Source organism: Urocitellus parryii, chromosome 5 (assembly GCF_045843805.1).
Source record: "Urocitellus parryii isolate mUroPar1 chromosome 5, mUroPar1.hap1, whole genome shotgun sequence".
Lineage (NCBI taxonomy): Eukaryota > Metazoa > Chordata > Mammalia > Rodentia > Sciuridae > Urocitellus > Urocitellus parryii.
The window spans coordinates 60,801,272-60,873,360 of NC_135535.1; the positions used below are offsets into that span (position 1 = coordinate 60,801,272).

General features: G+C 32.4%; 2 protein-coding genes, 1 non-coding gene and 6 pseudogenes across 3 annotated transcripts; 1 reads left to right on the forward strand and 8 right to left on the reverse strand.

Moving 5' to 3' along the window:
- Positions 1 to 10,166: 10,166 nt before the first annotated feature.
- Positions 10,167 to 11,108, reverse strand: LOC144255169 (olfactory receptor 9K2-like). The gene has a single exon (XM_077799296.1). It carries the CDS (start codon positions 11,106 to 11,108, stop codon positions 10,167 to 10,169), a length of 942 nt encoding a protein of 313 aa, XP_077655422.1.
- A 1,400-nt stretch (positions 11,109 to 12,508) lies between these two features.
- LOC113178080 (U6 spliceosomal RNA) lies at positions 12,509 to 12,614 on the reverse strand. Its single transcript, XR_003300179.2, has one exon. It is a non-coding gene; the product is annotated as a U6 spliceosomal RNA (small nuclear RNA).
- On the forward strand, positions 12,562 to 25,864 carry LOC113178078 (ubiquitin carboxyl-terminal hydrolase isozyme L5-like; annotated as a pseudogene).
- On the reverse strand, positions 23,588 to 24,741 carry LOC113178075 (olfactory receptor 6C3-like; annotated as a pseudogene).
- A 2,064-nt stretch (positions 25,865 to 27,928) lies between the features above and the next one.
- Positions 27,929 to 29,092, reverse strand: LOC113178076 (olfactory receptor 6C3-like; annotated as a pseudogene).
- A 7,179-nt stretch (positions 29,093 to 36,271) lies between these two features.
- On the reverse strand, positions 36,272 to 37,228 carry LOC144254998 (olfactory receptor 6C1-like; annotated as a pseudogene).
- Positions 37,229 to 51,078: 13,850 nt separating this feature from the next.
- Positions 51,079 to 52,041, reverse strand: LOC113178079 (olfactory receptor 6C6-like). Its single transcript, XM_026382547.2, has one exon. The coding sequence runs from the start codon at positions 52,033 to 52,035 to the stop codon at positions 51,079 to 51,081; it is 957 nt and encodes a 318-aa protein (XP_026238332.2). The 5' UTR covers positions 52,036 to 52,041.
- Positions 52,042 to 64,523: 12,482 nt separating this feature from the next.
- LOC144254999 (olfactory receptor 6C74-like) lies at positions 64,524 to 65,504 on the reverse strand (annotated as a pseudogene).
- A 3,849-nt stretch (positions 65,505 to 69,353) lies between these two features.
- LOC144255156 (olfactory receptor 6C2-like) lies at positions 69,354 to 70,272 on the reverse strand (annotated as a pseudogene).
- Positions 70,273 to 72,089: the final 1,817 nt, after the last annotated feature.

Here is a 72,089-nt window from a genome sequence, read left to right on the forward strand (position 1 = left end):
TCAGAGTTCATGTAAATTTAAAAAGGAAACTGTATGCTTGTGACAGAAAAAAGAAACTTTAAGATTATTAAAACACCATTGAAATATAAAATATTTTCATTATAAGAATAATTAGTGGGGCTGGGGCTGTAGCTCAGTGATAGAGCATTTGACTAGCATGTGTGAATCACTGAGTTCAATTCTCACTATCACATATAAACAAGTAAATAAATAAAGGTCCATTAATAACTAATAAAAAATACAAAAAAGAATAACCAGCAAAGTCATTTAAATTCTACAGTTGCTGGTTTTCTATTCAGAATTATAAATCAACAATTACATAGAACCCACAGATCTTCACACATGCTAGGCAAATGTCCATTGGTTGATTTAAATATCCAGCCATAAAAATCAGTACAAATTTGTATGCGAGATATATTTCTATTTTCTTTTTTGCTTTTCCAATGGATAACCAATTTCCCTAACATTGTTAGGCTTGATACAATAGTAGAGTCTGGAGAGGGAGCTGCACAAGCACCAGTGTCATGTTATGCTCTACCCCAGGATTTTCACAATAAGATCCATATGCAATCTTATAGCTGGAGATGGAACTGAATCTATTGAAATATAACTTTGAGCTGAGACATTTATCTTTATCACTTTTCTGGAAAAAAAGTTTCTTTTTTGCAAGGGCTTTGGCCTCTTATCATTTCAGACCATTTCTTTTTAAAAAGAATATTAATATTTTTAATATTATTTAATTTAATATTTAAATATATATTAAATAATATATATTAAATAATATTTAAAAATTTAATATTTTTAATATTCTTTTTAAAAAGAATATATTTTTGTTGTAGGTGGACATAATACTTTTATTTTGGTTTTAGGTGGTTCTGAGGATCAAAACCAGTGCCTCACATGTGTCAGGAGAGAGCTCTACCATTGAGCCCCAGTCCCAGCCCCTAAAATTGCGTTTTGTAAGGCTACAAATATACTCTTCTTGAATCTGCTTTTTCTTGCTCCCTACCTATCACGAGGTAACATGCCAAAATATGAAGCAATCTTTACATGAATGATTCCTAATTTCATTTTTGTAAACTACAAGTGCTCATATTGCCTTAGAAAACTGAATGTTTCATTAAAATCTATGACTTCACAAGGAGAAGAAACAAAAGTACAAAGTAACAGAGATTAACATTCTCTAAAGAGCAACACACAAAACAATGAATGGGCAAAGTTTTCTATTTTAGGGAAAAATTAAGAATTCATTCTGATCATTTAGAATGGCCTAAAACAATCTCCATTAGTCTACATTATAAAAGATGTAAGATTTATCTTTAAGCTTTTATATTTCCCCTGACTGATAACATAGAAAACTTGGTTATGATTATAATAACTACCATTTATTCATTCAATCATTCTTTTGGAATACTTCTTATGTGTTGAGTTTAATCTTAGTTTATAACGTTTTACTCTTATTAAAAGTAGTGAGAATTTTACATTATTTTTAAATCTCAGATTGACTTCCCTAACTTCAATACATATAATATTTCTCCACAGGTTATCTTATTACTCATTGGTTTGACCTGAAAAGTCTTCATTCATATTATTATTTTGAGACTTTTATTTAGTTGGTATTTAACTCAGAGCCCCATATATTTCAAACTCAATGAAAATTTGGATTGATTATTGTTTCTTATTCAAAACATAAGATTACTATGATAATAAAAAGTGAAGAAATACAGAGTGCAGAATTAAAAAAATCAACACAAAACCTATATTAAATTCTATGTACATCAAAATAATTTATCAAAGATAAAAATCCAGAACTTGAGTAATATGCCACAAAAATGCTGATATTTAATTACAATTATTATTGTAAGAATACATGATGCTTGTCCATAGGCCTAAATCATTTGTAATCATACAGTACAGAGGACCTGTTAAATGAAGACAAGTAGAAAACTTGGTATAATGTATATGACTGTTTATATCTTAACTTGATTTTTATCTTCAAAGTTCCTATTTCCCAAGATTATCTCCACAGTTTCCAGGAGGGCCTGACTGTGAAAGCGTATTACTAAACCAGTTCAGATTCCAATATCACACATATCATATCAATTTTAAGCAATAGCTTCTATCTCTTGAGAATATAACATTTTATGTGCTTTCAAAATTTTTAGCAGAATCTTCCTTTATTTGGACATTTTCCATAATGGATTATAGGAACATGCATAATATAAGTAATTTAATGTAGTAAATTGAGATTAAATACACAATTTACAATAAGATATAACTGAAGAGAGGACCGATGGTGGATTAGAGTAAGGGTGCACTCTCCAGTTGCTCCTCAATTTGAGATTCCAGCAGCAGTATTGCTTTTTGGTGAGGTGAATGCCAGAGGAAATTTACTGATATTCAGCCTTGGACAGGAAAACAATCATAGGGACAAAGACATTCAGAAGTTTTGAATATAGAGAAATAAATAATACATTAGAGATATGCTAGCTTTGTTAGCATTAGCATCAGTGCCATAGTTCACTGCCGAAGAGAGGGATAACCCAGGCAAAAAAAGAGGAGAACCTTTGGAATAGAGAGGGATCTTAACCAACCCAGAGATAGTTGTCAAATTGATAATTCAAAAGTGATCAGAATGTCTTGACTTTTGAGTGGAGAGTCATGTTGAGAACCATCTACAAGTGGCCAGGCAGGAGTTTGCAGAGGTGGGAGATTAGGAGTTCATAAAGGGTGTCAAGAGTATCTCCCAGCACACTCTGTTGTAGGATCCAGAATGTGCCTGGACCAGTATGACTAAAACACTTTACAAGAGGATTATACCCAGAGAAATTCAGGTTTGAGATACGGAGGAGACAGAAGCTGAGTTTCTGTTGTTGCTGGAGGCCAATGCAATCAGCTGGGAAGAGACCAGAAAACTGGACAAACAGCCATACTTGCACTCCAGGCCTGATCTTGGGAAAATTCACATTCATGGCAGTGGAGTAAGTGAGAGTTGTGGAAGGTTACTCTGAGAGTGGCATTTTACAAGATTCCTGGGCCCCAGACATCTGGCAAAGATTGTTCTCTGCCCAGCAATAGTGCATGTGAATCTATCTCATATATCTTCAGACAAAGTTCCAAATGCTGGCCATAATTAAATCCCACTTAGTGGAACTTCCCATTTAGAGCCATAAATAATTCATGATCTAGGAGTTTGTTGATATATTTCATCCAGGTAAAACTTCAATTTTCAGTATCCTTTTAAACTTCTGTTAACTTTTCAAATATTTCAAATTTTATTTTGTCTTCCTACCTCATTTTCTCTGCACTTAAGGGACCATAATTTTACTGTCTGTTTGAATTATTTAATTTATATAATTCCTGTCTCTCATCATTCATGTTGTGGTGGTTATTTATATGGTGAACTTCGTAGTTGACAACTTCTGTTTAATGTTAGATCTAGTTCATAGCTGTTTATTGTTAATGCTGATGTTAAAGCTAAGCCCACCATTTTCATATGACAATTGTGATAAAGATGTCATAGTAAGCATTAGACATGTATTTTAATCTGCTTATTGGTTGTTACCCTTATTGCTATTCTTTGTTCCATGTTTTTATAAGAAGGGCTTGGAAGTAATTGAGATGCTACAAGATCACAGCATAGAGATCCTGCTGCTGAGATACACTCACAACTGAATCAAGTAACAATATATTTCATTTCATTCATAAACTATCTCTGTTTAAGCTCTAACAATACTTCACCACATAGAATAGAAAACACACATCGATGACCAGACCTTAAGTAGGAATAGCTAGAGGGGACTCCATCACATCTCACTTCTTCACATGTATTCAAACAGTAAAAACAGAAAGAATTCCCAATAATAAAAATGAAAACTATATACCAAAATTATGTATGTGTAAAAAGGAATCCCAATCCATCTCAATAGATTCACAAGTTCCAAACTCCTGAAAACATGGAGAAAGAGGCAAACAAGTCTCCCTCCCCCATCAAATGTACAATCTTCCAAGAAAGGAATCCATGAATATAAAAGTGGATGCAATTACAGAAAAAGATAAAAATTTGATTATTAAAATGTTCAAAGAGCTAGAAAAAAGATCTAAGGAATGAATTAAGAAAGCAAATACAGAAGGTAATGGATTATTTCAATAAAGAAATAGAAACACTGAAAATAAACCAATCAGAACGTGAAATGAAAAACACAATGAATCAAATAACAAATTTACTTCACCCTGTCACCAACAGATTAGATTACTTAGAAAATAAAATTTCAGCCTTGAAGACAGAAAATCAGTCCTTTAAGACAAAGTAAGTAAATTTGAACATTCAGCATGCAATAAAGGAAAAAAGAACAACCATGATCAGAGTACATAAGAACTCTGGCACAATATCTGGTACAAATCATCCAGACCAAATTTTGAAGTCAGTATGATAGAAAAGAATATTAAGATACATGCTAATGGCATTAAGAAACTTTAAGTGAAATAATAGGGAAAAAAAGTTTATCCTAAGAAATGAGATGGTCATCCACACATATAAGGCATTTAGAACTCTAAATAGACAAGATCAAAACAGGACCTTTCCAAAACACAGCATATAGAGATCTCATGAAATACCTTCCATGTTTTTGGATAGGCAGAATTAATATTTTCAAAATGGCCATATTACCAACATCACTGGACATATTCAATGCAATACCTTTTAAAATACCATTGAAATTCTTCATAGACATAGAAAAAACAGTCCTAAATTTATTTGGAAAAATAAAAGATCCAGAATAGCCAAAATAATGTTGACAAAGAACAGTGGTGATGGATTCATCACAATACCTGTTCAAAAATTATACTACAGACTTCCAAAAACAAAAACACTATGGTATTGGTAGTGAAACATGAAGACAAATAGTGAAAAAATAGAACAGAACATAGATAAACCCACACAGATATAGTTATCTGATATTTGGCAAAGTCGCCAAAACATATGTTGGAGACAAGTTAGCCTTTTAAACAACTGGTGCTAGAAAAAATGAATATAGATATGTCATCTGAAAATAGGAAAAATTCAAATTCTTTCTTTCTTATCTATAGCTTTGTGGTTTTGTCTCTCTGTGTTGTATTCTATTCCATTGGTCTATATCTGTTTTTTTTTTTCAGTTTCAAGTTCATAGTCATTTTTATTATTATTATGTCCCTAGAGTATTTAATCATTTTAAAAGAGGAATTAGAGGTGAGAAAGAAATAAAAGGATATTTTCTGTATTTCTTGTCCTCAATTCTATTTATGTGGTGAATTACATTTATTGATTTGCATAGGTTGAACAAAACTTGCATCCCAGGAATGAAAACTTTTGATAATTGTCTACTATATTCTTAATGCATTTTTTAATTCATGTGCTAATATTTTATCAATAATATTTACATTGTTCTTCAGCAAGAATTTTTCCTGTGATTTTCAGTCTTTGATATGTTTTTATCTGGTTTTGGTATCAGAGTGATACTGTTATCATAGAATAAATTTGGAAGTGTTCCCTACATTTCTATTTCATGGAAAATTTTGAAAAACATTATCATCAGTTTCTCTTCAGAGGTCTGGCAGAACTCAGATGAGAATCTATCTGGTCCTGTGTTTTTCTGTTGTTGTTGTTGTTGTTGTTGAAAGGGTTTTAAATGCTGCTCAATGTCATTGCCTTATATTGGTCTGTTTAGGTTTTCTATATCCTCATGTATTAATTTGGGCATGTCATGCATCTGGAAATTCCCATATCTACTGCATTTTCTAGTTGTTTGGAGTATAAATTTTAAAAGGTTTCTAAAGATCCTCTAGATTTCTGAAGTATCTTTGGAGTTACCTCCTTTTTCTTATCTAATTTCATTGATTCGGATATTTTCTGCCTTTCTTTTGGTAAGTTTAGCTAAGGCTTTTTTTAATTACATTTATCTTTTCAAATAACCAACACTTTTTGCACCTATATTTTGTATTTTTTCTCAATTTTATTAATTTCAGATCTTACAATTATTTCCTCTCTTCTACTGATTTTGGAATGAGTATCTTCTTGTTTTTCTAAGGATTTGAGTTGTACCACTCAGTTATTTAGTGGAATCTTTTTGTTTCTTATCTAAATACTCAGTGACATAACTTTACTCTTAACACTTCTTGCATACTATCTCTGAGATTTTGATATGCTGTTTCTCTGTTTTCATTTGTTACCAAGAATCACTTTTTCTTATCTCATTGCTTTTATATATTTTTCTCACTTAAATGAATATGATTCAATCTCAATATGTTTATGTAGTTTCTCTCTATTTATTTCTTTCTCATCTCTAACTCCTCTTTTAAAATGATTAAATACTCTAGGGACATAATAATAATAAAAATAACTATGACCCTGAAACTGAAAAAAAAAAAACAGATATAGACCAATGGAATAGAATATAACACAGAGAGACAAAACCACAAAGCTATAGTAATTTCACTCTTGAAGAAGATGCCAAAAAGACATTATGGAAAAGACAGCCTCTTTAGCAAATGGGGCTGGAAAAAAATGGATATCCTCATGCAGAAGAATGAAACTAGACCCTTACTAGTCACCTGCACACACATAAAAGGAAACCACCTCCAAATGGATCAAAGACATAGGTGTATGGTGTATGAATCCCAAATTTGCAAATGTTATTTTAAAAAATAGGGGAAAGCTCCAAAACATAGGCAAAGGCAAGATTTCCCGAATATAACTCTTATAGCTCAGAAAATATCAAAGATTGATAAATGCAGTGACACCAAATTAAAAATCTTCTGCACATCGAATGAAACAACAGAGTGAAGAGACAGCCTATGCAATTGAGAAAAAATTTGCTCACTATTCTCTGGGAAGAGTATTCATACCAAGAATAAATATAAGACTCAAAAAACACAATAGGAACAACAAAAATTACAAATCACCTATTAAGTGAGCAAACTAATTACAGAGACATTTTTCAAAAAAAATAGTACAAATGACGAATAATTTTATAAAAAAAATTTCAACATTTTTGAAAATCAAAATTACATCAACATTTTATGCCACTTCAATCAGAATTGGAATCATCAAGAATACAAACATCATCCAAAATAGTCAAAGTAATCCTTAGCAAGAAGAGTGAAGCAGGTAGCATCACTATACCAGGCCTTAAACTATACTGTAGAACAATAGAAACAAAAACAGCATGGTATTATCACCAAAATAGATATGTAGACCAATCATACAGAATAGAAGACACAGAGACAAACCCACAGAAATACAGTAATCTCAGACTAGACAAAGGTGCCAAAAACATATATTGGAGAAAAGATAGCCTCTTCAATAGATGATGCTGGTAAAACTGGAAATTCATATGTATGCAAAAACTCAACTCAAAGTGGATCAAGGACCTAGGATTTAGACCAGAGACCCTGTGCCTAATAGAAGAAAAAGTAGGCCCAAATCTTCATCATGTGGGATTAGGTTCTGATTTTATTAATAAGAATCCTACAGCACAAGAATTAAAACCAAGAATCAGTAAATGGGATGGTTTCAAAATAAAAAGCTTCTTCTCAGTAAAAGAAACAATCAGTGAGGTGAAGAGACAGCCTACAGAATGAGAGCAAATATTTACCACAAGCACATCAGATAGAGCACTAATCTAAAATATATAAAGAACTCAAAAAACTTAACACCAAAAAAACCCCAGTCAATAAATGGGCCAAAGAACTGAATGCACACTTCTCTGAAGATGATATACAATTGATGAAAAAATACATGAAAAAAATATTCAACATTCTAGCAAATAGAGAAATGCAAATCAAAACTACTCTAAGATTTTATCCCATTTTAGTTAGAATGGCAGCTATTAAGAATACAAACAACAATAATTCTCAATACATTGCTGGTGGGACTGCAAATTGGTGCAACAAATCTGGAAAGCAGTATGGAGATTCCTTGGAAAACTCATAATGGAGCCACCATTTGACCCAGCAATCCACTCAGTTTATATCTAGAGGATTTCAAAACATCTTACTACAGTGATATAGCCACATCAATCTTTATTGCAGCACAATTCACAATAGCTAAATTGTGGAAGGAACCTAGATGCCCTTCAATAGCTAAATGGATAAAGAAACTGTGATATATATGCACAATGGAATATTACTCAGCATTAAAAGTTAATGAAATCATGGCATTTGTAGGTAAATGGAGGGAGTTGGAGAATGCTAAGTGAAGTAAGCCAATATCAAAAAACCAAAAGCTAGATGTATTCTCTGATATGTGGATGCCAATCTATAATGGAAATGGGTGGGATAATGGGAATAATAGAGGAACTTTGACTAGAGAAAAGAGGAGACAGGGGAAGGAAGGAAGCATAGGGAGTAGAAAAGATGGTAGAATGATATGGACATCATTACCCTAAGTACATGTATGAAAACATGAATGGTGTGACTCTACTTTGTGTACAACTATAAATATGAAAAATTGTGTTCTATGTGTATTTTATGAATTGAAATGGATTCTTCTGTCATGTATAAGAAATTAGAATGAATAAATAAAAGTTTTAAAAAGAATACAAGCAACAATAATTGCTGGTGAGGATACAGGGAAAAGGAAGCTGTACAAAAGATTGGTTTGAATGTAAATTAGTATAGCCAATATAGAAATAAGTATGGAAGTTCCTCAAAAATGTAAGATTAAAGTACCCATGATCCAGCTGTACCACTGCTCAATATTTATCCAAAGAATTAATGTCAGTGTACCTTTAACTTATTTTCACAGTATAATTCTCAATAGCTAACTTAAACACTTGAGAAAAGATTTGTTAGAACAGTATAATAAAATATAAAAACATTGTTTAATACTATGACATACACACTGATTTTTTGACATAAAATGTTATTGGAGATCAATGAGTTTATAATACACAAAAAATGTATCCCTAGGTGTCCATCTATGCTTGAATACATAAAGAAAATGTGGTATATATTCACAATTCAGCCATAAAGAATGAAATGAACTCATTTTCAGGAAAATAGATGGAACTGGAAGACAGCATATTAAGCAAAATGGGCCAAACTCAGAAAGACGAGTATCAAATATTTTTCTCACATTCGGAAGATAGAAGAAAATAACAGGACAGAAGGAGACTTTTAGGAAAGAGAGAAGAATTTGAGCAGGTAAGGTAAGGAAAATACTGTATAATGAAATTGATAAAATGATGTTATAGGTATGTACAGATGTGCCACACTGAAACCTACTCTTCTGTAAAATTAATATTCACTAGTGGAAAAATATTTCCCCCAGGATATTTCTTAGAGCTTTTTTAGTATCTTTATTTCTTACAGAGTAAATAAAAAGTTTAATGTGGGAATGATCAGCATATACAATATGGAGGCCACACTCTGTTTTGATGACTCCCTTCATTCCTCTTTCAATTGTTCCTTGGCAATAATTAACACAGACAAAATCATAAATATCTGAATAAGGGAATGAGTGTTCAAAAGTATTTTAAGTTTTTATTTCCCTTTCAGTTTTTGAATTAGGATCCAGTAACTAAGTGCTTCAGAGTATCCAAAATTCCTGGCATGCTAGAAATCAAACTTTCCAAGTTAATGTACGTAGTGAAGCTATCTATAGTTGGTTCATTACTATTATTATTTCCTTGGTGTATAACACATATAAAATATTTAATCAAGGTGAAAATTTCATTACCACTACATATACTAATGGAACTAGCTATATGGTTGAAAAAATATAGTATTTAAAAAATAGGCATCTGTGAATTACCCATAATTGCAGATACAAGGAAGGACAAGCCCAAAGACACATACTAGTTAAAGATTTGTTTGAACAGTATAATAAAATATGAAAACATTGTTCAACAGTATGGCATACACATTGATTCTGTGAAATAAAATGTAATTAGAGATCATTGAGAGGGTTTATCCTGAAAATAATTCCCTAACTTCCAGAGCATCTCTCATATCCAGGATTTTCAGGATTAATGATGTCCAAGAGAGGGAAGAAGGACCCTTGGGCAAGGGTACATCACCTGGAAAATGCTACTAACAGTACTTTTGTCATTTTAAGGAGAATAACATAAGTGATCACAAAAGGTATGAAACAAATAGCCACAATACAACTGTTTGAGCAGAAATAAGAATCATAGAATACCATTTTTCTTTCCTAGAAGTTTTTTAAGAGCCTCTTTGACATCTTTGTTTCTCAGGGAGTAAATCAAAGGGTTCAACATAGGTGTGACTAGGGAGTAACATAAGGAGGCCACTTTACTCAGTTCAGGAAACCTGTCAGGGGTGAGGTACATGAAGATGACAGCCCCATACAGCACACTCACAACTCCTAGGTGGGAGCTGCAAGTGGAGAAGGCTTTCTTGCGGCCCTCCGCGGAGCGAATCTTTAAAACTGTGGACACAATATACATGTAAGAAACAACAATGACTATGATGGTTGGCAAGATAATGATGATAGATAAGGTAAAAGTTACCATTTTCTGGACAAAAGGGTCAGAACAAGATAATCTCTGAAGTGGGCGACTGTCACAATAAAAGTGGTCAACGGTCCGAGAAGCACAAAAGGACAAATTAAATGTTGTGCTAGTTAAAAGAACTGAGCTTACACAGCCAAAAAAATAGGACCCAGCCACCAACTGAGTGCAAAGACGTGCTGACATCTGAACAGAATAGAGGAGTGGGTTGCAGATGGCAATGAAGCGATCATAAGCCATGGCTGCCAGGAGAAATCCCTCGGTCACAATGAAGAGTGAAAATAGAAAGAGCTGGGCCACACAGCCTGCAAAGGAGATGGACTTGCTTTCAGACCAGAAGTTGGTCATGGCCTTGGGTGCAATAACAGATGAATAGAAGAGATCAACAAAAGAGAGGTTGCCTAGGAAGAAATACATTGGTGTGTTCAGCCGGGGGTCAGTTATGATAATGGTCATCATCCCAATGTTCCCTAGAAGGATCATGACATAGACAAGCAGAAATATCAGGAAGAGGAGAAGATGGAGTTCTGGGATGACCTCAAATCCTATGAGAATGAAGTCACTAACTTCTGTGTGGTTGTTTCTTCCCTGGTCAACCATGGCACAAACCTAAGGAGAGGAATAAGGCAAAACAATTCTCTTTTTGATTATAGTATTTTAAGTGTAGAAATAGAATATTTACAGATGAAATACTGCACATGAAACTATTTTCATATCAACAAACAAGAGTTTGCATTCAATATCCCTAGGCTGCTGAAATTATAATTCTATCAAGCACATTGTTCTTTGTATTTAAATCAAAATATATAAGGCATTTTAGGAAGAAGCAGATTTTAATCATTGCATTTTTGCACTTCCTTAATTTTGTCATAATTTACAGCTAAAGAATTATCTCTATCTAACATAGCAGTATTATATATATTCTAAATTAGGAATATTATATATAATCATATCATGTTGTCTTTGGCTACTATTTTATAACAATGTCAGTGTTTGAATCATCACATTACAGTAACAAACAATTTAAAAAATATTTTTACCTTGTTTTGCTTTGATCCATTTAGTTTCCTTGTTCATGCAGCAATCTTTAGAAGTATAAAAAAATGATTTATTAACATATTCAATTTTGTTGCATCAAACAAAATTTAAAGCTAATAAAGCTAAATAATGTAGAGATATTTTAAAAATAAATGAATGAATTTCCTAAATAAATACATTTTATTTTCTTCTTAAGAAGTATTCATTTTCATTAGTATTTGAATAATTTAAAAATTTCATAATCTCTTGGCTCTCTTTTTAAAGTGGGTCAATAAACTGGAAAACAATTCAGTTCTTCCACTGCAAGAGATGTATTTCTAACAAGGCTGAGTCTATTAAGTTAAAGGGATTTCACTCTGTATTCAAGGCAGGCAAAGTCAAAAATCTAAAAAAAACAATTTTTTTTTGAATTCTGGTATATTTATGCATCTTAAAATGAGAAAAAATGGAATAACCATGGATATTTAAGGACCTTTCCAGTCTTGTGTTATCCAAGTTCCATGATTATCTGCCAGAATAGAGGTTGTCTTTGAAGGCTTTAGTTATTTTTATTCTATAAAACTTTTTTACAAAGTATTTCATCATAAAAGTTTTGCTCATCTCTGATGGAGTCCACTGAGAGAGGAATAATCATAGAGTCACTTACATGCAGGCTCTTGGGCTATTGTCCATGAGGACTTCAGAAGCCTCAGATATAAACAAAGAGTCTAAGATATAAACAAAATAGCCTAATAATAATTAAAGTACAAAGTTTTTTTTTTCATGTCTGGTTGCATGTATCCTTTGAGAATTCTCTCTGGACTTTATTGAACAGAAAATCTTTCTGGTTATTTTCACAGCAAATATTTGATAAACTAAGAGAAATAGTTTAAAGAGTTTGTATTATTTAAAAATTATTTAAATTTTGTGGCAAACTACTTTTGAATATAATTTAAAAGCCCATTATTCTCCCTGAATTTTTGAAATATTTTTTAATTGAATGTTTCACAAATTTGCCTGTCATTGCACATGGATCATGACAACATTCTCTGTATCATTCCAATTTTAGTATATATGCTGCCAAAGCAGAAACTCTTTAATATTTCTTGTTGACCCATCTATTTCTTGATATGGCAAATGCCTTTTAAATCACAAACTCAAAATCAGATGTTTTGCTTATTCATGCTTTTCTTTACTTTAATACTAAATAATTCAAAAATATAATGAAAGATATGATAGCAATCAATACAGTCATAAAAAATTCCCCAGTAAAAATATGTCTAAGAGATCAGAATCTATGTGTAAAAATTCCTTAGAAAATACTGTGTAACTGAGACCTTGATTAAAATCACAAGTCATATTAGTTTTAATGAGTCCAATAGTCTAAGTATATCTTTTCCCCATAAATATTCCCATAAGTTAATTGCAAGGCTATTTTAGAAAATTATTTTTAGTTAAAAATATTTCTTCAATTCTCTGAAAATTTTTCAGTGTGAAGAGAAGGATATTGACCCACAGGAGCCCAGTTTCCGGCACAGGACAGCCCCTTCTGACCAGCAGACTACCCCAGGAGCCCAGATCCAGCCCAGATCTGCCCACACCACCCTTGTGGGTCCCAGGCTCACAGTACAATTGGGTCCATCCCCTCCGCTGGAGGCAGACACCCACGTGAGCCCAGACTCCAGCACAGGACCACCTCTTCCAACCAGTAGACTACTGCGGGAGGCCAGACCCGGCCCACATCCACCTCCACCGACTTGTGTAGGACCCAAGTCCAGAGTAGGTCTGAGTTCCTCCCCTGGGAGCCTAAGCCTAACAAACTTCCATCTGAGACACTGCATTAATCGCCATTAACTTCCCCACACAGTAAATCCTAACTTTGACAGCAGAAAGGGCCTAGAAGCAGCTGCTTCTCAGAGTAGGCATCCAAAAGAGAGTGTGAGGCCCAGGCTTTCAGCCCTATCTCTGTAAGACATTGCTTCCATCTTGGGACACCTTAATTATTATCTCGAGTTACCTCTGCTATTGCCATCACTAACTTCAGATGCAGTAATATAGATTGAGGGACACCAGCAGGGTCTGGAAGCCCAACATAGAGTTGAGTTACAGACAATTTGCATGGGTACTATAAGAATATAGGGAAGAAACTGTAATATCTCAGATCCACACTGCAAGAAAGGAAGACACATAGACAACATGAGAAAACAAGGGAGTAAAGTGTCCCAAACAAACCAGGATACTGTAATAACAGAACCTATGGACAGCAAAGTTGATGAAATGTCAGAAAAGGAGTTCAGAAGGTTCATAATTAAAATAACCATAATCTGTGAATTAAAGAACTATCTAAATGAGCAAATACAGACAAAAATTGATCACTCCAATAGAGATAAGAAAGCAAATACAGGTAGCAAAAGATGACTACAAAAGAGAGATAGAGAATCTGAAAAAAAAAAAAACTCAGAAATTCTTGAAATGAAGTATACAAGAAACCAAATAAATAACTCAATAGAAAGCATAACCAGCAGTCTAGATTACACAGTGAATATAGTAAGAAACCATGAACAGAACATCCAAGAATTATGGGACAGCATCAAAAGGCCAAATCGAAGAGTTATTGGGATAGAGAAGGCAGAGTTTGAAACCAAAGGAATGAACAATCTCTTCAATGAGATAATATCAGAAAATTTCCCAAGCATGAAGAACAAATTGCAAAAAACAAATACAAGAGGCTTGTAGGACACCAAATATACAAAATTACAACATATTTACACCAAGGCACAATAATGAAAATGCCTAGCATAGAGAATAAGGAAAGAATCTTAAAAGCCACGAGAGAGGAATCTGATCACAACAGTGAGAGATCAATTTGTATCTCAGCAGATTTTTCAACCCAGACCCTCAAAGCCAGGAGATCATGGAACAACATATACCAAGCTCTGAAATAAAATGGATGCCAACCAAGAATCTGACATGCAGCAAAGCTAAGCTTTAGATTCGATGATGAAATAAAAACCTTCCATGATAAACAAAAGTTAAAATTTTACAACTAGAAAGCCTGGACTGCAGAACAACCTCAGCAAAATATTTCATAAAGAGGAAATAAAGAACAATGATGAAAATCAGCAGAGGAAGTATTACACTAAAGGAAAATCTAATCACAGGAGAAACCAAGTCATATTAAATACCAAAAATAAAAAAAAATGGCTGGGAATACAAATCATGTCTCAATAATAAACCTGAATATTAATGACCTAAAATCACCAATGAAAAGATACAGACTAGCAGATTGGACCAAAAAAAAAAAAAAAAAGACTCAACAATATGCTGTCTCCAAGAGACTCATCTCATAAGAAAAAACATCCACAGACTGAAGGTGAAGGGTTGGTAAAAAATCATACCACTCACATGGATGGTGAAAGCAAGTAGAGGTTTCCATCCTCATATCAAATAAAGTAGACTTCAAGGTAAAGTTGATAAAAAAAAGGATAAAGAAGGATGTTACATATTGCTCAAGGGAACCATATGCCAACAAGAATTAACCATTACAAATATAATTGTAAATATATATGCTCCAAACAATGGAGTATCTACATTCATTAAACAATCTCTTCTCAAGTTTAAGAGTCAAATAGACCACAATTTTGGGTGTCTTTAACACACCTTTTTCATCAGTAGATTAGGGTCTTCCAAACCAAAGCTGAACAAAGAAACTATAGAACTCGATAATACAATCAATAACTTAGTCTTCACTGATATATATAGAATATTTCATCCTTCAACTAGAGAATACATTTTCTTCTCAGCATCACATGGAATGTATCCTAAAATAGACCATATATTATACCACAAAGCAACTCTTAGCAAATATAAAAAGGTAGAGATACTACCCTGCATTCTATCAGATCATAATGGGATGAAATTAGAAATCAATGATAAAATAAGAAACAAAAGATACTCCAAAACCTGGAGGCTAAATAATATACTACTGAATGATCAATAGGTTGCAAAAGACATCAAGGAGGAGATTTAAATAATTTTAGAGGTTAATGAGAATACAGATGCAACATATCAAAATATCCAGGACACTCAGAAAGCAGTTCTAAGAGAAAAGCTCATTGCATGGAGTTCATTCCTTAAAAGAAGAAAAAGTCAACAAATATATGAGTTAACAACACATCTCAAAGCCATAGAAAAGGATGAACAAGTCAATACCAATAGCAGTAGAACACAGGAAATAATTAAAATCAGAGCTGAGAACAATGAAATTAAAACAAATTTTTTTTTTAATTGACAGAACACAAAGTAGGTTCTTGGCAAAAATAAATAAAATTGGCAGATTCTTAGCAATGCTAACCAAGAGAAGGAGAGAGAAAAGTCAAATTACTAACATACATGATGAAAAATAAATATTACTACAGAAACACAGAACATAATTAGAAATTATTTTGAAAACTTGTACTCCAATAAAATAGAAAATATCAAAGGAATCAAAAAATTTCTAGAGTCATATAATTTTCCCAAATTGAATCCCAATGATATACACAATTTAAACAGATAAATTTCAAGCAACGAAATAGAAGATGCCATCAGAAGTCTACCAATCAAAAAAAAAAAAAAAAACCCGGACCGATGGATACAAGGTGAGTCCTGCAGGACCTTTAAAGAAGAACTAATATCAATACTCTTCAATTTATTTAAGGACATAGAAAAAGAGGCAGCACTTCCAAACTCATTCTATGAGGCCAGTATCACTCTGATTCCCAAACCAGGCAAAGACATATCAAAGAAAGAAAACTTCATATCAATGTCTCTAATGAACATAGATACAAAAAATTCTGAATAAAATTCTGGAAAATTGAATACAAAAACATATCAAAAAGATTGTGCACCATGATCAAGTGGGATTTATCCCAGGGATGCAAGGTAGCTTCAATATAGGGAAATCAATAAATGTAATTGATCACATCAATAGACTTAAAGATAAGAATCATATGATCATCTCAACAGATGCAGAAAAAGCATTGGACAAAATACAGCACCCCTTCATGTTCAAACCCTAAAAAATTCAGGGATAACAGGAACATTTCTCAACATCATAAAGGCTATCTATGCTAAGCCCCAGGACAACATCATTCTAAATGTAGAAAAATTGAAAGCATTCCCTCTAAAAAATTAGAACAAGACAGAGATGCCTTCTTTTACAACTTCTATGTAACATAGTTTTTGAAACACTGGCCAGGGCTATTAGACAAAAGAAATCAAAGGGATGAACATAGAAAAAATAAAGGAACTCAAAATGGCACTATTTGCTGATGACATGATTCTATATCTAGAAGATATAGAATCTTTTACATGTGGAACTAGTAAATGAATTTAGCAAAGCAGCAGGATATAAAATCAACATCCCTAAATCAAAGGCATTCCTGTATGTCAGTATCAAATCCTCTGAAAGGGAAATGAGGAAAACTACCCCATGCTCAATAGCCTCAAAAACAAAAAACAACAACTTGGGAATCAACTTAAAGAAAGAGGTGAAAGATATACATAATGAAAATTACAGAACCCTAAAGAAAAAAGTCAAAGAATACCTTAGAAGATGGCAAGATCTACCTTGCTCTTGGAAAGGCAGAATTAATATTATCAAAATGACCATACCACCAAAAACACTATACAGATTTAATGCAATTTCAATCAAAATCCCAATGACATTTCTCATAAAAATAAAAAAAAAAGTCATGAAATTCATCTGGAAAAATAAGAGACCCAGAATAGCTAAAGCAATCTTTAGCAGGAAGAGTGAAGTTGGTGGCATCACTATACAAGACCTTAAACTGTACTACAGATCAGTAGTAACAAAAACAGCATGGTATTGGGACCAAAGCAGACTGGTAGACTAATGTTACAGAGGAGGACACAGAGACTAACCCACAAGATTACAATTATCTTATATTAGACAAAGGTGCCAAAAACATACACTTGGAGAAAAGATAGCCTCTTCAATAAATGGTGCTGGGAAAACTGGAAATCCATATGCAACAAAATGAAATTAAAGTTCTATCACTCACCATGCCAAAACCTTATCTCAAAATGGATCAAGGACCTAGGAATAAAGCCTGAGACCCTGAGTCTTATAGAAGAAAAATTAGGGCCTAATCTCCATCATGTGGTATTAGGCCCCTATTTCCTTAATAAACTCCTTTGGCACAAGAATTAAAATCAAGAATCAATAAGTGTGGTGGATTCAAACTAAAAAAGCTTCTTCTCAGCAAAAGAAACTATCTGTGAGGTGAATAGAGAGCTTACATCTTGGGAGCAAATCTTTACCCCTCACATATAAGATAGAGCACTAATCTGTAGAGTATATAAAGAACTCAAAAAGCTAAGCAGCAAAAAAAAAAAAAAAAACAAATAACCCAATCAATAAACAGGCCAAGGACTTGAAGAGACACTTCTCAAAGATGATATACAATCAATTAACAAATACATGAAAGTGTTCATCATCACTAGCAACTAGAGCAATGCAAATCAAAACTACTTTAAGATTTCATCTCACTCCAGTCCGAATGGCAGCTATTATGAAGACAAACAACAATAATGGTTGGTGAGGATGTGGGAAAAAAAGGTACACTCATATACTGCTGGTGGAACTACAAAGTGGTGCAGCCAATATGGAAAGCAGTATGGAGATTTCTTGGAAAATTGGGAATGGAACAACCATTTGACCCAGCTATCCCTCGCCTCAGTCTTTACCTAAAGGACTTTAAAACAGCATACTACAGGGACACAGCCAAATCAATGTTTATCACAGCAGAATTCACAATAGATAAACTGTGGAATTAACCTAGATGCCCTTCAATAGATGAGTGGATAAAAAAAATGTGGCATATATACACAATGGAATATTACTTGGCAATAAAAGAGAATAAAATAATGGCATTTCCAGGTAAATGGATGGAGTTAGAGAACATAATGCTAAGTGAAGTTAGCCAATCCCAAAAAACCAAATGACAAGAGGAATAGACAAACTCTAGATAGGGCAGAGGGGTTGGAGAGGAAGGAAGGGGCTTGGGGTAATTAATGATGGTTTACTGTGATGAACATTATTATCCAAAGCACACGTATGAAGACACGAATTTGTGTGAGTATACTATGTATACAACCAGAGATATGAAAAATTGAGCTCTATATATGTAATAAGAATTGTAATGCTTTCTGCTGTTATGTATAAATAAAAATAAATAAATAAAAAGAAATGTTCACATAATTAAATTTAATAAAATTTATCATAATACATATGAAATATAAATTTATATTTAATGTAAATATAATTTAATATAAAAGTATTATATAAATATAATAAATGCATTTTTATAATCTCTAATTTATAAATGACTAAGCTGAAATGTTGCAATTGTGATTAAGGACAACCACATTTGGTACCACGTAAGGATAGTTGTCCTGTTAACACTACTGGGCTTCATACAAGTGAATTATTTTTGAGCAAATTGTATGTAAATGGTTGTATGCTATGTTGTTTAAGATAATGTTAATAGTAACACTTTGTTAAGCACTTGGAAAGTAGTGGCATGTTTCTGAGAACTTTTTAAGCCTCATTTTAATAAATATTCACAAATACCCTCTGAGAAAATTACTGTTCCTGATTTTCATGTGTGAGAACGGATGATTGAGAGTAAGATCACATAGAATGATCCAGGAGTGAGGCAGGACTTCCCCAAGCTAATCATATTGTTGAGTGTCATTATAATAGTTCACCATTTTGTGTAAGGAAATATTTCAAGTTAATAAAACAACTAAAGTGTGGTACCTGGGAGAATCCAGAATCCCAAAGGGCTTATTGTAGTATTGGAAACAGAGTTTGAAATAAAACCAGAATTTCTGTTTCTTCTGAGGTGTAGAGCCTGCATAAGTTGCAGGCCCATTTTATTATTAATAGCTAATCACAGCAAGGAAATACCTGCCCATATCAGCTCAGAGGGTCACAGTTGTCACAACTGGATTCTTCACTACTACCCATTGGATTCCTATGATCAGATTCTCATTTTATATGCAGGAAACACTGTGGTTTACTTTCTGATTTAAGTCCATGCACAAAGCAATCAGGAAAACTGTACAATTTATGCATGTTAAATAATCTGAGATAATGTCTGATAAATCTTTTTAATAAATAAATTATGTGATTCTTTAAAACACAAAATATAATATGGTAAGAATTAACTAACTAAAGGGACAACAAAAGAAGAGAAGATTTATCATAGGCTTATGAAAATAATGTGCTCACATTTAGCAATTATTATAGAATTGATCATAACTCTGGTAGGGTAAAAAGCTGAAAATCCAACCTTCTATCATCATCAATGATAACATTAACTTGGACTATTTCTCCCCATGAAAATTTTAGAACATTTAAGACAGAATCACTCTTTTTCCTCACAATATCCACCAATCCTGTCATAAGATAATTAATGATTACCTGAATTAATAATAATAGAAGTAATGGAAATTTCTCTAACAATTCTGGTATTTATCAGAAATTTTTAATACAATATTTCAAATGAAAATCAGTGTATTGGAAAATTATAAATCTGGTTGACTTATCCCATAATTGCAAGGTGTAATCTCTGAAATATTGAATTCTCAACATCTACTTCACTTTGTTCATTTGCTATAAATTACAAATATCACTAATTATTTTCTAAGGGAATTTATAAAATTTATAAAATAAATCCTGCATATGATTTGCTTAATACAAAAATAGAGTAAATAGAATATTATCACAAGAGATGTCATTTCTTATCCCTACTATTAAAAACTCTAAAGTCATTTCTAGACTCTCAATTTCAGTTCTTCAGTAAGTTAAGTTAAACCTTCACCAATTTATCATAATTCCAGTCATTTTTTTCATGTGTAGGTTTCCTTTATTACTGAATATTAATTATACAGAATGATGGGATTCGTTATGGTATTTTGTACCTGCTTATAACATGATTTAATCTGATTGATTTTATTTTTCTTGTTAAGTTTTACATTTTATGTTCTCTCATATGTATATAATTTTGTAGTTATTTAATATATCCTAAGAAAAATACGTTGGAGTAATGAAAAATATCAATTATATATACCTCATAAAGTTGTTGAAAGAATTAAATGAGCCCCTAGGTTTTATTGAAAAAATTATATCAAAAACTACACTCTAGATTCGTAGGTAATGTCAACTGTTTCAAGAATCAGTGCTCCACTGCGGGTTTGCTGAGATCTGTGACCCACTGCAGCTGGTGCTGGAGGCAGCGGAGAAGGCCATGGAGTCCTGCAAGGCCAGGGAGTGGTGCCTCATGGAAAGTCTCTCCTGGGTCTTTACCGAGCTCATTCAAGGATTCGATTACCAAGGGGCTCAAGTAGAAGAAATACGGAGTTTAGAACCTGAGAATTTTGAAAAGTTAAAGTTAAATTTTGAAAAGTTAAAGTTAATTTTTCTTCTCAAGTGGCAGCCAGAAGGACCAGGATGCACTGTGTTAAGGAGTTCAGACTTGACAAGATATATTTCTCGAAGCCAGTAATTAAAAATGCATGTGCAACTCCAGCCATTGTAAGTGTGTATTGAACTGTACCCATCAAGATGTCCATTTAGGAGAGACATTATCAGAGTTTAAACAATTTTCACAAAGTTTTGATGCAGTTATGAAGGGTTTGGCCTTCAGCAATTCGGATATGATTCAACAGATACACCATAGTTTTTTCAGACAGCAAACATTTGAATTTGATGCCAAGACATCAGCCAAAGAAGGAGATGTTTTTCACTTTTTTAGTTATGTTCCTGTTGATGGAAGACTGTATGAACTGGATGGATTAAGAGAAGAACCAATTGATGTAGTTGCATACAATCAAGATGACCAGATGAGTTCAGTACCACCAATCATAGATAAAAGAATACAAAAGTACAGTGAAGGTGAAATTCGATTTAACTTAATGGCCATGTTTCTAACAGAAAAAAATGATGCATCAGCAGAAGGTAGCAGAGTTACAAAGACAACTTGCAGAGGAACCTATGGACACAGATCAGGGTAGTAATATGTTAAGTGCCATTCAATCAGAAATTGCCAAAAATCAGATGCTTATTGAAGAAGAAGTATGAAATTTAAAAAGATAGAAGATAGAAAATATCAAAAGAATAATTATCTGCCTTTCATTATGGAATTGTTCAAGACTTTAGCAGAATACCAGCAGTTAATATCTCTTGTAGAAAAGGCAAAAGAAAAATAGAATGCAGAGAAAGCTCAGGAAAGCAAAAGAAGAGAATACTTTGAGATGTGTACATATTTCTGCTTTTACACTTATTATTTTATGGCAACATTAAGTATGAGGAACTTTGAGCAACATCCTATTTGACTCAGTGCATGTTTGGCTATAGTACCAGTCTGCCTTGTCTTTAATGCATGGATAATAAACTTTATCCTTATCTGAATCATACATATACAGTGCATATTAAATATAAGTGATACTGAGAGTACTTGCCCAGATTCCATTCTTTGGCTCTGGATCTGAGAACTCTTGTTGGTATTCTGGATATAGAATTACACTAATGAAACTAGAAAATGCACAAATGATATTTTTTACCTGTAATTGTTCTAATTCATCTTTTGATTTTTTTAGCATAAATACTTTTGATTTTTAAATGTCAGATCTTAATTAAACAGGTTATTCTGTTTCTTCTTATCATTAATGGAAAAAATCAATATTTCCATCTTTGATATATGTTTTGAGGATCTTAAAACTGAATTTTTCCTCTTAAACCACTTATTTGATTTTAATGAAGTTCGTTCGAGAAAAGAGCATGACTGCAGTTTCTAGTAATTTCCATTGCTGCCAGTAGAAAAGATATGGTTATATATTGTAATTTTATTTTAGCAAAGTTTCTTCAAGTGTTTTGTAGGGAATCTGACCATGAGAATATACAGGGAAGTGTTCCTCTTGTGAGCTAACTCCTGCTGGGCAGCTGGCTCTGTTTCCCATCTTTAGAACACCCTGCCATTTCTCCTAGGAACTAATGCATGTGCTATGTCTAGCTGCTGTGGCAATGCCACTAGAGTCTTATCAGCCTTGCCCTTGATCTCATGCACACAGCTCCTGGGAATAAAAAAAAAAAAAACGCTCTTGTTAGACAACCACAATGTTTCACTGAGACTAAACCTGTCCTCATAACAGTAACTTTATACAACGGACTTTCTTGAGAGCTACACAAAACTCCTAACATTGTACATTCCACCTTTGTATGTAACTCAAGAATGAGTTGCATAGTGTTGCTAACTCTATAACCTGCCTAATGGCACAATGAACAATATGTACTAATGATGCCAATGACCTAAATTAACCCATTGATATAAATAAAGCTTGACAGCTTGGCCTCTCTGTCATTCTCCCACTTCTTTTCCTGTCTCTGCATCTTGTTTCTGCGTCTCCTTTTATTTTCCATAGTTTACCATGGTATATCTGCTTCCTCATTCATGATTGCAAATGCATTGTTACATCAATTATTTTTTCCTCCTCGTGAATAAAGAAGTATGATTTGTTTAAAAAAAAAGAATTAGTCGACCATATAATAATACTGAAAAATTTATTCATCTTCTCTTCTCATCCTCTTAATACTTCTCCTCATTATTGTCATAATTACTTTTAGCATTAAAATTTATTTTTATTACCAGGTAAGAATGAAAATTTCTGAAGTCCACATATATCTTGACCCACTTTCCATCAAACTAAATGTCTTTTGTCTGTTCCAAAGCAAACTACTTTTATTTAAAATTACAGTAATTAATCCAGTTTTTCTCCTTTGCCCAAATACATTTGAGTAAAATATTTGAAATATTAGAAAATTCTGAAGCAATATTTAGCTTTATAGAATTTATTAAGAACAATATGGGGGAAATTTTAAGAAGGACATGGGGAAGAAAAATCCTAACAACCATAAATGAAGGAAATTTTGGGGAGGTTGTACATAACAGAAAACATTTACAAGAAATTTATTTTTCCTAACATTACTAATACTTTCATTTACCAGAGAGAAGCATCACTTTCTGGATGGTGGCCTTAGAGGCTTGCTTCACTTGCTGATTCCTCAATGTGTATATAAATGGATTCATCATGGGAGCAACAGAGGTATTTAGAATAGCAACCCCTGTGGTCAATGATGCTCTTTCTTTTGCAGAGACATTAAGATAAATAAATTTGCAACTTCCATAAGAGATGAAAATGACAATCATGTGAGAGGAACATGTAGAAAATACCTTTTTTCTCTGACTGGCAAAAGGGAGTATCAGTATTGTCCTCATGATGAACATGTAGGATAGATTTATTAATGCCAAAGTGAAAAGCAGAATCACTACTGCAGAGGAAAATTCAATCACTTCTAGAGCCATTTATCTGAGCAGGATAATGGCAATAGAAAGAAATGGCCACAAGCAAAGTGATCTCATTGGAACCACAGTAATCTAATGGGAAAAAAAAGAATAACTGGTGGGAAGATGTTTAGGAATTCTGCCAACCAAGCACAAAAGACAAGCAATATGCAGACTCTCTTGTTCATGATGGTGGTATAATGCAGGGATTTGCAGATGGCTACATAGAGATCATAGGGCATGGCTGTTAGAAGGTAAAATTCAGTTATACTCAAGAAGATGGAGATAAACAACTGAGCTGTGCAATTTGTTTTTGAGCTGTGAAATTATTATATGAAATTGATTTGTCCTTAGTAATAATTGTGCCCAGGAATCCAGGGATACAGACAGTTGTAAAGATGATTTCTTTTTTTTTTTTTTTTAAAGAGAGAGAGAGAGGAGAGAGGGGAGAGAGAGAGAGAATTTTTAATATTTATTTTATTTAGTTCTCGGCGGACACAACATCTTTGTTGGTATGTGGTGCTGAGGATCGAACCCGGGCCGCACGCATGCGAGGCGAGCACGCTACCGCTTGAGCCACAACCCCAGCCCCATAAAGATGATTTCTAATACAGAGAAATTCCTGAAAAGAAATACATAAGAGTCTGTAGATAGGAGTCCACCAAGGTGAGAGTGATGATTGTCATATTTCCAGTGACACTCAATATATATGTGATAATTAAACAGATAAAAATCACAACCTGGAACTCAGGGTCACCTGTTAGCCCTAGTAGAATGAATTCTGTGGGTAGAGTGTGGTTTTTCATTGTCAATCCTTTTTTTCTCCTCTTTAGAACATAAAAATATAAGTTCCCCTATAATGTAAAAATATTAGCATGAGATTGAAGATAGAGCATAACACTTTAAAAAGATTCATACAGATGAGTTTTATGTAAAATAAAATAAAACCTTGTGTTCACAGTAACCCCCTCCCATTTCCATTGTATCTCACATCCAAATAACTTGTATTAGCAGAAGTTAAATATTGAACTCTCTTCATTGAAAATATATTGTTACAGACCATAGGTAAAAGCTTATGGTGATAATATTTAAATAGAAGCTATATCTTCCAGTATGTCTTTAAAATTTAGTTTATAATTATTTGCAAAAATGTTAATTTATAAAACTGTTGAAAATATTGTAATTTATGTTTTTCTTTCCTCAATCTTATAAAGCTAGTCTAGAATACAGTACAATTGAAAGAAGAGTTTGAAAAGTCTTCAAAGTTTATTTCAGCTTACATTCAGATATTATATTTTGAGAAACTCAAGCCCATGTACTTTAGGCAACTTTCACAGGTTTAACAACCTGTCACTGTAATAATCATCTACTTTAGAAACTACACGTTTATTTGGAAAATGTGTCAATATTATTTCCTAAATTTCCTATTTTAAGGTTTGGCTAATGTAATTACCCTCTATGCCTCATTTACTTTTCTAGTAAAAAGACTAAAAGGACAAGAAAGGGAAACTTCTTTTCCCTAAACAAATCATTGCCTAGAAAATTTTTCATTTATAAAATACATGGTTTAGTTATTTTTCCAATATTGCTATAGCAAATGAACAAGTGGATGATCAAATTAAAATCTGCTGGGAAGAAGATATTCTTTCAGATAGAGAATGCCCACTTTCAGATAGAGGATCCCATTTCTATCACAGCATAACATTGAAACATAAGGAAAAATAAATTAAAAAAAAAAAAACAAACAAACCAGGCCTGTTGCTGTGTTCTTGTCTTGGGATGCTGTTGATGATATTTCCAGTAATAAATAACAAGTAAGTTTGTTATTCTTTAATTTAATACATATTCCATTTCATTTGTACCTTTCAAAATACAGTTTGCATATACAATTGCAGATTTAGAACCCTCGTAATATTAAAAATTAAATAATTGAATAATAACAAGCTAACTTTCTGGTCTTTCTTGATGATTTTACATTTTCTGGCAAATGTTGATTTGAACAATATAAAATAAGAACTATTTCTATCTATGTATGCTATACAAATGGAGCTGGCCTATTTTTATCTGTCTCTTATATCTTTGGAAATTCATTAAGTAAACAAAGATTGCCAAGGGAATTCATCACTAAAAGATATAAATGAACCATTGACATATATCTTTTTAAAATTTTATTTTTAGTTGTCAATGCAACTTTATTTTATTTATTTATATGTGGTGCTAAGAATTGAACTCACAACCCCAGCCTCAACTGTCTTATCAATATTAATAAAAAATACCAGGGCTAGGATTGTGGCTCAGTGGTAGAGTGCTTTCCTAACATGTGTGAGGCACTCGGTTCAATTCTCAGCACCATGTGTAAATAAATAAAAGAAAGTTCATTGACAACTAAAAAAATATTTTAAAAATATTGATAAGTCAGTACCTGTATTGATGTTAATAAAGTAAGTATATAAATAACATGTGGTATTGGATGTATAAAAGTTTGATTTAGAATTTGATTCTCCTATGGTTATTTGAACTTATGCTTTTTTCTTTGAGAAATTATGGATCTTTAAGAACGTTAGCATATTTGCATCCCTTAAATTTTGGCAACCTCGTCAGATCTTCCTCACAATAACATAGGGATATGTTAGAAAATGCTGCTTGTGTTTCTAGTCTGACTTAAGTGTCTTCCGAAATGACCAGTGTTAAGGATCTCTGATGAGAGTTATCCTTCTATCATCATTTACATTTAGGAAGAGAATTCTTATGCCCATAGCTAATGTTATAGCAATATTTGCTAAAAGTTACATTTACTTCCTTTCACTGTATCATATACTTTCATTGAATTGTTGCTTATAGTTATAATATGACAACCTCTCACTGCAGGAATAGTTGTGAGCCAAGAAAATAAATAGTTAGAAATCCAGTATTAAATACTTAAACTTATGTATTTAAAATTGTTCTACACTGAGAGATATAAGTTTTATGACTAGAAAAGTATAACATTCATATATCATACATAAGTATATATGTAACACACATTTTCCATTTAGCAATTTCTTCTTATTTTTCATATATAACATGAATATCACAAGTATGCAAAGCATGTGATATAAAATTTCAAAAGTGCAATCACTGATAGATTAAAATTTGACAGTATTTGAAAGTGGGATAGAAGAGAGAGAATAGGAAAAGTTGAGTAAGCAACTAGTTAACTCATAGAAAAATAAAATAGCACTGAGTTGTGTTGAATTTATGATTGATGGCATGCATTCATATTTAAATCACAAAAATTCCTAAAGATTTAATTTCTCAGAGAGGCATTACCATTTTAATTTCTTGTATTGGAATCCTTTGATTTCCAGATTTTAGCAGACTGTTGAGATATAAAGACTAAGAATCCTTTGGAATGTATTAGATTCATGTAATGATTTTTATTTTATAAATAATTAAAACAATTTTTATATTTACTTTGTAAATTACAGTAGTCCACAAATTTAGAAATAAAGTGTATTAGTCTTAAAGTTTTCTAATCAATATTACTTGAAAAAAAATTTTAAAGAGGAACAATTGAAGTTGAAATTATCCTATTGTCTAACTATTAACTGATAACTCATGACAAAAATTTAATTATTGAGTTGATGTTCATATGACTAACATAATTATAATGAATCCTAAATTTATTTTGTGTATTTAATGAGGAACTCAATTTAAAGAGAAAATGAAAGTGGTGCCCTTCAATTTCACAAAGTTTACAACCCGATATTTAAGATATAATGTAATAGAACATTACATTATATTTAATAAACCAAGATATAGACCCTGTAGAATCTCAAAACATTATGACATTATCAATATTCACTTTGAAAACATGGGAGAAATTACATAGAATTTAAAGTTATACATCTGAAGTGCAACATAGTGACACATGTGCCTTTTATGGAGTGATATACACAGAATTAAAACTCTTTACCATATCATAGATTATGTTTTATATAAATACATACCATTTCAAGAAAATTCTGTAGGGGAAAATTTCAGCATATTTTTAAATACTCAGTAAACAATATGTTGGATATACTTGGGTGTGGGTGTGGAAAAATGGACTGGGGAAATCTCCAGTCAAATATAATGTGGCATATAAAGAAACCATTAGAGAACAAGGATACTTAATAAAGATATTTATGAATTTTGAGATTTTACTAAGTTGTTTCTTACAGTGTCCCTTACTTTTGATAAATTTTCTTTCATTATTTGTAGAATACCCTGCCCTGTGGAGCACATCCTTGAAGGCTTGCTTTACTTGCTGGTTCCTCAGGGTGTAGATGAAAGGGTTCAGCATGGGGGCAACAGAGGAGTTGAGAATAGCTACTCCTTTAGTCAGTGATGCCTTTTCTTTGGCAGAGGGATTAGCATACATGAATATACAACTTCCATAAGAAATAGAAATGACAATCATTTGAGAGGAACAGGTAGAGAAAGCCTTTTTTCTCTGACTGGCAGATGGAATTCTCAAAATGGTCCTGGAAATGTACATGTAAGATAAAACCACTAATGCCAAAGTGAATAGCAAAGTAACCAGAGCAAAGTAGAAACCAATGTTTCTAGGAGCCATGTATCTGAGAAAGACAGTTGTAAGAGGGGAAAATAATCACAGGCAAAGTGATCAATGACATTGGAAGCACAGTAATCCAGCTGAAGCAGAAGCATCAGGGGTGGGAAAATGGTCAGAAACCCACCCACCCAGGCACACAGCACAAGCAGGGTGCAGAGTTTCCTGCTCATAATGGTTGTGTAATGAAGGGGCTTGCAGATGGCAACATAGCGGTCATAGGACATGGCAGTGAGAATGTAAAATTCTGTCACTCCCATGAAAGTAAAGAAAAAGAGTTGTGCTGCACAATTGTTATAGGAAATGGTCTTATCCTGGGTGAGACTAGCACTTAGAAACCTAGGGATAGATAGAGTTGTAAATGAGATCTCTAAGAAAGAGAAGTTCTGGAGGAAGAAATGCATGGTAGTCTATAGACGGGATTCCACCAAGATTAGAGTGATAATAGATTCCCAGTGACATTTCATATGTAAGTGATAAATAAAAAGATAAAAATTCCAATATGAAGCTCAGGATAATTAGAAAGGCCTAGAAGCACATTCTGTGATCTCTGTGTGGTTCATCTCTCTCTCTTTCTCTTTGTTCCTATTTCTTAGTCTGTCCTTTTTCCTCTTTTAAAGCTATTGGGGGTACAACAGAATTAAATAGAGAAGAAAGATATAATTTATTATGATCAGTACAGTCCTTATTGATATAATTCTAAAATATGTTCCACAATCTGTAACAATTTTGATTATATTCTTTTCATTATATTTTAATACATATTTGTAATAATATTATCTGTAATAATATGACTATTTAATGTAGTAACCAGGAAACATGTTCACTTACTGATTTATATTATAATTCTCTAAAAATCTGTAAAGTTTGATGTCTTTGATGATTTGTTAGAAATGTGGGTGTGTGTATATACATGCAGGCACACAGTATACAAACTTTTTTTTTTCATTTTGAGCTTAAAAGAACATGTTATTTATTTTTCACTTGGCTTTGAATCATAATTTCAAAAGTACTTGCCTTAGATTTTAGCAGCTCTGTCACTTTGGTTATAGCACATTATAGTTTCCATTTGAACATCATCCTTCCTTATCTCATAAGTTTTATGAAAAAGTGTTTTCTTGATTTGTCATTTTGTCTGACATGAGCCATTCATTCCACTGATTCACTCATCCACAAGGATGTCTAGAAGTGTACAGGAAAACATCTTCAATTCACCTTAACCCATTCAGTTAGCCCCCAGCTCTTCAAACATAGGAGAGGTATACTATGCTGTGGATTTAGTCTGCTAAGTCCTGATAGCTGTCTTTTCCATATTGCAGATGTTCAAATTTCTGCTGTGAAGGACAGAATGTAAAATCATTGTTTTTTTTTTTGTCAGACACTACCAATGTTCACACTAATCAAATTTGATTTTATATTTTCTCTATTTTATGAGGATGGAAGGGAAGTATTTTAGGAAATAAAGATGCAATTTCAAAACTTTCAGAAAATGTGACAATACACTATGTTCCCCTCCACTAATTTTATCTAGAAGTTTAAAAAAGTAATATTTAAAGAAAGAACAGAAAAACATATGATAAAATTGGGTATTATGATTTTAGATTATTAAATCACTATCCTGCTTCCAACTGATTGTACATTTTATCTCAAATAGTTTAACTTGACTTGGTTTGTTTTCCAAAGGTTTAATCTCCTGGGAACAAGACAAAGGCCAGGCCACATCTCTGCTATCTTATCAACCTCGAGGGATTTTTGTTAGCCATCCTTCAGTTTCTCAGAAGCCTCCTGTTTTCTATTGTGGCTCTCCCTTGAGAATGGTATTTTTGTTTTCCACAGAGAATCTACAATGCTGTCTTAGACAAACTATGTATTTCCATTAATTGTGATTACTTAATATTTTATTAGTATGTAATATTTCATAAGCAATAAAAATAACTATGAAGCATACTTTGTTACAAAACCTGAATTCTAAATATAAATATTTAATCATATTTTTAAATATAAAAAATGTCTACATAATCCTTTTTGATTGTTAATACTTTGTTAGATGTTGGTCCCCTGTAAACTAAAGGTTATTCTATAATGGTCAGTTTAAAAATATCTATTATGAAGTACATATTTTTTCATAATTAACAAAATGTTATTACATACTTTAACTAATTTCATCTTCATTGCAGACTGCAATATTTAATTGCTTTGTTAAATTTCCTCATCTTACTACTCATCTTGGCTTTACCTTTATTTATCATCACTTCAATATTTTAATAGGAAATAACCACAAAATGATTAACCTTCATTTATATGACATTCTGTCTAGTGGATTACACATATTATTCTCTTTCACGTTCTTCATGCTTCTCAAATATTTCTACAATGAAAATATAATATCAGATGTGTTTGTTTTTCATTGCTGTGGTTCATATACCTGACAACACTAACTTAAGGAGGAATGTGATTTGGGGTTCATGGTTTTAGAAGTTCAGTTCATGGTCAGCAAACGTCATTACTCTGGGCCCCAGTGAGGCAGAATGTCATGGTGAAAGAGCCATGGTGGGGTAGAACTTCTCACCTCATGGAAGCCAAGACAGAGGAGGAGGAGAAGAAAGAGCAAGAGAGAAAGGAGACAGAGAAGGGGCAGGAGAGGATCTGAGGAAACAAGATAAACTCCTCAAGGGCATGACCCCTGTGATATACTTCCTCCACTCCAATCTTACCAGCCTGTAGTGACCATTCAGTATTATATTCAAATTATTCATCCATCAAATGTATTAATCCACTGATGACTTTCCAGCTATCATCATCTAATCATTTAACCTCTGAACATTCCTTTATTTTATTTTATATGAATTTAATGGATCCCTTCATATCCAAATCATAACATTATATAATAGCACATATATTTAATATATAATTACACAAACTAATAACATATTATGTAATAAAAATCATTCAATATATATAAATCTCTCATAGTAAATAGTTAGATTTAGATACTTAATTCAGGTTAATATCATTTTTCCCTTTGTTCTTTTAAAACTGTTTCAGAAAGGGAATACATGCTTAACAAAGTTTTCAAAATTTTCTGAGCAGCACATTTGTGATGAACAGTTGACTCCATTAGTTCATTATATGCTACAATTTGTAATATTTCCAATGTATCATTTACCATTTGCTTATTATTATTACAACTACTAGAGAAAAGTTCAGATAAATGCTTTCTCTGTTGTCTATTCAGTATTCTGAGTTGGTTCTCAAGTATGTCATGTTGAATCATATGGAAATATGAATTTATAACTTTGAAATTCTATTAGATCACATTAGTATTTGACATAAACATATCACAGAAAATTAAAATGAACAATCTGACCTCTTTGGAGTGCTTCAGTTATGAGCAAAGTGTTGTTTATTTGTTTTGCTTTTGTTTTGTTTTGTTGATGTTTTTTGAACATACATTTTAAATTTTGATGGCTTTCTTCTAATCTACTACATTTGCAGATTCATAATACAGCACTTTCCTGCTGTATTCTTACACAATTTGGAATGGTTATTTGAGATAATACTCTGTCCTTAATTTTGTCATATACATCCTTTAAAATGTTAAGGTAAATTTCTTCTGTCCCTAGTTGCTTCAGCATTTTCAACATGAATGGGTGCTGGATTTTGTCCAAGGTTTTTCTACATCTGTTTAAATGTTATTATAATTCTATTTGTGTGGCAAATCACATTTGTTGTTTTATATATGTTGAGCCAACCAGAACAATCAGGCAAGAGAAGGAAATTAAAAAATATATATTTAGAAAGAAGTCTAATTATTCCATTTGCTGATGATATGATCCTAAATATATAAGACTTGCCCTGGAAAAGAAAGAAAGAAGAAAGAAAGAAAGAAAGAAAGAAAGAAAGAAAGAAAGAAAGAAAGAAAGAAAGAAAGAAAGCTCCACCAGAAAAGTCAGAGAGCTGATAAATAATTCAGCAAAATATCAGAATTGAAGACCAACATTAATAAATCAATAGCTTTTCTATACTCCAATGGTGATGTTGTTGAGAAAGAAGTAGCTCTATGATGAAAATTATAGACCTCTGTGAAAAAAAAATGAAGAAGATCTTAGAAGATAGCAAGGCCTCTTATGTTCTTGGATAGTCTAATTAATATTGTCAAAGTGCCCATACTATCAAAAGCAACATACAGACTTAATGCAACCTCCATGAGAGTACCAATAAAATTATTCACAGAACTAGAAAAAAAATATTCCAGAAATTCATTTGGAAGTCTAAGAGACCCAGAATTGCAAAAGCAATCCTGAGCAAAGAAGAGCATGGGTGAACAAATCATAATACCTGATCTCAAATTATACTACGGACTTATAGTGACAGAAACAACTTGTTGTTAGCATTAAAATTGACATAAAGACCAATGGAATAGAATAAAATCACAGAGACAAACCCAAAAAGACAGAATCATCTGATACTTGACAAAGGTGTCAAAAATATATGTTGGAGAAAAAAGATAGCCTCTTTAAAAAATGGTGGTAGGAAAACTGCTCAGCCGTATGTAGAACAATGAAATGAGATCCTGATCTCTCCTCTTGCACAAAAAATCATCTCAAAGTGAACCAAAGACCTAGGAATTAGACCATAAACTTTGCAACTGTTAGAAGAAAACATAGGGTCAATAACTCAATATATTGGTGCAGGCACCAACTTCCTTAAGAAGGCCTATAAAACTCACAAAATAAAACCCAGATAAAAGAGCAAGAAGGAATGAAAACTGAAAGCTTCCACACAACAAAGGGAATAGTTAAGAGCATGAAGAGAAGAGCCCACAGAATGGGAGAAAATTGTAGCCAGCAACTCCTCTGACAGGGGATTAATACCAAGAATATAGAAAGAACTCAGACACTTAGCACCAGTAAAAAATCTTAATTAATAAATGGGCAAAAGAAATAAACATACACTTTTCAAAAGATGAAATACAAATGGTCAACAAATACACAAAAAATGAACATCTCTAGAGATGACAGAAACACAATCAAATTATATTGAGATTTCATCTCACTTCTACTACAATGGAAATCATCGAGAGTACAAATAATAATAATTCTGGTGAGGATGTGTAGAAAAAGGTACACTCTTTGGTTGTAGGTGGGACTGCAAATTTATACAAGGATTCTGCAAAGTAGTATGCAGATTCCTAAAATGATTAAGAATGGGACCTATACTTCCCAGCTCTTCCACTCTGCAGAATTTATCTTAAAGAACTAAAATCAACCCAAGAGAGTGATGTATGCATACCAATGTTAACAGTAGTGCAAATCACATTACCCAAGTTATAAAACAAGCCTAGGTGCCTGTCAAAAGGTGAATGGATTAAGAAAATGTGATATATAGGCCCATTTAAGTTGTTACTAGTCAGAAAGAAGAATGGATTTGCTGGTAAATGAGTAGAACTGGAGAACATCATGCTTAGTGAAATAATCCATATTCAGAAAGTCAATGGTCAAATGATTGCTGTCTTATACAGCAGGAAAAGCAAAATAATTGGGGGAAAGGGTGTGGTGGGGATCCCAAGATAATTGGCATAAGGTTTTTCATACACACACACACACACACACACACACACACACACATACATACACACACTATTTTTTAAAAACTTAATCTTACCATAATGTTTAATGAGAATGGACCTGAAAGACAATACACTTAGTTACATAAGCCAATCATTGTAGTACAAACACTGAATGATTTTACCTATATGAAGTATCTAAAGCAGACTCATAGAAGCATAAAATAGAATGCTACAGGACTGGCAGAAAAGGAAATAGGAGTTTCTATTCAAGGGGTGTATAGAATTTCCAAGATGAATAAATTCTAGAGATCTGCTGTACAATATTGTGCCTCTATTTAATCATGCTGTATTGTGATTTTAAAATTTGACAATGTGATTAGAACTTACATTAAGTTTTCTTATTCCAATAATAAATATTATCTGAAAGTGTTCAAAACTATCTCACTGTGTCTAGAGAAAATTATAATAATTGCTGGTAGTCATTAATATAGGTAATTATTCTATGTAATCTACATACAGATTTGTTTTCATCCTCATAATGTTATTTATGCTTCATTTATTTGATAATATTCCTTATTTATTTGTGGGGAAATATGTACTTTGAGGTTGCAGAAAGATAGGTTTTTCAAATATTTACTTCCTATCATAAAAATTGCAATTCATTTGGAAGAAATTTAATTTACAAATCATGTACAATTTTCCTCCAAAATTTGGAATCCCTTTTTATCTCTTTCAGCAAATTTCATACTCTAGCTCTCAATTGATTATAACATTAAAAATGTACCTCCATTGATGAGAATTACAGTAGGTTTTCTCACATGTTAAAATACTTCTCAGTATCCGTATTTTCAAGTTTTTCATACACACAGACACACCCACATCTTTATTAAATACTTTGTAAGTATTTTAAGCATAATGTGTGGAATAGAAATTTTAACAAATGAAATCATGACTTTATATATAATGAAATATTTTTCATTGCAATGAAGCTTTTATTTTTTACAAGACAGAAATTTTCAAAATTTTACTTAAGTATCTACTAATTTGATTATATGCCCTGCTTCTAAGTCCAAAACATGAGGATACCTATACCCATATCTATATATTTTTCATGCATATAATATTTTCAAAAGATCTATATGCTAAGAGATTTTTTATATATATATATGCATATGTATACTTATATACCATTTTTTTATTATTTTCAAGGAGCATATGTATCTATTTATATATGTGTATATATATATATATATAAACACACACATATATATACACATATATACATGCAAACACAGGCATGCTCATATTCAGAAAAGAGCTTCATCACAATGGAATTTCAGGAAATAAATTTATCCCATGTATCCAATGCTTATTTCTTCATTATTTTCTATAACATCTGTTCATTATGTCCTTGTATGTGTATATATACATATGTATGCATATATTTTTATGTGTGTCTACCTATGCATCTACTGAGAAATTGTAGGGTTTGGAAATATGAAAGTCTATTTAGCATCTAAATCTAGAGATGCATTATTAATGGTCCATGCTACTTTGTGAATAGACAAGCAGCATTTTTCTTGGTTTATTTTAATTTTTAACTTATGAACTATTGTTATTATTATCATTATTTTTGTGGTGCTGGGGAATAAAGTTGGACCTTGCACATTCCAGGCAAGTCCTTTACCATCGAGCTCCAACCCTAGACCATTTATTGTTTTTTAAATGAGTAAAATTTACAGTTTTCATTCACTTAAGTAGCATTTAAGATGTTTCCTAGAAAAAAGTGCAAGGAAATTTCTATAGAATATAAATAGAATTACAATTTATATTTTGGTGTGTATTAAATAAAATATATAAATATTTTGTAATTTGTGTCACTTGTGTATGAGGTATCTTCTTGTCCTGACCAAAACTCAAATTGCAATTTTCTTTTTAAAATAATTGTTGCTTGAGAAGTTGTAATAAACAAGCACCAGAAAAACATGGTGTCAGAAAGGTATACAAAAATAATTTAAATTTGGTGAGACATATATTAAACAAATGTGACAGTAAACTTGTTAGGAAAAAAGAGTGAATGAACAAGAAGGACACAAAGGGAAATGCTGATTTGAATTGGCTACTGAAATATCATTCTCTTGTACTTTTAATGATTCATCAATGTGATTTTACCTCAAGCCACCACGTCTTTCCGTGTACTTATAAAAAACACAATCTTCCTTGCCATGTTCATGAAGGCTTGCTTGACCTGCTGATTCCTCAGGCTGTAAATAAAGGGGTTGAGCATAGGAGCCACTGAGGTGTTTAGCACAGCCACTCCCTTGCTCAGAGACACTCTCTCTCTTGCTGAGGGTTTAATGTACATAAAAATGCAGCTGCCATAAGAGATGGAGATGACAATCATGTGGGAAGAACACGTAGAAAAGGCCTTTGTCCTCTGACTAGTAGAAGGAATCTTCAAAATCGTTCTGATGATATTTACGTAGGACAGAATTATTAAGGCCAAAGTGACCATCAGAGTAAACACAGCACAGGAAAACCCCATTATCTCTAGGAATTTAGTGTCAGAACAAGAAAGTTGGAGTAGGGGGAAGTAATCACAGGTAAAATGGTCAATGATATTGGACCTACAGTAATCAAGGTGTAGCAGCATCATGAGCAAAGGGAAGATGATTAAAAACGAGGCCAGCCAGGAAGCAAAGACAAGCATTGTGCAGACTTTGCGATTCATGATGGTCATGTAGTGCAGAGGTTTGCAGATGGCAATGTAGCGATCATAGGACATGGCAGCCAGAAGGTAAAATTCAGTGACTCCCAAGAGAATGAAAAAAAACAACTGAGCTATTCAATTGTTAAAAGAAATGGTTTTATCTCCTGAAATAATGGTACTTAGGAACTTGGGTATACTGACGGTTGTGAATGAAACTTCCAACAGAGAGAAATTCCTGAGGAAGAAATACATGGGAGTCTGAAGATGGGGATCCAGCAGAGTAAGGGTGATGATGGTCAGGTTCCCAGTGATGCTAAGCATGTAGGTGAGGAAGAGAAAGATGAATATTACCACCTGGAGCTTGGGATCATCTGACAGGCCCAGGAGGATAAATGCTCTTATTTCTGTGTGGTTTCTCATCTGGCTTTCAGTTGTTTATGTTTGCTCTTGTCAAACCTATAGAAGAAAGTGCACACAAAAAACTTGGGTTAATGATTAATAAATATCCCAGTGTGAAGCTGGAATTTTGCTGAAATATTATGCCATTTCCACCTTAAAGGGAAATGGAAAGCTACCTGACAATGACAATAATTCCTTAAATTTCCACTCTTACAGTGAAAAACTCTTTAGTTAAGATAGATTAAAAACTGCTTTAGTATCAATATTGCAGTGAGGTGTCCTTTCACCACGTTAGAATGGTTATTGTCAAATACACACACACACACACACACACACACACAAACACACACACATGAGGAAATACTGAGGATAATATGTGGAGAAAGAATTCTTATAAACTGTTGGTAAGAATGTAAATTAGTACAGCCACTATGAAGGATAGCACATAGGTGCAAAAAAAACTGAAAATAGGGCTGGGGATGTGGCTCAAGCGGTAGCGCGCTCGCCTGGCATGCGTGCGACCCGGGTTCGATCCTCAGCACCACATACCAACAAAGATGTTGTGTCCGCCGAGAACTAAAAAATAAATATTAAAAATTCTCTCTCTCTCTCTCCCCCCTCTCTCACTCTCTCTTAAAAAAAAAAAAAAAACTGAAAATAGAACTACCAAATTATCCATCCATACTACTACAGGGTATATATAAAAAAGAAATGAAGTTATTATACTAAACATATACCTGCATGCCCATGTTTATTGTGGCACAACTCACAATTGTAAAATATTAAGGGCCTAGGTGCTCTTCAACAGAGGAATGGATGTATTAAATGTAGTATGTCTACTCAAAGTAGTAGTATTCAACCACAAAGAGGAATGAAATCATTTGCAGCAAAATGGATGGAATGAAATGCATTATTTTTAGTGAAATATGCTAGACCCAGGAAGACAAGTATCACTATACTCTCTCATATTCGGAATCTAAAAAACAAAACAAAATAAAATAAACAACCAAGTAGAATAGTAATTAGTAGCAATTAGGAAGGATGCAGGGATGGGTTGATGGGACAGTGGAAGAAGGGTCATTGAATATGATCAATGAATGTTGTATATATCTACAGAAATATCACATTGATTTTCATTAAAATGTATAATTAATATGTGTGCATAAAATAAGTTTAAAGATAATAAGAAAATAATTTGGTATTATACAGCTTAAAATGGTAGGGCTAACTAAGGTTTTAGCCAGACTTTTCTGATTCCAAATGTTACGTCTTATCTTTCATACCTGGGTCTGCAAAATGTCTTCCTTTTAGGACAATGGTCCAATCTCTACAGACATTTTCCCTTATGTAATAATTTAGTTTCACTAAAAATTACCAAAAATGGAAAAGACATATAATTATTTAAAGTGATTTTTTTATCCTTAGCCATCTACTAACATTTACTAATGCTAATAAATTTTCCAATTCTTCCTCCTGTCTCATTGGAAGTTGGAAATCCTGATGCGATTGCCATAAGCAGCCTAGAAATGAAGGATAGAGGGGAGAAAGGAGCAGGAAACAATGAACACTGGAAGGTTTGAATCTGAGGTTTATTGGATGTAAAGCTCTTGCAAGATTTTATGACATTTTAGTCTACTTGTGTCACTTTTATGTTGTTTATTACTAGTCAACTTATTTTGTTTTCTAATTGAAGCAATATATCCTTATTATTGTTATTAATATTTGAGGATGGACTCATATAAATAGATAAGCATACTCCAAGAAAACTTGCTTTAACATTTTTATTTTTATTTTAAAAATAATAAGTTCTAATGCTTTTTTAGAGGTAAAGTTTAATGTTATTACCAAAGATATTTCCATATGAAAGAATGGGAATGTCTGGTTGTAAATCCAATTTACTCTTTAGGTCTTAAAATCACTCCTCTGTGCTCAGTTTCCTTATCTACAATACAAATCAATCTCATTTGATAATTGTAAGATTTAAATAAGTTAATCTATGTGAAGCATTTGGAAATATGTTTAACATTTAATGGAAGTTGTATAGACATTTTCTATGCATAAAATATTCTCTAACCACTGAGAAAAATACCTTGGGATTAGGATGATGTTATGAGTCAAAGGCTACCTTCGATAAACAGGAACAAATACATTTTATCCCAGGAGAATTACACAAGAATAACAACAACAATAGACTAGGAAATACCTGATTGTACACACACTCTACTCCCATCCCTAGCAGGATTTGATCATTGTACCTGAGAAAATTATGTATTCACAGCATATTAACATTATCCATGGCTAGTTTGTTTTTCTGATACTCATTAGTAATAATCTTTCTGGAAGTGATTGTGAAGTTTTCAGTAAGCTATACCTAGCATTGTGAGTGGCTCATTGTAATGACATCCCAAATCACCTCTTTCCATCACAGGAGGAGTATCCATTGTATAATGTTATAAGAACCCCTAGTCCTTCCTCCCAAAGCACCACACCTTTACTATGCTGAAGTCTCCTGTGAACTCTGTCCTTACCCTACTCATTCTTGAAAGGACAGGATCTTATCTTCAAAGCTAAAAGAAAGATTCATCCAGTTAATGCTGAGTTTGTTGTTGAAACAAATGCTGCCATCAGGCTCAGTTCCCTATTTTATGTTCTATTCTAGCCTGGGCAATACTTATGTCTTATTTTTCTCTTATAAGATGTATTTTCACACATTACCTTACAAGATAACTTAAAACTTAGCCCAATGTCCCTATATGGAATGAATTTAAAACAAAAATAAAGTAAGGGAAATCACATTTTATTGATACATAAATTTTTAAAAACTTCATTAAACATTATTTCTAAATTACTTTTGTAACGTTTCTTTCAATTCTCTTTATGCCTCCTCCAGTAATACTACTTTTCCTTTGTGTTTGTTTTTATTGAAATCAAGAGTTTTTCATAATACTTTTAAGTAATAAACTACCTTCCCATCAAATAGACAAGACTTGGTGACAGTCTCAATTTCAAAGTTCTTATAATAACTTACTGATATGGGGAACTCATACTTTAAAAAATTTATTTACATTATTACTATTCCATAGTAAAATGTATGAATGTACTCTATTTATCCTGGTTTCCATCTTTATTGAATATCTATATATCTTTCTAATCTTTGTTAATTTTAACATTTTTGTGAATATTAATAATATCATGAGTCACTATTTTTTGCCACTAATTAAAGTTCTGAAGAAATGTAGGAGGAGGTGGGAAGAATGATATAAGTAAACAGAAGAAGGCTTTATGAGCACATCACACAAAAATGAACATTTGTATAGAAAGTTTCCAAAGACCAAAGAAACAGACTTAAAGAAACTCAGATACTCTAGCAGTAGGAGATTGAACATCAATAATTAAGTGTGGTATACTGTGCTTTTCTATAAAAATTTGTAAATGTTCAATGGATTGTTTTCATTTGTTAATATAAAATGAGCATGAAAAAATTATGAGTATTTCTATTCCTTTGAAAGAAAATTAATTAAATACTGAATAAAATATATATGATTCCTGATCCTTAAACTAAAGATGTGTTTATATGGAGGATGATCGGTATCTGCAGAGATCTAACTCATCATTTTAGTTTATTATTTATGAATGTAAACTCTATATTTTCTCCTGAAAGAACATGTCTTTGGTTATTTAGTTCTCATTTCATTTTACACATTACATCAAAATTACTTCTTATTTTCTTTCCAAAGAATCTGAGATAGATTCTTTGAATCATTCAAAATGAAATTTAATAGTGATATTTATAACTTGTTAAATAAAATTTGCACTTTCCAAATCTCTACTATCAAATGAATATTAATAATGACCATATAAATAAAGCCAATATGATATGGGCAATATATTTAATTAGAAACACTATACTAAAATATATATTAGGTGTGAAGGATCAAAGGATGTTCTTTAGAGAATGAGATAAAAGACTTTGGTTCCATTTGATTTCTGATCTCCACCCCACCACTTTCTCTCTCTCTTTTGGTTGATATATATACATACACATACACACATACACACACACACACACACACACACACATATAGCACTGGGTTGAAATCTTCTTTAGTAAGGCAATAAATTGAGACTCTAGTTTTTCAATATTTTGTTTGCTCAGTTCTCTTTTCTTCACTTAAGCCTCAGTGGAAATCATTAGTAAAGTTTCATAGAGCATCTGATCCTGTTACACTCTTTCTTTCTACTTTATAAATTTCAGGATCTGTTCAGTGTCTAGGTTAGTACATTACAGAACAAGCTAATTATTGAATTCGACATGTGGGCAATCTCTAGCTCAGCTCTGTAACCACACTAAAATGCACTTTTAGGCTTCTCAGGCATTTCAGGCTCTGAGCCAGGACATGGGAGATGATGGTTCCTGAAAAAGTCTGTCAGCATGAATAAAGCAAAGCCTCCTTAGGAGCACCAACTGAGTGGTTGAAACACTTGTTTATGAGAATTTAGTTTTACTGTTTCTTTCAATTATTTTAGGAAACTTATGCCTAAAAAGTAATAGAAGTAAGAATAATTTATATTCATTAATTTCAGTAATGATGGGCAGATTCAATTCTCTGTAATCATATCAGCTTATAGAGAAAGAAATCAAGGGAAAAGAGAGATCATCGAATTACAATTGATGATCATTTCATAAATACTAACACTCATGTCAGTGTTTATATTTTAATTTCATTACCTAGTTATCTATAATTTAAACAAGAAAGGAAGAGGAACTAATCATCTCAAAACATGATTAGATTATTCTTTATTACATTAGGTATGAGCTTAGGTTTTAGATGTAGATCAAAAATACAGATGTGTCATGCAATGGATTGGTGACTTTGGATGCATTACTTAAATTCATTAAGCTTCAGTCTCTGCTTAAAATGCAAAAGGAATTTCAAGACTGTTTTTGAGAATTAAATATAATCATGTAAACAAATGTACTCCATCAATCATGTTGCTCTTAGGTTCTAAAAATAGCTGTGTTGATGATTTTTTCTTTTGGTTGTAATTCATTCTCAACTCTTGGAAGAGTACAAATAGTAATTGTGGTTTACTAAACAGAAGTTTATTCCAGTGACTGAAAAATTTTAATTTTATCTCAGTTATCATAACACAAGTGTGAAATTGTTCCACCTATTCCTAAAGAAGCATTGAGACTCAAAATTGTAAAATTTCCATTAATCCACCCAGCTAGCAAATGTGGAATACACTCTCAGACTATGTACAACTTAAGTCTATTCCTTTAACACAGTACTACAAGTCAGTATTCAATTTAAAATACAGAGATACGAATAGTAATTTTCTGCTTTTAATCAATAGAAAATGAATAGATTAAGTAAAGCAAAACATGCTAACCATTTATGCCTTTTAATATGTCCAGTTCTATTTAACCTTGATTAAAAGTTGAGCTCTTAAGAATTGAATCAATGCTGAAATTTGAGAGTCTTCCTCCACCCTCTGTATATCCAACTTACCTCTGTCTTTTATTCAGTTTCACTAATAACCAGAATGACTGGAATAAAAAAAAATTAGACAATGGCTTTGTTGTAATCCAGGGAAACCAGTATTCCTAAAAACATTCCCTCTTTCTTCTACTGAACTAGAATGCTTATTTTAATTGTTTCAGGTTATGTACCACTTAAAATACAAGTCAATTTTTATATTGTCAAAATTTTTGTCTTATTTTTTCCATTTTATCCAGAGTGTATATATATATATATATATATATATATATATATATATATATATCTTTGACTATAAATCATGAGAAAGAAGCAAAAAAATAAAATAGAAACAATATCAGAAGTGCTTTAAAATGGTTTGATGTGGTTTCTATAAATAGTTTATATATCATGAGCTACTTAATATTTTTATCCATTTTCTCTGTCACTGACTCAAGGGACCAATTCAGTGAAGACTGCCAGAAGAAGAATGTAAACAAAACTCAAAGGAATATAAACATAATACACATTACTACTGAAGTTTGAAATGAAAGGTTGGGGTACAGTGGGCAATAAGGGGGTCATGATTTACTGTAATATACAACTATGGAAGCAATACTTTAGAAATATTTGCCTAATTTTAAACACATGTATATATTTAAATTATATATTTAAACATGTATATATTTAAACACATGTATAAATTTATGAGACAGTCACAGTACGTGAGTGTCTCATATAAAGCAAAAAATAAACAACAAAAAAAACAAATTTTAGCTGAGCTTTAGGAATTATGCTACAGATTTAAAATCATAACTAATTACAAAAAGTCTAGTTTATTCATTTGGAATATTTTATTAACTTATGTCTATAATAAAATCACAAAGCTTTCTGTCCTAGTATCCCTAGACTTTGAAGGTTTCTCTCCACAGGACAGAATCCTCACTCTGTGCCACTGTGCTCACATATCAGTCCCTGGGGCATAACTCATTCACATTCCCTGTAACTGCATCAGGAATAGCCCTAGAAAATTTGAGATTTATATTCCTGTGTCCTTGGTAAATTTACTTTGTATTGTGCATTTTCAATTGGGTCTCCCAGGAGTGCCTTCCAAATGTGAAAGTAGAAGTGTATGTGAACTCAGATCAATAATTACTTGTGCCTCAGTCCCTTTATTCTGTAGTACACACCAATTCTAACAAGGACTATTTCATTTTTCAATTATGACAATTTTTTTTCATGCCATCTAGAAAAGTTATTTGTCTTCAAATTCTAATTTTATATAAATCTACTCTCCACTTTCTGAAAGCCCAGTATACAATCTGTTTTAAATTGGGTCTTCTTAGTTAAAAATGAGAGAAGATTCTATTTTGATAAAATTATATAAGGATGGAATATATCTTATTCTAATTAAGACCCCATTCTTGTGTAGGGGGTCAATGGTGGGGTTCACTTAGGTATTTTAATATGTGTACTTAGAAAAATTATGTTAGATTGATTCTACCTTCTTCCTTATTCCTTTCCCAACTCCCTTCCTTTCATCCTCTTTTGTATAATCTACTAAACTTCTCTGATTCCCTTCCCACACATTTATTGTGATTTAGCTTCTACATATCAACAAAAACATTCAACTTTTATTTTTTTGGGGGGGATTGGATTATTTCACTTAGCATGATAGTCTCCAGATCCATATATTTACCAGCAAAAGACATAAAGTCATTCTTCACAGCTGAGTAATACTCCATCATTTCCTTTATCCATTCATCTGTTGATGGGCATCTAAGTTGCTTATATAACTTAGCTATTGTGAATTGTGCTGCTATAAACATTGATGTGCCTGTGTTATTGTAGTACATTGATTTAAAATACTTTGGATATATGCCATGGAGTGGGTCAATGGTTGTTCCATTTCTAGTTTTTGGAGGAATCTCCATACTGCTGTCCAGAAGGGTTGCACCAATTTTCAGTTCCAACAATAATGCATGATTGTTCCCTTTTTCCCACATCCTCACAATCATTTGTTGTTACTTATATTGGTGATAATTGCCATTCTTTCTGGAGTGTGATGGAATCTCTGTAGTTTTCATTTGCATTTTTCTAATTGATAGAGATGTTAAACATGTTTTTATATATTTGTTGATCATTCACATTTCTTCTTTTGAGAAGTGTCTGCTTAGTTCTTTTGCCCATTTGTTAATTGGGTTATTTGTTTTTGTTTGTTTTTATTTTTTTCTTTTCTAGTTTTGTCTTGTTTATTTGGTGTTAAGCTTTTTGAGTTTTTTTTTTTTTTTTTAACATATCCTAGGAATTAATACTGTATGTGAGGTGCAGGTAGCAAAGATGTTCTCTCACTCTATAGGCTCTCTCTTCATGTTCTTGATTCTTTCCTTTGCTATAAAAGTTTTTTAGTTTGATGCCAACCCATGTATTGATTCTTTATTTATTGTGCTTTAGGACTCTTGTCAAAGAAGTCAGTTCCTATGCCAAAATATTGAACTGGTGGGCCTACACTTTCCTCTAGTATGTGCAGTGTTTCTGTTCTGATTCCTGGGTCCTTGATCCACTTAGAGATGATTTTTGTGCAGAGTGAGAGATGGGAGTTAATTTTCATTCTATTTCTTATGGATTTCCAGTTTCCCCAGATATTTGTTGAAGAGGCTATCTTTTCTCATTGTGTGGTTTTGGTGATTTTGTCTGGTATAACTATATTACACATTCCTAATTTAAATTATAACATCATTTGATTTTCAGTGTAAAAACACTCTTTCATGTGTTCATCTTTGTTCATGTCCCATGATCTCTTAACTTTCTTCACCCTTTGTAAGTGTGCTTGTCTTATTAGGACCATCTACATATCTTCATTTTATCATCATGTTTATCTTCTTCATTGTCATGATCACATTTCAAAGATAAATGAATGCATGAACAAAACTGATCTGAGTTTTTGACACACAAAGCTTATCATCACCTCTCTCTGTCCATTCTCTAATTTTACGAATTATGGACAATAGCAGAATAATCCTCTAATTGTTTACCATAGTACTTCATTAAGTTTTAATTTATGTTTAATTTCATAAAGCTCAGTTTAAGCTAAATTTTTAGCACACTATGAAACACTATTTATGATAATGAGGTATGTATAGGATGGCTTTTGATAAATTATGTCTTGTAATTTTCTCTCAATCATGTGAGTTTGTATAGATTAGCATTTTTAATCTTGAAACTATTAACATTGCCAACATGATAAATATTTTTTTCTATGAGTATCTTTAAACAAATAATATGTGAAAAAATGGCTATCCACATGATCAGTAACTCATACCATATATAAAACTCAAATAAGTCATAGCTATGAAAATAAAGGTATAAAATTTCCAGATAAACACAAAACTGACAGTAGATGTTATCTTGAGCTAAATTGAAACATGAAGCATAAAGAAAATAATTGATAAATATAAATAATCAATGTTATGCTTTTCAAAACACATTATTTGTGAATGGACATACAAGCTACAACATATAAAATATATGTGAAAATTGCATATCTGGAAAAGAACTTGTATCTGCAATACACAAAGAATCCCAAATGATAATAAGGGTGATAAAAATAAAATGGGCATATATTTAAGCACTCATTTTATCAAAGGAATTATTCAATGGCAGGAAAGCATAAAAAGAATGATCAGCATCATTAATCTCTATAGAATTGAAATTATAATTACAGTGAGATACAACTATATACACTTTGGAATGATTTGTCAAAACAACTGTTGGTAAGAATGTGGAATCACTGAAAACCTCACACACTGCTGATGGAATATAAAATTATATTACCATTTCAGAAAATAGTTTGTCACTTTCTTAAATAACCAAACATTTACCTCCCATATAACCAAGCCATTATAATCCTGAATATTTACTCTGGAAAAATAAAAGTATAACTTGATAAAGCTTTTAAAAATGTATTGACAAAGGGCTGGGGATGTGGCTTAACGGGTAATGTGCTCGCCTGGCATTCTGGGTTCTGTCCTCAGCACCACATAAAAAAATAAAATAAAATACAGATGTTGTGTCCACCAAAAACTGAAAATAAATATTCAAAAATTCTCTCTCTCTCTCTCTCTCTCTCTCTCTCTCTACTCTCTCTCTCTGTCTCTCTAAAAAAATGTATTGACAAAAACTGAACCATCATGTGGAAAGAAAACTGCATATAAATATATGACTTTTGCCCATACAATCTATCCACTTTTCTAAAATCGTACTATTAACAAAAAAATATATAATATTGTTTCACATCAGGACAATGTCAATTACTAGATACAATGATTTTTTTCTCAAAAAACAAAGTCATCTTCTCAGTCATGGTCCCTTTTGTACAAAAAAAAAAAAAAAGTGGGGCTGGGTCTGTGGCTCAGTGGTAGAATGCTCCCCTGGCACACGTGAGGCACTGGGTTTGAGACTGAGCAACACATAAAAAATAAAATAAGGGTATTGTGTCTACCTACAACTAAAAAAAATGCATTTAAAAAAAACTGTATTCAATAAATCTACCCTGGGGGTATAACACACAGACTCTTCTCAGGTAGCAGACTGTAGGTCTGAATATTCAATATTTCAGCCAGATTTCAGCCAGAAAACATATATATGTTTTTTGTACAGATACTTTATTCATTAACTTGGCCTTTAACTTGCCTTCAGGAAGTTAATAAAACCACATAATTTTTTCAACCCACATTCTTTATTTGTTTATAAGGTCAATACTTCTACCTCTTTGATGACAACCTTTAGAATCTGAAAAGTTATGCCCTGTATTTTGGATTCTTAAACAACTCTGGAGTAACAGGAAGTTCCTATTTAGTATTAATATTTATAAAGTTTTATTTATTAGTAAAATCTGATTAACATTATTATTTTTGAATAATTCTGAGAATCTTCTCAGACTGTTAAATTTTGAGTACCATCCACCGACTCCTGGGGTTTTATTTTCAATTTCTTCTGAAAGATTCATCTTTGGTTACTTTGATTTCATAGAAAACAAGATTATTATGAAGAGCATTTCAAAATAACACTGATTTGGCCCATTTCATTCATTTATAAGTGTAAATTATTGAAATTAGTGTCACTACAGAGAATATTGCAGATGTCTATCTAGAGTTTATGAACCATAGAGCACAGATAAGAAGCATTTGACTGAGTGCAAAGACAACATGGTCCTAATGTCATAGGAAGGCCAGGAATATCACAGAAGGAAGTGGGTCCCTTGTTTCCTGTGTCCAGACCGTCAAGATTAGTGATGGCCTGAACTTTCTCTCTCACATGGCTGCATACGTCCAAGATTTATTGAAAGCAAACGTATATGCAGTGTAGACACTGAATGGCCCATCTGTAGACAGAGAATAGCCCCATATTCCCTGGAAGTCCTGTCCACATACACATTTAATTCCTGGTTTTGTCAGACTGAACAAAGAATAACCATAGTGGTATGTTTCTAGGTCCCTTTTTAAGTGCTCAGATTGCATGGGCATATTTACTAATTGGTTTATGTTTCAACGCCTGAATTTCATCTGGAAAGGGAGACAGTCCTTGTTCTGCCCTTGTGGTTGGTAATCCTACCTTGTTATCAGGGCTAAGATATTTTGTTCTATAGAAAGAACTGACTGAACATACTGTCTGCTTGAGAAAGCTGATTTTATCTCCCTCTGTGACTATGTCCTTGTGACCTCCCATTATTCCTGCTTATCCCTATTTATCCTATCCATCACTGACTATGCCTTACTGGACTAGAGAGCATCTTTAACTGAAATGTAAATTGCTTATGGTTAGAGAAGTGTATCTTCTGTAGTTAAGGAATAAGCAGAAGAAAATTTGTTTAAAAAACAAAAACACTCCTAACCCTTTAACTACTTCGAATTCTCTATCATGTGTTTTAGCATCCAAATATATATCTTGTACTATGACATTTTATCTTATGAATCTAAGTCTACTGTCAATGAAACTATCAACATTCAATTCCAGGAGCATGCCTATTTTTTCTAGTATTATATAAGTTCTTAGATAGCTGTTTGATGAGGTTATGAATAAAAGAATGAACATAGTTTTGTTCCCAGGATTTGTGATTTGATGACTGAGAAGAATTTGTCCCAGAAGAGCTTGGAGTTGAGATATTGTTCTACAAGGAACACATATAGTTCTTAAAATCTAGACCTGTTTTAGCTTGGAAAAATTAAATTGCTTTAATAGTAATATATATCCTTATGATTTTTGCTCTTTTTTTCTGATTCTTCCCTGCATCAGAAACCATCTACTAAGCCCTCTAAACTAACACTCACTAACATTAAAGCCATTTGAAATAGCATGAGTAGATTTCATGGATGTAAGCACTCATAATGGACAGAAACTTCAAACAGTCCTTATAATTGGTTTAAATTGAACAAGAAGATGAAAAATGCATCTCATTCCTTCCAGCCTGTCCTCAACACTGACATCATTCTTTGAATAGAGTCAGCAATAAAAGCAATGATTTGCACTCTCTAATACCATGGCTTTGGTTTTATAGAATCTCCATTGAATTATATATTGCTGAGTCAACATCACACATGAATTTTCTAGCTGTTCTCTAAGAGCAGAGGACCAACTGGGAGGCCCTTTCCCAGGGTTTCCTTCTCACTATGGTAAGTTAAAACCAGGAGAGGACTTTGTGAAAAACTTGCAAAGTTTATTGTTCCCCAGAGGTGTTTGTAGTCAGGCAGCTGAGCCAATGTGACATCCAGGGTATCTTCTCACTAAGTGTTTGGGAATTACCTACTGTACTGCTAAGGCTTTCGGTAAACACTGTCTCAGAAATTACTGAAATGCATTGCCATTTCCCATTCACACCTGCCTCACCTTCTTTGCAGACCTCCATCCTGAAATCTTAAGTATTAGTTTGCTCAACATCCTGTCATCAATACTCATACTTGGGCTTTTGGCTCCCTCAGGTCTTCAAAACCAAGTTGAGTCTTGGAGTCTGTTTAATTATAAAAACAAGTTATCAAGTTTATTTTCAGGTGAAGTGGGCCCATGGAGAGAGCAACAAAACATGGAATATGTTCCTTTACAGTTACTTCTTCTTTTCCTTGAGAGACAATTTCTTAATCTTCTCTGCCTGGATCATGGGAATTGGAGAGTGGAATTATCAAAAAATAAGAAGTCCATTCTTATTAATTTCATTTTGACAGATTTTATTTCAATATGTAAGGATAGAAATTTTCAGGGATTGGCATTTCAATTTACTCACTTTTCACACTAATCAAGGAAATGAATTACTTTTGTAGAGAGATTCCTCAGACAATGAACACCAAACTATTGGTTCAAGTGAGGAAAAACTGGAAATTTCAAAAGAACAGGAGACATGTTGCTGAGTCACATCAGCATAAGGAAGAAGATATGAATGCATCCAATAGCATGGGTGAACTTTGTTATATTGAACAAAAGAAGTCAGATATGAAATTCAAACCATAGTTTCATTTATATGAAATTTCAGAACAGGTCCTAATCTACAGGGACTAAAAATCATCAGTGTATCGTTTCTTTCAATGGTTGATGGAGGTGATTCTATACACATGCTTTAAATATGTGAATATTTTTCCAAACCAAGATATAAATGAATTGTAGGTTGAATTTCTCTCATGAAATAGAGAGAAATTCACCTATAGTGTTCAGAAACTGTAAAGTTAGAAGCAAAGCCTGGAGTTCAGTTTTTTTTTTTTTTTTTTTTTTTTTTTTTTTTACCTCAAATGACAACTATTCATGTTTATGTTTAACTTATTCTTAATTATTACAATTCCACAGGAGAAAAGTCTTCAGTAGAATATCCATTCCTTTCATATGTTATAGCTCTCATCACAACATCCTTACATTTTTATTTTCCTTATCCATCTTTCAATGTTCAACATAAATACTGATTCTTCTTGGAAGTTTACCTTGAACTTTAAAATTACTTAGATTTTCTACTACTTTTCTATCACAACAGTGGTTACATTACATAATAAATGATCATGTTTTGTGTCTCTGACAGTTTTAGCAATGCAAAATACTTAAGAGCAGATGCAATGCTTAGCAATTAACACATTTATCAAAATATTGAACTAAGTATGTCTAGCAAGGTTCACTTGCAAAAATTTTCAATGTACAAAACTATCCTTTAAGAGAATAGACATTTCCAGGTCAGATTGAAGAAGACAATCTATTCATAGAAATTAGGAAAATTCACTCAGAAAGAAGAACAGAGAAGTGTAGATAGACACATAAAACCTAATAAGATATAAATATTCAAGGGCTGAAATATTACACATACAAACTAATGTAATAAATAATCATATTGAATTTTCTTATTCAAGTTCCAACAGCATATTATTTATGTCTAATCACTGACTTGTTCTTTTGAAAAGAACAAATCCTTTGGAGCATATGCTTGAGAGCTTCTTTCACCTGCTGGTTCCTCAGAGTGTAAATGAAAGGGTTGAGTAAAGGGGCAACAGAGGTATTTAGCACAGCTACATCTTTAATTAAAGTCACCCTTTCCTTTGCTGATGGCTTCATATACATAAAGATACAACTTCCATAAGTAATAGAGACAACTACCATGTGTGAGGAGCAGGTGGAAAAGGCCTTCCTTCGTTGTTGACCAGAAGGGAATTTGAGAATAGTTATGATGATGAATGTGTAGGAGAGGATCACTAATAACAATGTGATGTCAAGTGTCATCACAGCTAAGACAAAAGCCATCAATTCTATGAAACGTGTATCAGTGCAAGAGATCTGCAGGACAGAAGATTCACACAGGAAGTGATCAATCACTTTGGAATCACAGAAATCCAGCTTGAGTAGCAAAAGCAAAGGGGGAAAGATGATTAAGAATCCAGCTGCCCAGGAGCTGAGCACCAATAAGTAGCACACTCTGCTGTTCATAATGACTCGGTAATGCAGAGGTTTACAGATGGCAACATAGCGGTCATAGGACATGGCAGCCAGGAGATAAAACTCTGTAGCCCCTACTAGGAAAAAAAAGAATAACTGAGTTGTACAACCATTGTAGGAAATTGTTTTGTCTCCACTGAGAATGCTTATCAAGAACCGTGGAATGCAGACTGTTGTGAACAAAATTTCCATGAAAGAAAAATTTCGGAGGAAGAAATACATTGGAGTCTTGAGGCGGGGATCCAGCAGGGTGAGGATGATGATGATTAAGTTCCCCATCAGGCTCAAGATATAATTGAAAAATAGAAAGAGGAAAATCACAATTTGTAGCACAGGGTCATCTGTGAGTCCAAGCAAAATGAACTCTATCTCCACTGATTGATTCTTCATTTCTCTTTTGTTCTATCTAATTGACATAAAATAAAATTAATATTACAAGAAGTTATTTCTTCCTTTTCATCTATATAAAGTTTCATTTTCAGAAACTTACCAATTCACAAATATTTATCAAATCATCTGAGAGTTCATCACAATGAACATATCCTTCACTTCAGTCATCCATCATCTTTGTAAGAACACTGAGAGATCCTTCTATGACCAATCTTTCAAAGGCTTTACTACAAGAGGCTATTATGATAAGATATGCAAATATTTGATTATTTTTTTGAACCAATTATTGAATTCAGGGGCACTGAGCCCTGTTCCCAACCCCTTTCTGTATTTTATTTAGAAACAGGGTCTCATCGAGTTGCTTAGGGTCTCACTAAGTTACTGAGGCTGGTTTTGAACTCCAGATCCTCTTGTCTCAGCCTCAAATCCCCTAGAAATACAAGCACACACCACCATGCCTAGATTGATATTTTTAAATTTTTTAAATTTCTGAATTTAGCTAATATTTCAAACAAATTTTCATTCAAATGATACAATTGTGATAGGAAATAGTGTTTTTTTTCCTGTAGCCATAATAACTAAAATTTGAAGATACATATACCAGTATAGGATTTCTAAGGAAGAAAATATATATGAGGGTCTAAAGAGTATCCAGCAGGGTGAGTGTGGAAATGATCAGATCAAAATAGTGATTAGCATATAACTGAGAAGCAGGAAAACAAATAATGCAACTTTCAAATGTGGGTCATCATTTGAACCCACTATGGTAAACACGGCCACTACTGTATGGTTTCCCATTACCATTTTCTGACTTTTATCAAGTCTGAATGGTGGGGGTTAGGGAAGAAGCTCTATCTATTAAATAACAGCAATAGCTAGTGCTTAAGTTACAATAAGCAAAATTATGTTTCAGGTAGAGTAATGCAATGCTCATTCATAATGCACAGGTAATTTGCTGGTAAGAAAAATAATTTGAATTTCCAGAATACTTTGACAGAAAATTAAAACTTTATATATTTTAGCAATATTATGATTCTATAAATGTAATGAGTGTTGGTTATTTATATGAATACTTAGAAGACCCATAAATCTTGGAGAATGCACCTTTTTGATTAATACACAAGAGTTGAGATGGCATATCAGTTCTTGATTAGTTTGTAAAGTAGAACCATATACACAGCAATCTATATTTGCCATTTAACATACACAGAGAAACAAATCTAGTCTATACAAGTAACCAGAGTGTGGCCATCTCTGCTGTATGAAAGTTTAATATGCCTGAATATTAAATGACTTTTACGGCTAATTATACCACTGGTCCTCAACTATTTCCAAACAACCAAGGTACAATCTATTTGCTTTTCTTGTGACAGTTTCTATCTCCTCGTCTCTGATAACATCTATTCCAGATGCCACACACTTCCCAAAACATTTTCGTTACGAATAATTTGGTAATGCTGTTATATATAACAAAAAATGTTTTTCTTCTAGTTATAGCTTGAAACTTGATAAGATCCAATAATGTGAAATGTGCAGTAATGATTTTCAGAAGCACAGAAATATAAAAATGTGTTTGGGATGTGCTATGAGAAGGGAAGTATAATGTGAGGAGAAAGAAAGAGTCATAGTAACCTAAAGAAAAAATTATATTTTTTAAAAGTTAGGGGATTAGCTTAAGAAAAAATTGAATGATTAAAATACAAATATATATATATATATATATATATATATATATATATATATATATATATATGTAATAAGGGAATAAAATTTAAAACAGAATATGCTTCTTTCTAATAACATACCACTTTGTTGATTCCACAAAGTGTAGACTACAATCATGAGTATACTTTAAGTCAGCATAATTTAGAAGGAGAAGAAAAGTTAGTGATAAATTTTAAACTTACACTGGGTGGTTAGACTGTAGTTCAGACAAATTTTGGATAGCATGTAGAGCCTTCCCAACATAATGAGATTCATATGTCAGGCAAACAAGCTACTAAGTCTATGCCTATAATCTGGTGCCCACTGAGAACTATGTATAAAACAATTACTTTCTTAATGCTCTGCATGTGTTATGTGGGACAAATGAGATTAAATATTAAATAATGTGCTCAGGTTTACATTTGGAGTAAAGGGTCAGATTAATAGAGGTTATTCTCAGAAGTCCTGGTTTTAAAACTGCACAGGTTTCTAAAAGCTTTTATGCAAGCTTTTTGTTTTAAAGTTTTAACTAGAAGCTGAATTATAGTACAATACTTCTAAAAAGAATTAGTGATACCCCTATGTAAAAATTCTTTTTTAGGTGTTTTATGATCATCACAAAATATTTAAACCTATTTTAAGTGGTTACTAAGTAAAATCTTGTGTTTTGTATTGAGGATATTAACATAATTACTTTCAACCTAAAATGTATAACTTATCTTTAAGACAGCAGAATACATATAAAAATAGACATAAAAGAACCAATGGTGAACCAAAAAATAGAGGTCTTACCAGTGTTCTGTACAGAAATTTAAAGAAGTAGATATTTGAGTATTTGGATCTTTAGATGGGCCTTAGAAGGAGATAAAAAGATGAGACAAGATATGCTAGACAGATGAAGCAGGATAAGCCAAAGAAAATCAATGGCTCCAACATAGTTTGGTTGAAAATAGTATTTAGAGTTCCCCTGTTTAATCGTCTTTAATAAAAGTATAAACCAGTGGAAAGAGCAGTGGCCCATGTCCAGAGTTCTTTACCACATTAAAATGAATGTAAATTGTATATTGTAAATTTATCTCATAAACACAAAACATCCCAAAGGCAACACTAATATAAATGTTTAATTATATAGTAAACTACAATTTTCTCATATCAACTGGTTAATTTTTCCTTATCCAACAATCACACATACCATATATCTGTACAATGCATATTTTGTGGGAAAATAATATAACATCATATGAACATGGGCCAATAAGTACAATTATATGCAGTTTTGTTGAAATAGTAAATATAACATAAAAATTGAAACTTAAAATGCTAGTCATTTTTAAATCATTATGTTATCAATTACCTTTCACCCATATCTACAAGCTGAAGTACAGATAATAGTTAAAACACTAACCTTTAATAGTTTAACACAGATTTGTATCTGCTTCTTTGGGCCAAACTTCTGCACTTCCATACTTAATTCATCATCCTGGTGAGCAGAAAGCAATGAGGATTCATTTTTCTCCCTAAGTACTTAATTCTACATAAACATGACTGATTTAAATATTATTTTAGAAATATTAATTTTGACTAATTTATTATGTTCTTAGAAAATTTATCAAACTAACTTCTTTCTAAAATTTACTATAACCTGTTGGGGTTTAAGTGTGCAGAGTTTAGCTCCCTCAGCCTGACACTTTGCAAGAAGCTGTGGCTGTGATTTAGGTCAGCTGAAGGCATGCCTCGCTAGGAGGAGGAAAGGTCCTTTTCCCCTTATCACAAGACACAAGCTTCTGCATGGTTTGGCCTAGAGGAAGAAGCTTCCTGCATACTGGACCTGGGAACAGTACATTCGGGGATTAGATAATGTCTACAAAGAATTTTGGGAGGGTACTTATCAAAAGGAACAGGAACAACTTGAATTTAGCTCTGTGTACCCGCTGAGGCATGATATTTGGGCTATGTGGACGAAGTGTTACTGAAGAATTGCTTGCTTTGTTAGAAAAGATTATAAAAGAAACATGCAAATAAACCTCAGCATGCAGTTGCAATTGCTGCCTTGGCTCTGCATCCCCTGTGTCCCGGTGATTTCGCGACCCTTACCCAGGGACCCGAACGCACTAGACGTTCACAATAACCCACTTATCTGAAGTATTATACCACTTGCTAAATGTGATGTGCTATACAATATGACAATTAATTATCACTTGATACTGTGAAGGATTTATGTCTTCTGTTTTACAGGAAAATATTTAATAAGAACAAAGAATTCTCAGGATAACTGACATCCCAGAATATCATTTCCTGAGGGATGGCCAAATTGTTTTCTACAAACACACACAAACATACACACACACACACTTTTATATGTTCTAACTATGCTTTCAATTAATTCTGTATATGTTGCTATTATACTAGTTGATTGCCTACCACATATCTAGTCCCATTTACATAGTTAGGAGTTTAGAAGTAGACAGAAAGAATAATATTTTTAGGTTATGAGAAGTGAGAAAATAAGATATAAAAATATAGCCTCTTATAGACTAATTAAGCTCAGGATAAATAAGTTATATGACAGATACCATGTTTCCTTTTGTTTTATTCACTAAACAAGAATATCCTTTCAAACACATACATCAACACATGGAGATATTTCAAATTTGTTAATAGATGCATAGTCCTTCTTTGTAAGGATGTGTCACAGTTGATTTAATTCCTCTCATATTTGGCTAATAGATTGTTTACAATTTTGACAAGTAGAGAGCACAAATGAAAATTGTGCATACATATTTTCATAAGTTTTTAATAAAATTTAAATTACATAATCTAATATAAATTATTAAAATTGGGATTTCTGAATCAAAAGAAAACCCCATTCACTGTCAGTTAGCAATGTTAAATCATTTTCTACACAAAGTATTTTAATTCCCATTAATATTGTATTATTAGGGTTCTTGTTTTACATTAATCTTAACAACAGAGTAAATTTATATAGTTACAAAATGTTAGCTATCCTATGTCTTAGACATGGTAGTTGAGAATCATTTTACTTTGCATTTCTCTAATTATATGTTGGATTGAATATCATTTCACAAATCAAACTGCCCTTTCCTATATAATCATGAGTTGTCTATGTATGTCTTTAGCTAATTTTCTCTATCAAGTTTTTATTTTCTTACACCTTTTAAGAGTTGTTTATAAATCATTAATATCATCTTTTTGCCTTTGCTGTGTGATATATATTTCCTCCTATTTGACCATGACTTGATTTTTTTATGAGTTTGTGTCTATGTAGATGTAGGGGGAAAATATCTTTATTTTTTTGTATCTTCAAATGTGTCAATTATTTTTATTGTACTTGTATTTGATTATAACAGCTAGAAATCTTTTTCTTACATCAAATATGTAAAATAATCCATCATATTGACTGTTTTCTTTATTGTATAGCTTTTTGTTTAATATAATTCCATTCATTTTTGTTGTTGTTATTGTTGTTTTGTTTTGTTTTGCTTTTATGTCTGTGGTTTTGGGGTCTTATCCAATAATCTTTGCCCATTCCAAGGACTTAAAAATGCTCTCTCTATTTTCTTCTGGTAGTTTCCTAATTTCAGGTTTCACATTTAACTATTTTCTTCTCATAGAGTTAGTTTTTGGAACTAGTGAGAGATGAGATCTAGTTTCATTCCTTAGCATTTGTATGTTGAAATTCACCAGCACTGTTTATGGAAAAGACTATCTTTTCTCCAATGCTTGTTGTTAACATCTTTGTCTTAAGTCAGTGGCTATAGGTCTGTGGGTTGCTTCTAGGCTTTCTATTCTGCTCCACTAGTCCATGTATCTGTTTTTATCTCAATACCATGCTCTTTTGATTACTATAATTTTTCAGTATATTTTGAAGGCAGGAAGTGTAATGCCTCCTGCTATATTCTTTATGCTCTCGAATGTTTTGGTTATTCAGGTGTTGTAAAGAAAATAAAAAAGAGACACATATGCAAGATTCAGAGGCAGAAAAAAAGGCAGAATGGCAGAATGGACAAACTACCAGCTTTATTTATATTAATATGTTACATTAAGTCACTGGCATTGGTAGTACACTATTGTTCATTGTTTTATTAGGCAGGTTATAGAGTTAGCAACATTATGCAGCTTATTCCTCAGTTACCTACTATAGTTGCAATGTGCAATGTTAGGAGCTTTGTTTAGCTCTCAAGAAAGTCTATAGTTTAAAGTTACTGTTATGTGGGCAGGTTCAGGTACAGTGGAGCTTGGTGAAATATTTTTGTTGTCTAACAAGATAGTTTCAGAGCTATGCACCTGAGATCAAGGTCAAGGCTGATAAGACTAGTACAGAGCATGCAGGTATTGCTGCAGCAGCTAGGCATTCCATGTCTTTGCACAGAAGTTTTCATAGCAGCCAGGCATTCTGTTCTTCACACAGAAGCTTCCTAACCACCAAGCATGCCACGGTCATGAAGGTATCAGAGACCTCAACACAGAACCCTTACATTTAGGGTCTTCTGTGGTTTTATATGAGTTTTAGGATTTTTTCCTGGTTCTGTGAAGCATGCCACTAGTATTTTGATAGAGCTTGCATTGAGTGTGTAGACCACTTTGTGTAATTTAGACACCTTAACTTTTGATACTTCTAATTGAAAAACATGGAATGTCTTCTTATGTTTTGCAGCTTTCATCTTTTATTTCCTTCTTTAATACTTTTTTTCATTGTAAGATTATTCCTGCACATTTTATATTTTTCTAACTATTATAAAAGGATGTTTTTCTTGATTTTTAGATAATTCACCAGTGACTTATAGAAATGCAACTGATATTATATATTGATTTTGTATCCCATAATTTTGCTGAATTCATTTATTCTGATTGTTGCCTGGTGAAATCTTTAGGAAGATCATGTCATCTGTAAACATGGACAATTTGACTTCCTCATTTTTAATTTGGATGCCTTTTATTTCTTTTCTTGCCAGAATGCTCTGACTAGGACTTCCAGTAGTAGGTTGAATAAAATTAGTCAAATAGGCATCATCACTTTGTTCCAGATCTTAGAAATCTTTCATCTTTTCCCCATTTAGTATGATGTAGTCTTTATTATATTGGGATAATTTCCTTCAAAATCTAATTTGTTCAGAGTTTCCATCACAAAGGGATAATAAATTGTATCAAATGCCTCTTATGTATGTATTAAAATTATTGTTTTTTTGTCCTTCATTCTGATGACATAGTGTATCTCATTTATCAATTTACATGTTGAATGATCCTTTCATTTTTATGATGAATAACATTTGATTATGCAGAATAAATTTTTAATGTACCATTGTATTCAGATTTTAGTATTTTGTCAAGAATTTTGGATCTATATTTACTGAGGACATTAGAATATAGCTTTCTCTTTGTGGTGTGTGTGTGTGTATATGTGTGTGTGTCCTTGCCTAGATTTGATATTAGAATAAATTGGTGAGAATTTCTTTTTTCTTTTTGGAATAATTTAGAAAAATTAATATTAGTTTCTCATTAAATATTTGGTGAAACTCAGAAGAGAGATCCTCTTGTCTTTGGCTTTTCTTTAATGGGAGATTTTGTAAAGTTTACATGTGACAAGGGATTAATACCCAGATTATATAAGGAACTCAAAGAATCTGCTAGCAAAAAAGAGAGAGAGAGAAAGAAGAAAATAAATATAAAAACAGGCAAACAAAAAACAATAATCTTATTTAAACATGGGCAATAAACCTAAAGAAATATTTATGAAAAGAAAATGACCAACACAAACATGAGAAAATCCTCAGGATGACTAGTTATCAGAGAATTGCAAATCAAAACCACAATATTATGTCATTCAAATAAGAGTGACTATTATCAAAAAGGCAAAAGATACCAAGTGCTAGTGAAGATGTGGAAAAAATAGAACCCTTGCCCATATTGGTGGGAATGTGAACTAGGACAATCATGGAAAACTGCATAAAACTTCCTCAAAAATTAGAAATAGAACTACGATATGTTCCAACAATCCCAGTGCTAGGCACATATTCAGAGGAGATGAAATCAGTATGTCAAAGAAACAGCTGTACTCCTATGTTTATCGTAGACTATTCAAATTATACAAGAAATGAAACAACCTAAATGTTCATTAACTAATGAATGATAACATGGTACAGTTATGCACTAAAACCAACACCTGGAGGGACAATGAAATCTTGCCATTTGAAAAAGCATGGATGGAATTGGAGATCATTATGTTAAATGGAAAAAGCTAGGCAAAGAAAGACAAGTACTACAGTGATGTGAAAATGTTTACTTCACAAAATCCAAAAATATAATTATAGTTAACAGAACTGGGCAGAACAAGGAAGAAGGAGGGATGAGAACTGGTATATTACTGGGAATTAAGACACATTAAGATAGGAGTACAAAGTTCTTTGCTATTGCTATAGGGTGAATATAAAGACACTATATATTTCAAAAGCTAAGAGAAAGGAAAGTATATGTTTTCACCATGAAGAAATAAAAAATATTTGGGGAGATATATGTGTTTACCCTTATTTAAATAATTTATAATGTACACATAAAAACTTCAGATCATATTCCATAAATATAATTTTATGTTCTTTGTATCAGTTAAAAATTCAAAAAGAAATTTACCCACATTTTCTTTTAATTATGTTTAGTTTCATTTTTTACATTTAGATCCCTAAGCTATTTGAACTCAGTTTTTATTTATATTTTAAGAAATGAGTGACCTTTATATCCAAATTACTTATCAATTTGCCCTATAATATGTATTTAAAAGTTCATACATTTCCTGTAATCTTCTATCTTTATTATATGCAAAATTTCATATATAATATTGTATATATCAATCTCTTCATTCTATTCCAATTTACCTATTTATTAATACACCTACAACTTGATATTTTATTAAATATTCAATCCGTGATAATTGTTGTTCCTTGTAGATTTTCTTTTCTTAACAAATTTTTAGGCAATAGTTGCTTTACTATTTTTATCATATATAATTGATTTTACCTACAATCATAAGAAAATCCTTGTTGGTATTTTTATTGAGTTTTTATTGAACTTTTAGTAAAATAATTGAGAACTTTTTTCATTATGTAATTAATTATCCTATTGAGTCACAAAAAAGGATTTGTTTGTTTCTTTCTACCTTCAGGAATTGTGCATAATGTTTTACTTTTTCTAAACAAGAGTTATTTTCTTCAAAGTACAAAATCAACAAATCCTAGGCCAGTCTACTTAAAAATAAAATGAGAGAAAAATAAAATTAGTAAAATCAAAAATGAAAAAGAGAAACATTACTACAGATGCCTCAAAAATAAAAGAATCATAATGGACTATTATGAAAAATTTTATGTCCCCAAAATTGCATAAACCAGAGGTAATGAACAGATTCCTAGAAATATATACCCACCAAGACTCAATCATGAATAGCCTTGCTAAGAGCCATAGCCAAGTAAAAATGATGCATGGCCTTTTTGGTTGAAAGGTGACGCCAGCAAGCCATGGAGATGATATGATTATGTTAAGATCTGAATTCAAATGGATATTAGACCCCTGCTGTCCACCTCAGCCTGCTATGGGACTCCTGGAGAGTTCCCATTGGTTGGGGAAGTGCCATAGGAGGGAATTCCAGAGGAGGGATTTCCTGTTGGTGTGTGTGTCGGGGAAAACGCCATGTGTGTGGCTTGGCATATTTCCCGGGAGCATACAGGCATTGGCGGGAGTTTCAAAAATAAAGTTTGTTCCTGTTTGAGTGGCTCATGATTTTGTGGCCAGCCAGACTACGGCAAGCCTGAAAAAACTAAGTAAAAATAAAGAAATTGAAGTCATAACCAAACTTAGCTCCAAAAAGTAAAGCCCAAGATAAAATTGTTTTAAAGATGAATTCCACAAAAATTCAAGGAAGAATTAATATCAATTCTTCAACTCTTTGAAAAAAATAGAAGTACAGGGAATACTTACAAATTCATGAGATATCACTGTGATAAAAAATCCAGAATATCTCAAGTATTTTGATCACCATAAAAATCCCAACTCAGCTTTAAATTTAAAATATTGTCAATGGAATGTAAAATTAGCTCAATAAGTAAGTTAGCAAACAGAATCTGTTACTAAAAATTTCAAGTTATGACCATCTTTAGAAAATGAATATAATTTGTAAGAACATCTGAATATGGTGATTATGACATGTTTGGAGATGGAGAGCAATAAAGATAACAAATTAAAAATTAGAAAATTATATTTTGTATTATTCAAAAGAAAACTTCAAAATTCTGAGAATTTATTTCATGTGTAAATGACATAGAGCTTTTAAGGAGTCTAATCATAGATTAATGCTAACATAATATTAAATTACTTATTCTCTCACTAAAATTATTAAATAAATATTTACATTAAAATGTACAAATAAAATTATTTATTTAGAAGATAAGGGATTTTTTATTACTATTTAACTGATCACATTTTTCAGATATTTGTTTTGATATAATAATAAACATTCTGACAGTTTTCTTTATTCAGTTGTGACATCATATATATTTATATAAACTTTCCTACAAAATTTTACCTATATTTCTATTTTTCACTCATTTATACATTTTTAAAAATTTATTCTCATTAGTTACATTAAATTTACAAATAATAAATTTGACATATCATAAATAAATGGAGAATAACTTCTCACTTTTCTGAGTGTACATGATGTAGAACTACATCAGCCGTGTAGTCATACATACATACAGGGTAAGGATATCCTATCCATTCTACTATCCTTCCTGTGCCCCTAACCCTACCCTCCTTCACCCCACTCTGCCTAATCCAAACTACCTCTATTTGACAGTTTTGTTTTGAACAACAAATAAAGGCCTTTCACTTTAAATACTTTATTTCAATTCGGGAAGATTAATTTGATGAGTAAAAAAACATGGCTCTTTGCATAGTCAGAATGGAAGTGTATAACTATTAGAATCTATGTTCAAAGAATTTAATTCAAATAGTTAATTTTATGGGTAAATCAACTGGCAAATTAGAATGACTTGTGGGATAGGTCATTGAGTTACTAAAAAAATAAAAGTTATGAAATAAGTAGCACAGAGAACTGATTGGTAACTCTGCATTGAAATGAAAAAAACAGATACTTAAGAAAAGTGATATTTGAACTGAATACTCAGAGGGCTCAGAAAAGCTAATATATGAAGTATTTCAGAATAAATGACAGGTAGTTTAACTTGAATGGTATTTTTTTGTTTTAAGCAAATCGGTCCTCACTGCTACATAACAGAATCAAAATTAGTGAATCTATTGAGAGTTCTTTAGGCTTGACTTTTATTACATTGTCACAAGATATTTATACATATGTGTGTGTATATATGTACATATGTATGTGCACAGATATAATTTAGTGTTCTCTTCATATCTCAAAACCTTAGATAATTCTACAATCATCAGGTGTAAATGGACAGTTTGGAAAAAAATGTATACATAAATGAAAATAAAAACTATAAATAATTTATAATCAATTGTTTAAATAGTTTTTTTCTGAAATCATGTTTATAACCTAAATATCTTCTAATATTCAATTCATTCTACAAATTGTACAGAAACTTATATAATTGTCTAATTATATGCTATGTTTATTTTTCTCCCTGGTTATATTTAATCCCATCCCTTTGGGTGATATTTTCAAATATATTTTATCCAACTAAGATTCTCACTTTTAAAAAATGATATGAAAAAAGGAAATCCAATCTAATACAGATGTTTATAGGAAAATGTTCATGAAATTAGATGTGTATCTTTAAAAATACTATTATATTTTATTCTTTTGAAGTTCTGTTTATTCCACAAAATTTAAATTTCAGAGTCTCCTAATAGATTCAGTAAGCTAGGAAATCAGTAAGGTATAAATTGAATCTTCTACTATCTTGGTATCACTGGTAGGAAGTATATCTATAACTATATCAATCTGCATATCTGTACTAATATATACCTAGGTCAGACATAGAGGTCAGACAAATAAAATTTGAAAACAAAATAGAATTAGCATTGCTCTTATTTCACAAAGATTCACAAATCATTTAGAATTTGCTTTAGGATTATCTCAAGTTAATCAGAGGAATCTGGGGGAGATTGAGACCATCAAATAAGTGTTATATTATTATTGATTTTCAGAATGAATCAGTAATATAATCACATTTTCTTTTAACCATGATAAAAATCATTTATAAATGTAAATTCTTTCAGATAAAAATTAAGTGATTTGTTATTTTAGAACTTATGCACATATACATAGATATGTGTGAATATACACTTAGAGAAACACATATAAAATATTTGAATATACATGTCAAAGATAAATAGTGCTCAAAGGAAACATGAAAAGCTCTGCTATAATTTTCTTTTAATTTACTTAAATACAATATACATCAGTTAATTGGAAGCATAAAAATAAATATTAATTCTAAATTAGTTTGATGGGTCATAAGTCAAATGCAATTTTAAATGAGATAAACTTTTATAGTCTTACCTTATTGCAATTCTTAAGGGACAAAAGAGACATATTGAAAGTGAAAGCTCAACATTTTCATATGTCCATAGAAAGAAAACTAAGATAAAGGAGGAAATAAAGTAAAAAATAAAAGGCAGCTTTAATGGAGATTAAAAGAAAAATTAGCATTTCAAACCAAAGTTTTATGAAAAAAAATATTTTTCAAAGGATATAAAGTTAAATGTCAGAGCAATGAAATAAAAAGTAAAGGAGGAAACTATCTCTTGGAAGCTTCTGATACTACCTGGGCCTTCTTTATACATATCCTTTGTATAACAAAGTAAAACATTAATTTCTTTGAGAAAGAGACAATCCTGTGTATCAGATTAACAAAGGCTTTTTCACTTGTTGATTCCATCAGGTATAGATGAAAGTGTTCAAAAGTGGAGTAACTGAGGTATTGAGGACAGCAATTCCCTTGGAAAAAGATGTTCTTTGTTTGATTGAAGGTTTAAGATACATGAAGAAGCAGCTGCCATAGGAAAGGGATATCATGATCATGTGAGAAGAATATGTGGAAAAAGCCTTTTTCCTCTAATTGAAGGGATTCTTAGAATGATCAGAGCGACATAGGTGTAGGATACTATCATCATGACCAGTGTGACCAAGAGTGTCACCAAAACTGAGATGAATCCCATCATCTCCAGGAGCTGTGTGTCTGTGCAGGAGATCTGCATGAGGGGTGTAGTGTCACAGTAGAAATGATCAACAACAAGGCATAGAAGTCAATATTTAGACCTAAGATGAGTGGTGGGAAGATGACAAGCCAGCAAGCCAACAACTGAGGACCAGCTGAATGCAGATTTTGCTGTTCATGATGGTCATGTAATGAAGGGGCTTACAGATGGCCACATAAGGGTCATAAGGCATAGCTGCCAACAAGTAAAATTCTGATGCTCTAAGTAGGAAGGCAAAAAACATTAGTAGCACAATGGCATAGGAAATGGTCGTGTCCCCAGTTGCCATAGTAGCCAGCAATTTAATAGTATAGGAAATTTTTAAGAGAGAAATTCCGAAGGAAAAAGTACATGGGGATCTTCAGGTCCATATCCACTAGGGTGAGGGTGATGATGGCCAGATTGCCAGTGACACTCAGCAAGTAGGTAAGAAGCAGGAAGACAAATAACACATCTTTCAATTCTGGGTCATCAGTCAAACCTGCCAGGATGAACACTGTCAGTCTTGTGTGGTTTCACATTATGGTGCTCTTACTTTCACCAAGTCTGAATTCAAAAACAATCCTCCTCCTCCTCTCCTCCTTATCTCTTCCAAAAATAACAGTGATAACTAGGTTTGAGCTATCATTAACAAAGCAATATACCAAAAAAAAAAAAAACTACACAATGCTCATTTATGCCTTAAAAATGATTATGCCAACAAAAAACATTCTTTTTTTTCAGGCTATCTAGTCAGAGAACTAATAAATTAGTTTGCAATTCTACTGGAGAATAATCTATATTAGTGTAGCAATTGTTTGTTCTGTTTTATGAACAAATTAGAGGAAAATTATAGGAAGTTAAAGACTAAAAAGTACTTTTTCTTTATTGATAATACATAAGTTTTGGTACATAATTTCACTAGACATTTAAAGATTTTTTAACCTTAATTTTCTTTATTTATTTTTATGTGGTGCTAAGGATCAAACCCAGGGCCTTGCCTGTGCTAGGTAAGCACTCTAACACTGAGCCACAACCCCAGCCCCGCATTTAAAGTTTAATTGAATAAAATTTCCATCACTTTGTGTAAACCATGTGATTCTTGTTATTTTCAATACATCATTTTATTTTGAATCTTTGCATAGACACACACACACACACACAAACATACACACACACACCCCTAGCCCTCCTCAAGGTTTAGGGCTTTACAATGTACTCAAAATCTTTATTCATTTCTCATTTATTTTCATGGCTGAAACTCAATTTCTAAAGAGAGAAATGATATATAGGAAATAATTTCATTTACTCTTCTTTTTACTATGCCAGTGTCTCTAGAATAGTCTCTGTTGGCAAACCCATTATTCCTATCCTGTACCTCAGTACAAAATCAGTAGGAACACTCTGATAAAGTCAGTGTTAGGTCAGCCAGGTAAAGTGAATAATAAGATACATGAATGTAGAGGCAAAGAGAAATAAAAGAAATTGGAATTAGGAAGTTGTATGTGGTGGGACAGGAAGACATTGTTGTGTGGAAACCAAGACAGATCAGGATTCTTAGAGATGGGATATGAATAAAGAAAAAGATATTATATTTTTATATTTATGCTTAAATGGACCTCTCTCAGTCCATTTTCTAATGCTGTAATAGAGTGTCTGAAATCTGGAAAAATTTTAAAGAGGTTTATTTTTTCTCATGATTCTGGAGTAAGGGAGGTCCAACATCAAATAGCTGCCTAAGGGGAGGAACTCATACTCATTAAATTCAAAATAGAAGAAAAGCAAATGGTTCTATGCAGGAAGGAGGAAAGAGAATTAAGTTCCCACAATAAGAAGACCATTCCTTGTTTTCTCTGATACATGGATGCTGATCCATAATGGGGGTGGAGGGAGCATGGAAGGAAAGGAGGAACTTTAGTTAGGGCAAAGGGCAAAAGAGAGAGGGTATGGAGATAGGAAAGATGGTGGAATGAGATGGACATCATTACCCTAAGTACATGTATGAAGACATGAATGGTGTGATGCTACATTGTGTACAACCAGAGAAATGAAATATTGTGCTCTACCTGTGTACTATGAATTGCAATGCGTTCTGCTGTCATGTATAACAAATTAGAATAAACAAATAATTTTTAAAAAAGAAGTCCATTAACGTGATAAAGGAATTCAGGTATTCATGATAAGTTGTCCCAAATTCCTCCCACTATACCCAACCTTTCAACACTGCTAAATTGAGGAATTAAGTTTCCAAAACTTGGGCTTTGGGGGACACACTTAAATAATAGTATCTACCTTGCATCCAGATTAAAACCCTGAGGCTATGCCAGTCAAATCCAACGGGGTGATGCAACTTGCCATTATTATGACAGAATTATGGGGCAAAAAGATTAGGTAGGGGCCATGTGGATTGTCCCTCCAATGTTCTTTCTTTAAATAAACTTTTAAAAAATTCTTAGAATTAACTGAGAATAGACATAGAACATACCAGAAATTCTGGGACACTTTGAAGTTTGTTCTAAAAGGAAAGTTTATAGCTATAAGTGCCTACATGAACAACAACAGAAGCAACAGCAAAAACTCCAAACCCAGAGAGATCCCAAAGAAACAATCTAATGATGCATCTGAAGGTCTGAGAAATACAAGAACAAACCAATTCTAACACTAATGCAAGAAAAAGAATAACTAAGTAAAATTAATAGAAAATTATAAAGTACAAAGAAAAATGTAATAAAGATTTTTTTATAAAGATAAACAAGATTGATAGACTTTTAGCCAAACTAAGAAAGAGAGAGATGCGATAACATGACAGATGAAAGAGAAGCAATTAGAGATGAAAAAGGACATATCATCACAGACATCAGCGAAATCCAGAGGCTTATTAGATACTATTTTGAAAAGTTCTGGGGGCATAAATATTTAGTATTATGATATATTCTTGTTGGGTTTCTTCCTTTATAGTGTGAAGGGAAACTTTTTGTCTCTTCTCATTAATTTCAGCTTGAAATCTGCTTTGTTGGCTATTAGAGGAGCTACTTCTGCTTGCTTTCAATCTCCATTTCCATGGAATATAATTTTCTGTCCTTTTACTTTTGCCTGAGGATGTCTTTGCCTCAGAGGTGTGCCTCTTGACAGCAATAAATTGTTGGGATTGTCTTTCCTTTTTTCTTTCAATGGTGAGTATACTGTAAATAGCTCCAAAACTAGTTAAATTAGTTCTCCAATTTTTGAGTATTTTCTTCATTGTTCCCTAGATCTTACTTCTAATCTATATTAACATTTGTATCTCCTAGTTTTTCTCCTATTTTTCTCACATTATATCCTTGATATAGTTATAAAAAACTTTTAACCCAGTTGTGGTGGTGCACGCCTGTAATCCCAGTGGCTGGGGAGGGTGAGTCAGGAGGATAGTGAGTTCAAAATCAGCCTTAGCAAAAGTGAGGTGCTAAGCAACTTGTGAGACTCTGTATCTAGATAAAATACAAAATAGGGCTGGGGAGGTGTTTCAGTGGTCAAGTGTCCCTGAATTCAATCCCTAGTATACCCTCCACTCAGGAAAATACACACACACACATCCCTTTATATATATATATATATATATATATATATATATATATATATATATATATATATATAGTGTTGATTTAACAAGTTTTCCTATTTGTGGGAACTTAAAGTTTGGTGTCCCAATTAACTTTTATGCAATTATTGTGCATTAGTAACCCATAATAGGTTATTTTATGTTTATATTGCTTTAAATTAAGTATTTATCTTTTAAGTGATATTGTTCTTTTATATAAGGAAATATCAAGTAAATCTTGTCAGTAATTATAATGATATCTCTACTTCTTCAATTCTGATTGATCATAAACTACTGTAGACATCTTTTTTTCCCAATTAGTTTAATGGACCTGGAATGTCTTATTCGGTTTATTATTTTCAGCATGTCTCTGCTGTTGTTTTTTTTTTTTTTTTTGTCGTTGTTACTTTTTTGATGGTTGCATTTGTGTTGTTCATTTTGTGGCTTTTATTACAGAAAGAAAGTGACTAGCACAATTGCCATATAATTTAACCCATAGAAAATTTATACAAATTTTTAATATTACTTTCCTTCCCTAGAGAAATGTTATTTTCTGTACTTCCCTACCTTATAAGTGGAGAAAAACAGAATTCCTTGGAAATTATATATTTCAATTTCACAATAAAGGAAAACAAGATGTGTGAATTTGATTTGAAGTTATAAAGAGTTTAATAAAGGTGTGGTCAGTATGAAATAATAAATATTATTGAGAAGGCTAATTGACTGAAATGTACAAAGGAAACCATGAAGTAAGTGAGAAGCAGCAGTAAAACAGTCAAGGAATATTTTATTTTCCTTTGATTCATCAAAACTTCTACTTCTTTGAGAGAAACACAATCTTCTTTATGGAGTCATTGAAAGCGAGTTTCACTTGCTTGTTTCTCAAGGTGTAAATGAAAGGGTTCAGCAAGGGCGCTACAGAAGAGGTGAGAACTGAAACTCCTTTATTTATGGACACCTCTTCCTTTGCTGAAGGCTTGATGTAGATGAAGATGCAGCTGCCATAGGTGATGGAAACCACAATCATGTGGGATGAGCAGGTGGAAAAGGCCTTTTTCCTTTGCTGAACAGAGGGGAATCTCAGAATGGTCTTGATGATGGATGTGTAGGACAGAACCACACAGACCAGGGTAATAATGAGGGCAAATACAGCCACAAATAGAACCATCTGTTCTAATATCCATGTGTCTGAGCATGTGATCTTTAGGAGGGGACCTGCATCACAGCTGAAATGATCAATGGCATTAGAATCACAGAATTCAAGCTGGAGACCTAAGAAAAGGGGTGGGACAATAATAATCAAGCTAGATTTCCAGCAGGAGAGGACTAATAAGGTGCACACTCTGTTGTTCATGATGGTCATATAATGAAGGGGTTTACAGATGGCCACATAGCGATCATAGGACATGGCTGCCAGGAGAAAAAATTCTGTTGTTCCAAAGAGAAAACCAAAAAATATTTGAGTTGCACAAGCATTGTAGGTAACAGTATTGTCTCCAGTTGATAAACTGTACAGGAATCGAGGGATACAGACAGTAGTAAATGAAACTTCTAGGAAGGAAAAGTTTCTGAGGAAGAAGTACATAGATGTCTTCAGATGGGGATCCACCAGTGTTCCCTGTTACACTCAACATGTAGGTGTGCAACAGAAAGATAAAATGCAGAACTTGCAGTTTTGGGTCATCTGTCAGTCCCAGCAGGATGAAAGTGGTTATTGCTGTGTGGTTCCTCATCATAGAACTTTGACCTAAACTTTGTGTTAAAAAAATAAAAATTTTATGAAGAAACAGACATTTAAGTTCTATAGCAAAAGACTGTGCATATAGAAGCCAAGAAAATCAGCCTGTTTATTTTCTGTTTTCACATCATAATTAATGTTTTTACTATTCCAATAGCCTTCCTGAATTATATGTATATGAGCAGTGGAGATTTCCTTAAGGATTCACATCATGGTAAAACATTCAAATTTTTCTTTTATCATTTGTTCCTATAGAATTTACATATGTGGTTTATTTGTCACAAACAAATTATTACATGGACTAGATTTCCAGATGGGTATATAAAGATGTTATTTCATGGGAGGCTAATAGTTCTTTGTCCAAGCAAACTCTGGATACAGGGCATATCTTGGTAACTAAGAGGATAGATTCTTTTCACTGTTATTATCTGGGGATTATTTTAAGAATAAGATATATTTCTTCTGAAAAACAAACAAATGATAATGACAACAACAGGATTCCTTATAGTGGAAATTCTAAAACATATGGATGGTTTGATATAAAACTAATTTACATAGTCTGCAAGGAAATGTCCAAGATATTTACAAAAAAGTATTTTCTTATGCATTCATTTGTGATCAGTTATTGATTGTTCCCCCTTTTCTCTCGAAACCTAGAATTTAATTTTTATTTAACATCAATAAATATAGCCTTCTAGGATTTGTCTATTTTTCATGATGCTTTTAATTCCTTTGAAAACACATTAGTGTCTCCTCAGCTCATCTTCACTCTGTTGAGGCTTTAAACAGTTATATTGGGACTTTCACTTGCAACTCCCTATAGCTTTCTGAACACCCCAATGAGTTTATTTCTGTTAGACAATGACACATTTTAGGTTTTTTTTATTGGTTGTTCAAAACAACACATTTTAGTTTTTATCTTGCCTGAAATTGCAGCAGCATTAAAAAGCAAAGTTTGGTCATTCTTTAAGTGGTTCCTATATCATCTTTCTGATTTCCCTCCTAGCATTAGATTGCTATTTTTAATGTCTCTCTTTTTTCTATTCACATGTGAAATATTGGTCCTCCCCAATATTCTGTTTTCAGACCTCTCACTTTATATGTTCTGTTTGTTATTCTTCTTTCTCTATGATTTCTACAAATTATTTCATCAATTCATTTGTTTTATCCTTATATGACATAACCAAAAGATGAGATCTATTCTCTATAAAAATATTAAACATAGAGGTCATTTCTGGGTTGTTCTAGGACCCTCTGTGGGTACCAAATCTGAGGATGCTCTAAACATTACAAGTTGTGTGTCCACATCTCAATTACCATATGCTCTAAATGATTTACCATATCTTCTTCCAGTGTTAACTAAGTTGTTTTTTTTTTTAAAGAGAGAGAGAGAGAGAATTTTTTAATATTTATTTTTTAGTTTTCGGCGGACACAACATCTTTGTTTGTATGTGGTGCTGAGGATCGAACCCGGGCCGCACGCATGACAGGCGAGCGCGCTACCGCTTGAGCCACATCCCCAGCCCAACTAAGTTTTAATATAGAAAAAATTATCTTTTTTTTTTTTTTTTACCCTGCAAGGCTCTTATGGAAAGTACCTTCTTTGTTTTTTTAACTTCAACACTTGTCATTTTCTTACCTGTCTTCCTTAGGGCTTGAGTTCCACTAACACTGAATACTTGAAAGTCTTCTTCAGTTCTATATGCTTTCTCCTCTGCACAGGCTAATCTTTTGGTAAATACCTATTAGTCCTTCCACGTTCCCCATAGGTATCAGTTCTTTCAGGAAATCTTCATTAATGAACCCAAAGCA

What these genes read in the sequence shown, in the direction of transcription:
- LOC144255169 (XM_077799296.1), bottom strand. Translation starts at nt 11,108, where the DNA reads ATGGTTGACCAGGGAAGAAACAACCACACAGAAGTTAGTGACTTCATT.
- LOC113178079 (XM_026382547.2), bottom strand. Translation starts at nt 52,035, where the DNA reads ATGAAGAATCAATCAGTGGAGATAGAGTTCATTTTGCTTGGACTCACA.